Source organism: Balaenoptera borealis (genome assembly GCF_965194805.1).
Source record: "Balaenoptera borealis genome assembly, contig: HAP1_SCAFFOLD_1956, whole genome shotgun sequence".
Classification (NCBI taxonomy): domain Eukaryota; kingdom Metazoa; phylum Chordata; class Mammalia; order Artiodactyla; family Balaenopteridae; genus Balaenoptera; species Balaenoptera borealis.
In genome coordinates, this window is record NW_028122305.1 from 2,108 (window position 1) to 69,689 (window position 67,582).

Sequence of the window (67,582 nt, forward strand, 5' to 3'; positions counted from 1 at the left end):
AACTCTGGGGATGAGGCCCAGCAATCAGGAGTTTCACAAACCCATTAGGTGATCGTGATGCGTGCCCAAGTTTGAGAATCACCATCTCAAGGTAGTATTGCTTAAGCAAGTCAGTTACTCTATATAAAAATGAAGAGTTTATACATAGCAAGTATAGATAGAACAAATCTGTTATCAAGTTGTTTAAACAACTTTCAAGTTGCTAAAAAAATTAAGTTGTAATAAAGTTATATAGGTAAATACCGTTGTTATAAAAACACGAGGTGATATATAATGTGCACTAGACTGGTCAGTTTCCTTCATTTCCTGGTGAGCTGACTCTAAGAATTACTTGATGCCTCTCTCAAATTTTACTTATTACCTGCCTTAATCCTAACAAGGTTAAATATGGCACACTTAAGTTTTGCATTTTTTCCCAACTCCATTTTTGTACACAACTCCTATCTTTAGGGACATCCTACCTACTATGCCCTTAAGATATTACAAACGTCAATACTTCAGTAATAGGAAATTTAACTCAACCCAAAACTATAATAATTTTTTAATCTATGCACATGGGAATTCAAAATATACAGTTTTGTACTACAAATGTTAAAACAACAGAACAGCTCAGAAAGACAGTAATTTAACTCCTGTAGCTAGGGTATCAGTAGAGTAAAAGTTTGCCCCCAAACCATTCCCTGCTCCAAGCTGTAAGACACTTCCCATTACGAATGCATGAATACGGCCGATTATATTGCTAGTAAAATTGAGACCTGACTGCTGAAACATTTACAGATTGAAAATTCAAATAGACGAAGGCCACCGACCCCTGATTCCTACACATATACAATGAAAGAGAACTATGCTATTAAAAAAAAAGAGAGAGCTATGCATCAGATCCCGCCCCCAAATACTATCCAGTCCAGCTCGTCGGGGTCATTCTTTCACTCCATGAACACTTATTATGTGCCTACTGTGTGCCACGCATTGCACAGGCAGTGAACAAAACTGACCCCCAAATCCCTTCCTTCTTAATAACAGGAATGTCTCCCTGGGAGGTTAGGCACTGGGAGACCAAGCCCTGGTTGTCCCCACCCCAAAAGGGTTAATCACACTGACACCCGCACCCAAACGGCCCCCTAGACTTGCGGACACAGAGCCGCGGCCGCTAGGTTCTTTTATAATTGGGCCAAGACCTCTTGGGCAGGCTGGGGAAGCCCATGGCCTTGACCCTCCAGGGCACCCCAGCAGACAGGGAGCAAGGGACGCACACCCACCCCCCGCGCCACGTGCACACCCCGGCGCACGCCCCCACCGCCCTCCGCCCGTCCTGCACAGGCGCTGCCGCCGTCCGGCTCGCGCGTGCCCTGCACGGCGCTCGCGGCTTCTGACTCGGGGCCCGGACCCCCCACCAGCCCCGCTCCCACGAAGCCGCGACCCCGACCCCGCCCACAACCCCACCGGCCGTCCCCTCTTACCGGCGCACTGGGCCCGGCGCCCCGGCCTCCTGCCTCCTGCCTCTCGGCGGCCGCCTCGCGGACCTCCTCCTCCTCCTCCTCCTCCTCGGCTGCCCCAGGAGCCCCTGCCGCGGCCCCGGCGGCCGCCTCTATCCCCGCCGCCGCCGCCTCTCGCCACCGCCGCCGGGGCGCCGGCCCGCTCGCGGTCGCCATCCCCGCTAGGCCAGCCGCGGCCGGGTCGGCGTCCTCGGCCGCCCCGAGCTCCGAGCTCCGCCTGCATCTGGCCACCGACGGCGGTGCTGAACGCGCGCGAGCCGGGCCGCCGCGGAGACGCCCTTGCCCCACCGGAAACGGGCCGCACGGAGGAGCCGCGACCGACGGGCCCCCGGTGACAGCGAGCGCGAGCGCGGCGTGCGGGGCCGGGTATGGAAGCTGGCCGCGGCGGGGGCGGGGCGGGGTGGGGCGGGCCGGGGGGGCGTGGGCGGGGAAGGGGGCGGGGCGGCCGGCCCCGGGCCTGGCAGGTGGGGCCGGAACCTGGTCTCCCGCAGGGCCGGGGGTTCCGAGGAAAGGGCTGACCAGTAGAAGCTGCAAGTGGGAGGGGTGTTTCTGGGGGAAGGGCCCTAGGAAGTAAAAGGATGGGTTATGAAATAAAGTTTATATAATATGAACTCGTTTTTTAATTAAAAGTAGAAAGACATACTGATACGGTGTATTTGCCTAAGAAAAGGTCTTAAAAAGTACATACCAAAACATTAGTGTTACCGAGTCCAAGCTCCTGCTGCGCGCTGCAGGACAGGCCAGTGAATCCCAGAGATGACTGGTTGGGGCAAGGAGTAACGACTTACCTGGAGAGACAGCAAACCGAGAAGATGGTGGACTCCTGACCCCAAGGAACCAGCTGCCTGCGTTGGCATTCAGGCTTCTTTTATACTAAAACGGGAGAGAGCAAAGTCAAACATGTCCGGGTTCTGGTCAGCCTCCTCTTCCTCCTTGCAGTCATTCACAGGTGGGCCTGGTCAGGAGGTTTCTTGTCAGCTAAAAGAAAAGGTATTCTAGCTTAATGCTCACTACCTGGGAGGCAGGGTTCCCAGAGATGGGCCATTATGTATAATTGAAGCTTACAGGCAACAGCCCTTTAGTGACTAACTTGTAATAGAATACAAAGGTTCTTCCCTATTACATTAGTGGTTTACTGTGGGGTGAGACTTCCAGTGAGTTAATTCTTCCATTTTTGTTTTCCTGTTTAGTCTCCTGATCTTCAAGAATGAATAGGTGTAATTTTTAAAGTTCCTTCATACCTCTGGGTTCAGGAGGAGGTATGAAGGAAGGGTGGGGTGCGGTCCTCAGGTGAGAGGTGTGGCCTGCCACAAGCCACCGGGAGTCCAGAGAACAGTGCAGCCTGTCATGGACAGAAGGGGCTCCCAGGATGTCAAAAGAATGTTTACAGAAATGACTGCTTTAGCTCACACTTATTGAGCACATGAGCATTTAATTCTCCTGTCAGCCCTGTGAGGTAGGTACTACTGTCATCCTTATTTTACAGATAAGAAAATAGCCCTAGAGAAGTTAAACCACTTGTCTGATGTGACACAGCTACGGTAGCGGTGGAAATGACATTCTAACTCAGGCAAGCTCTGTCTATCCATGTTTGTGTGTCGGTGTCACTTACTTAGTAGACAGTTTTGGGGACTCACCCATATTTTACGATTTAATCTTTTGTTCCTTTTTATTGCTAAGCAGTAGTTCATTTTATGGATCCAGTCTACTTTAACCAAGGGGGAAAAGGGCAGTTTTATATGGCTACATGGGAGCCATCTTTAACTTTGTATGACAAGGACTTCCCTGGTGGCGCAGTGGTTAAGAATCCGCCTGCCAGTGCAGGAGACACGGGTTCGAGCCCTGGTCCGGGAAGATCCCACAGGCCGCGGAGCAACTAAGCCCATGTGCCATAACTACTGAGCCTGCGCTCTAGAGTCCACGAGCCACAACTACTGAGCCCGCGAGCCGCGAGCCCGCGCTCCTCAACAAGAGAAGCCACTGCAATGAGAAGCCCGCACGTCGCAACGAACAGCAGCCCCCACTCGCCACAACTAGAGAAAGCCCACACGCAGCAACAAAGACCCAGTGCAGCCAAAAATAATACATAAAATTATTCTTTTTGAACAAAACTCTGTATTATAGAAACCACATGAAAATAATACAGAGAAGGGTTCAAACATCCACCATCCAATCAGTGTGGCGAAACAGGTGTTTTTTTTCCGAATCCTTTCTGTCCCTTTCTTACACTCATACATAGTTAACACTGTTCACTGCTTCTAATTATCTACTCTGTGCTTAGGCACAGTGCTTGGTCTTGACTGAAGATTGAGAAAAAAAGAAAAGAAAAAGAAAAAAGCCACAGTCCTTGCTCTCAAGTATCAGTAGCTCACTTCCCAGAAGGACGACTGTAAGTCTGTAAGCAGGTGACTGCACTATTGTGCTGAGTGCAGTGAGAGATTCAAGGTGAAGTCTGGAAGGAAGAAAAGTTGAACTGCCTCAATGAGTCACCCAGGGCTTCATGAGAAATAGACCCAGGAGCCAAGTCCTGATGGTTGAGCAGGACTTTGCCTGGTAAGTGGGACTAGAGAACTGCTGAAGGGTTGTCAACTGCAATCTTGAACAAAGTAACGCAGAGCACAGTTCTAAGTACTTCCCATATAGCACTTCCTTTAGACCTCACAGCAGCCTTATGAGGTACTACTCGTGTCATCCCTGTTTCACAGATGAGGGATCTAAGACGGAGACGTAAAGTAACTTCCAAATCACACAGCTAGTGAGTAAGGGAATGACTGGAACCCAGGGCAGTCTGGCTTCAGGTTCTATGCTGTTAACCACTGTACTCAGAAAACCATTCTGTAGAGGAGAATCAGAATTCCAGGCAGCCATCAGGAAACTACTGGAAGAGTCCAGGCCACAAATCATTAGGGCCTAAATTGAGAGCTAAGAAGGAAGATAATGGGACAGGTAGGAGATGGGAGAACTGATAGGACTCCGTGTCCAATTCTAAGTGGGGAGGTCAGAGTGAGAAGTTAGGGGTGATGCCCAGGTTTCTTGCTTGAGTGACCAGGTAGCTAATGATGCTATTAGCCAAGAGGGGAAATACAGGGTTGCGAGAGGAGATGTGTCAGGATAGTAGTATTTTTTTTAAACACTGTATTCTAGTATACATTTTTCTCTATTCATTGTCTTAATAGTTAACATTTTTGTCAATAGACACTGTCACTTCTCACACAGTACATCAATTTTTCCCTCTCTACTCTTCTCCAGCCTTTCCCATTTTTCATTCCTCCACATCCTATTTTTCTCTCTTTTTTTTTTAACCTTATCTTTTTTTGTGAAATTAACACTGTCAATGGCACTCAGAATTAAGTTATTCATCCTCATGCTCAAATTCATAATCCCACCCCTAGAGAAACACTAAACAAGCAGATGGGAGTAATAACAAGAATGTTATCCTTTTCTCTGCACCCCATAAAGGAACCAACAGGAGAACCCCTTGGACAACCTGAGCCCCCATCCCCTATGTGACCAGGAACTGTAATGGTTTGGTACATTCTCTCTTCCTGATTCTACGTGCAGTGACGTAAAGTTGGTTGCTTGAAACGGGTTACAGTGGGAACTTTTACACCACGGAACTTGGCAAAATTCTGCAAATCTGGACTTTGTTTCCACCCCCATCAGTGGGGCTGGAAACAGGTTGTTAAATATTTATCAACACACCACAGATTCAGGCTGTCACCAAGATGAAGAGCCACATATTAATCTCACGCCAGACAGCACAAATCAGGGCTTCTCAACTCCGGCACATTTAGGACTTGGTAATTTTGTGTGGTGGCGGTGGCTTGTCCTGAGCATTGTAGAATTTAACAGCATCCCCAGCCTCCAGCCACTAGGTGCTACCCACTGACGACCCTCCCTCCCCCCAGTTATGACAACCAAAGATGTCTCCAGACATTTATCCCAAGGGGCAACATCACCCTGCCTGAGAACCACTAGCAAAAATGGATTTAACTGTATACCTATCCCTCAAGAAGCCTCCAAAATTATGACATTGAAAAGATCAGTGGGACGGGGGGCGGGGGGGTGTGGGAGCAGGAATTCCCTGGCAGTCCAGTGATTAGGGGTCCACACTTTCACTGCCAAGGGTATGGGTTCGATCCCTGGTCGGGGAAATAAGATCAGTGGGTTTCAGATTAAGCCAACTTCGTTAGAGCACAGAGAGACTTGCTTGTGGATAGTAAAAGGTAACATTTATTTAACATTTACTTTGCGCCTGGCACAATTCCGAGCACGTTACACACACTAACTCATTTAACCTTCATTACTGTTTCTAGGAAGTAAATACTATTATTCCTATTTTACAGATAAGAAAACTGAGTCACAAAGGAGTTCAATCATTTGCTCAAGCTAATGAGTGACAAAACTGAGATTCATACCCGGTCAGTCTGGTTTCACCATCTGTGCCCTTATGTCTATGCTGCGGATGCCATCAGAAGTCCAGGGACTACATTACTCTGCCCTCCCCATCTATGAGTTCAAGGTTTTTTCCATTCAACCAGGAGTGTTTAGGATATGGAGAATTTGAAGGTCTCCTGCTAACACTTCCTAATTGGAGGACATCACTGACAGAAATCCTTTTCACCAGGATGTTGAGAAAGAATGCTTTCCTCATTTGATTCTGATCCACATGGGAAAAGTGTCTGTCATCGAGGATGAAAATGGCACACAAGTACCTACTGCATTGCAAAAAAAACCCAAAAAACAACAGAGAGCTTTTAGTTTTATAAATAACAAAGGGAAGGAGGATTTTCTGCAACTGCTTTGACATGATAGTCCTGATTTTAAATACATGCCATTGCATGAATAAAAAATTCAGTTCTCCCTGAGGTAGTATTCATGAGCTATCTAAAACAGAGTCCTGAATTACATAGGTAACTCCTAAGAAACTAAACCTCCCTTTTTGCATATTTTATATATGCAAAAACTATATATGACCTAATTTTTTTAAATGAAGCCAATTCCTTAAGGTAATAGTTCTCAAAGTGTGGACCAGCAGCATAGCATCACCTGGGAACTTATGAGAAATGCAAATTCTCAGGCCTCACCCCAGAATCAGCAACTCTGGGGATGAGGCCCAGCAATCAGGAGTTTCACAAACCCATTAGGTGATCGTGATGCGTGCCCAAGTTTGAGAATCACCATCTCAAGGTAGTATTGCTTCAGCAAGTCAGTTACTCTATATAAAAATGAAGAGTTTATACATAGCAAGTATAGATAGAACAAATCTGTTATCAAGTTGTTTAAACAACTTTCAAGTTGCTAAAAAAATTAAGTTGTAATAAAGTTATATAGGTAAATACCGTTGTTATAAAAACACGAGGTGATATATAATGTGCACTAGACTGGTCAGTTTCCTTCATTTCCTGGTGAGCTGACTCTAAGAATTACTTGATGCCTCTCTCAAATTTTACTTATTACCTGCCTTAATCCTAACAAGGTTAAATATGGCACACTTAAGTTTTGCATTTTTTCCCAACTCCATTTTTGTACACAACTCCTATCTTTAGGGACATCCTACCTACTATGCCCTTAAGATATTACAAACGTCAATACTTCAGTAATAGGAAATTTAACTCAACCCAAAACTATAATAATTTTTTAATCTATGCACATGGGAATTCAAAATATACAGTTTTGTACTACAAATGTTAAAACAACAGAACAGCTCAGAAAGACAGTAATTTAACTCCTGTAGCTAGGGTATCAGTAGAGTAAAAGTTTGCCCCCAAACCATTCCCTGCTCCAAGCTGTAAGACACTTCCCATTACGAATGCATGAATACGGCCGATTATATTGCTAGTAAAATTGAGACCTGACTGCTGAAACATTTACAGATTGAAAATTCAAATAGACGAAGGCCACCGACCCCTGATTCCTACACATATACAATGAAAGAGAACTATGCTATTAAAAAAAAAGAGAGAGCTATGCATCAGATCCTGCCCCCAAATACTATCCAGTCCAGCTCGTCGGGGTCATTCTTTCACTCCATGAACATTTATTATGTGCCTACTGTGTGCCACGCATTGCACAGGCAGTGAACAAAACTGACCCCCAAATCCCTTCCTTCTTAATAACAGGAATGTCTCCCTGGGAGGTTAGGCACTGGGAGACCAAGCCCTGGTTGTCCCCACCCCAAAAGGGTTAATCACACTGACACCCGCACCCAAACGGCCCCCTAGACTTGCGGACACAGAGCCGCGGCCGCTAGGTTCTTTTATAATTGGGCCAAGACCTCTTGGGCAGGCTGGGGAAGCCCATGGCCTTGACCCTCCAGGGCACCCCAGCAGACAGGGAGCAAGGGACGCACACCCACCCCCCGCGCCACGTGCACACCCCGGCGCACGCCCCCACCGCCCTCCGCCCGTCCTGCACAGGCGCTGCCGCCGTCCGGCTCGCGCGTGCCCTGCACGGCGCTCGCGGCTTCTGACTCGGGGCCCGGACCCCCCACCAGCCCCGCTCCCACGAAGCCGCGACCCCGACCCCGCCCACAACCCCACCGGCCGTCCCCTCTTACCGGCGCACTGGGCCCGGCGCCCCGGCCTCCTGCCTCCTGCCTCTCGGCGGCCGCCTCGCGGACCTCCTCCTCCTCCTCCTCCTCCTCCTCCTCCTCCTCCTCGGCTGCCCCGGGAGCCCCTGCCGCGGCCCCGGCGGCCGCCTCTATCCCCGCCGCCGCCGCCTCTCGCCACCGCCGCCGGGGCGCCGGCCCGCTCGCGGTCGCCATCCCCGCTAGGCCAGCCGCGGCCGGGTCGGCGTCCTCGGCCGCCCCGAGCTCCGAGCTCCGCCTGCATCTGGCCACCGACGGCGGTGCTGAACGCGCGCGAGCCGGGCCGCCGCGGAGACGCCCTTGCCCCACCGGAAACGGGCCGCACGGAGGAGCCGCGACCGACGGGCTCCCGGTGACAGCGAGCGCGAGCGCGGCGTGCGGGGCCGGGTATGGAAGCTGGCTGCGGCGGGGGCGGGGTGCGGTGGGGCGGGCCGGGGGGGCGTGGGCGGGGAAGGGGGCGGGGCGGCCGGCCCCGGGCCTGGCAGGTGGGGCCGGAACCTGGTCTCCCGCAGGGCCGGGGGTTCCGAGGAAAGGGCTGACCAGTAGAAGCTGCAAGTGGGAGGGGTGTTTCTGGGGGAAGGGCCCTAGTAAGTAAAAGGATGGGTTATGAAATAAAGTTTATATAATATGAACTCGTTTTTTAATTAAAAGTAGAAAGACATACTGATACGGTGTATTTGCCTAAGAAAAGGTCTTAAAAAGTACATACCAAAACATTAGTGTTACCGAGTCCAAGCTCCTGCTGCGCGCTGCAGGACAGGCCAGTGAATCCCAGAGATGACTGGTTGGGGCAAGGAGTAACGACTTACCTGGAGAGACAGCAAACCGAGAAGATGGTGGACTCCTGACCCCAAGGAACCAGCTGCCTGCGTTGGCATTCAGGCTTCTTTTATACTAAAACGGGAGAGAGCAAAGTCAAACATGTCCGGGTTCTGGTCAGCCTCCTCTTCCTCCTTGCAGTCATTCACAGGTGGGCCTGGTCAGGAGGTTTCTTGTCAGCTAAAAGAAAAGGTATTCTAGCTTAATGCTCACTACCTGGGAGGCAGGGTTCCCAGAGATGGGCCATTATGTATAATTGAAGCTTACAGGCAACAGCCCTTTAGTGACTAACTTGTAATAGAATACAAAGGTTCTTCCCTATTACATTAGTGGTTAACTGTGGGGTGAGACTTCCAGTGAGTTAATTCTTCCATTTTTTTTTTTCCTGTTTAGTCTCCTGATCTTCAAGAATGAATAGGTGTAATTTTTAAAGTTCCTTCATACCTCTGGGTTCAGGAGGAGGTATGAAGGAAGGGTGGGGTGCGGTCCTCAGGTGAGAGGTGTGGCCTGCCACAAGCCACCGGGAGTCCAGAGAACAGTGCAGCCTGTCATGGACAGAAGGGGCTCCCAGGATGTCAAAAGAATGTTTACAGAAATGACTGCTTTAGCTCACACTTATTGAGCACATGAGCATTTAATTCTCCTGTCAGCCCTGTGAGGTAGGTACTACTGTCATCCTTATTTTACAGATAAGGAAATAGCCCTAGAGAAGTTAAACCACTTGTCTGATGTGACACAGCTACGGTAGCGGTGGAAATGACATTCTAACTCAGGCAAGCTCTGTCTATCCATGTTTGTGTGTCGGTGTCACTTACTTAGTAGACAGTTTTGGGGACTCACCCATATTTTACGATTTAATCTTTTGTTCCTTTTTATTGCTAAGCAGTAGTTCATTTTATGGATCCAGTCTACTTTAACCAAGGGGGAAAAGGGCAGTTTTATATGGCTACATGGGAGCCATCTTTAACTTTGTATGACAAGGACTTCCCTGGTGGCGCAGTGGTTAAGAATCCGCCTGCCAGTGCAGGAGACACGGGTTCGAGCCCTGGTCCGGGAAGATCCCACAGGCCGCGGAGCAACTAAGCCCATGTGCCATAACTACTGAGCCTGCGCTCTAGAGTCCACGAGCCACAACTACTGAGCCCGCGAGCCGCGAGCCCGCGCTCCTCAACAAGAGAAGCCACTGCAATGAGAAGCCCGCACGTCGCAACGAACAGCAGCCCCCACTCGCCACAACTAGAGAAAGCCCACACGCAGCAACAAAGACCCAGTGCAGCCAAAAATAATACATAAAATTATTCTTTTTGAACAAAACTCTGTATTATAGAAACCACATGAAAATAATACAGAGAAGGGTTCAAACATCCATCATCCAATCAGTGTGGCGAAACAGGTGTTTTTTTTCCGAATCCTTTCTGTCCCTTTCTTACACTCATACATAGTTAACACTGTTCACTGCTTCTAATTATCTACTCTGTGCTTAGGCACAGTGCTTGGTCTTGACTGAAGATTGAGAAAAAAAGAAAAGAAAAAGAAAAAAGCCACAGTCCTTGCTCTCAAGTATCAGTAGCTCACTTCCCAGAAGGACGACTGTAAGTCTGTAAGCAGGTGACTGCACTATTGTGCTGAGTGCAGTGAGAGATTCAAGGTGAAGTCTGGAAGGAAGAAAAGTTGAACTGCCTCAATGAGTCACCCAGGGCTTCATGAGAAATAGACCCAGGAGCCAAGTCCTGATGGTTGAGCAGGACTTTGCCTGGTAAGTGGGACTAGAGAACTGCTGAAGGGTTGTCAACTGCAATCTTGAACAAAGTAACGCAGAGCACAGTTCTAAGTACTTCCCATATAGCACTTCCTTTAGACCTCACAGCAGCCTTATGAGGTACTACTCGTGTCATCCCTGTTTCACAGATGAGGGATCTAAGACGGAGACGTAAAGTAACTTCCAAATCACACAGCTAGTGAGTAAGGGAATGACTGGAACCCAGGGCAGTCTGGCTTCAGGTTCTATGCTGTTAACCACTGTACTCAGAAAACCATTCTGTAGAGGAGAATCAGAATTCCAGGCAGCCATCAGGAAACTACTGGAAGAGTCCAGGCCACAAATCATTAGGGCCTAAATTGAGAGCTAAGAAGGAAGATAATGGGACAGGTAGGAGATGGGAGAACTGATAGGACTCCGTGTCCAATTCTAAGTGGGGAGGTCAGAGTGAGAAGTTAGGGGTGATGCCCAGGTTTCTTGCTTGAGTGACCAGGTAGCTAATGATGCTATTAGCCAAGAGGGGAAATACAGGGTTGCGAGAGGAGATGTGTCAGGATAGTAGTATTTTTTTTTAAACACTGTATTCTATTATACATTTTTCTCTATTCATTGTCTTAATAGTTAACATTTTTGTCAATAGACACTGTCACTTCTCACACAGTACATCAATTTTTCCCTCTCTACTCTTCTCCAGCCTTTCCCATTTTTCATTCCTCCACATCCTATTTTTCTCTCTTTTTTTTTAACCTTATCTTTTTTTGTGAAATTAACACTGTCAATGGCACTCAGAATTAAGTTATTCATCCTCATGCTCAAATTCATAATCCCACCCCTAGAGAAACACTAAACAAGCAGATGGGAGTAATAACAAGAATGTTATCCTTTTCTCTGCACCCCATAAAGGAACCAACAGGAGAACCCCTTGGACAACCTGAGCCCCCATCCCCTATGTGACCAGGAACTGTAATGGTTTGGTACATTCTCTCTTCCTGATTCTACGTGCAGTGACGTAAAGTTGGTTGCTTGAAACGGGTTACAGTGGGAACTTTTACACCACGGAACTTGGCAAAATTCTGCAAATCTGGACTTTGTTTCCACCCCCATCAGTGGGGCTGGAAACAGGTCGTTAAATATTTATCAACACACCACAGATTCAAGCTGTCACCAAGATGAAGAGCCACATATTAATCTCACGCCAGACAGCACAAATCAGGGCTTCTCAACTCCGGCACATTTAGGACTTGGTAATTTTTTGTGGTGGCGGTGGCTTGTCCTGAGCATTGTAGAATTTAACAGCATCCCCAGCCTCCAGCCACTAGGTGCTACCCACTGACGACCCTCCCTCCCCCCAGTTATGACAACCAAAGATGTCTCCAGACATTTATCCCAAGGGGCAACATCACCCTGCCTGAGAACCACTAGCAAAAATGGATTTAACTGTATACCTATCCCTCAAGAAGCCTCCAAAATTATGACATTGAAAAGATCAGTGGGACGGGGGGCGGGGGGGGTGTGGGAGCAGGAATTCCCTGGCAGTTCAGTGATTAGGGGTCCACACTTTCACTGCCAAGGGTATGGGTTCGATCCCTGGTCGGGGAAATAAGATCAGTGGGTTTCAGATTAAGCCAACTTCGTTAGAGCACAGAGAGACTTGCTTGTGGATAGTAAAAGGTAACATTTATTTAACATTTACTTTGCGCCTGGCACAATTCCGAGCACGTTACACACACTAACTCATTTAACCTTCATTACTGTTTCTAGGAAGTAAATACTATTATTCCTATTTTACAGATAAGAAAACTGAGTCACAAAGGAGTTCAATCATTTGCTCAAGCTAATGAGTGACAAAACTGAGATTCATACCCGGTCAGTCTGGTTTCACAATCTGTGCCCTTATGTCTATGCTGCGGATGCCATCAGAAGTCCAGGGACTACATTACTCTGCCCTCCCCATCTATGAGTTCAAGGTTTTTTCCATTCAACCAGGAGTGTTTAGGATATGGAGAATTTGAAGGTCTCCTGCTAACACTTCCTAATTGGAGGACATCACTGACAGAAATCCTTTTCACCAGGATGTTGAGAAAGAATGCTTTCCTCATTTGATTCTGATCCACATGGGAAAAGTGTCTGTCATCGAGGATGAAAATGGCACACAAGTACCTACTGCATTGCAAAAAAAAACCCAAAAAACAACAGAGAGCTTTTAGTTTTATAAATAACAAAGGGAAGGAGGATTTTCTGCAACTGCTTTGACATGATAGTCCTGATTTTAAATACATGCCATTGCATGAATAAAAAATTCAGTTCTCCCTGAGGTAGTATTCATGAGCTATCTAAAACAGAGTCCTGAATTACACAGGTAACTCCTAAGAAACTAAACCTCCCTTTTTGCATATTTTATATATGCAAAAACTATATATGACCTAATTTTTTTAAATGAAGCCAATTCCTTAAGGTAATAGTTCTCAAAGTGTGGACCAGCAGCATAGCATCACCTGGGAACTTATGAGAAATGCAAATTCTCAGGCCTCACCCCAGAATCAGCAACTCTGGGGATGAGGCCCAGCAATCAGGAGTTTCACAAACCCATTAGGTGATCGTGATGCGTGCCCAAGTTTGAGAATCACCATCTCAAGGTAGTATTGCTTCAGCAAGTCAGTTACTCTATATAAAAATGAAGAGTTTATACATAGCAAGTATAGATAGAACAAATCTGTTATCAAGTTGTTTAAACAACTTTCAAGTTGCTAAAAAAATTAAGTTGTAATAAAGTTATATAGGTAAATACCGTTGTTATAAAAACACGAGGTGATATATAATGTGCACTAGACTGGTCAGTTTCCTTCATTTCCTGGTGAGCTGACTCTAAGAATTACTTGATGCCTCTCTCAAATTTTACTTATTACCTGCCTTAATCCTAACAAGGTTAAATATGGCACACTTAAGTTTTGCATTTTTTCCCAACTCCATTTTTGTACACAACTCCTATCTTTAGGGACATCCTACCTACTATGCCCTTAAGATATTACAAACGTCAATACTTCAGTAATAGGAAATTTAACTCAACCCAAAACTATAATAATTTTTTAATCTATGCACATGGGAATTCAAAATATACAGTTTTGTACTACAAATGTTAAAACAACAGAACAGCTCAGAAAGACAGTAATTTAACTCCTGTAGCTAGGGTATCAGTAGAGTAAAAGTTTGCCACCAAACCATTCCCTGCTCCAAGCTGTAAGACACTTCCCATTACGAATGCATGAATACGGCCGATTATATTGCTAGTAAAATTGAGACCTGACTGCTGAAACATTTACAGATTGAAAATTCAAATAGACGAAGGCCACCGACCCCTGATTCCTACACATATACAATGAAAGAGAACTATGCTATTAAAAAAAAAGAGAGAGCTATGCATCAGATCCCGCCCCCAAATACTATCCAGTCCAGCTCGACGGGGTCATTCTTTCACTCCATCAACATTTATTATGTGCCTACTGTGTGCCACGCATTGCACAGGCAGTGAACAAAACTGACCCCCAAATCCCTTCCTTCTTAATAACAGGAATGTCTCCCTGGGAGGTTAGGCACTGGGAGACCAAGCCCTGGTTGTCCCCACCCCAAAAGGGTTAATCACACTGACACCCGCACCCAAACGGCCCCCTAGACTTGCGGACACAGAGCCGCGGCCGCTAGGTTCTTTTATAATTGGGCCAAGACCTCTTGGGCAGGCTGGGGAAGCCCATGGCCTTGACCCTCCAGGGCACCCCAGCAGACAGGGAGCAAGGGACGCACACCCACCCCCCGCGCCACGTGCACACCCCGGCGCACGCCCCCACCGCCCTCCGCCCGTCCTGCACAGGCGCTGCCGCCGTCCGGCTCGCGCGTGCCCTGCACGGCGCTCGCGGCTTCTGACTCGGGGCCCGGACCCCCCACCAGCCCCGCTCCCATGAAGCCGCGACCCCGACCCCGCCCACAACCCCACCGGCCGTCCCCTCTTACCGGCGCACTGGGCCCGGCGCCCCGGCCTCCTGCCTCTCGGCGGCCGCCTCGCGGACCTCCTCCTCCTCCTCCTCCTCCTCCTCCTCCTCCTCCTCCTCGGCTGCCCCGGGAGCCCCTGCCGCGGCCCCGGCGGCCGCCTCTATCCCCGCCGCCACCGCCTCTCGCCACCGCCGCCGGGGCGCCGGCCCGCTCGCGGTCGCCATCCCCGCTAGGCCAGCCGCGGCCGGGTCGGCGTCCTCGGCCGCCCCGAGCTCCGAGCTCCGCCTGCATCTGGCCACCGAGGCGGTGCTGAACGCGCGCGAGCCGGGCCGCCGCGGAGACGCCCTTGCCCCACCGGAAACGGGCCGCACGGAGGAGCCGCGACCGACGGGCCCCCGGTGACAGCGAGCGCGAGCGCGGCGTGCGGGGCCGGGTATGGAAGCTGGCCGCGGCGGGGGCGGGGCGGGGTGGGGCGGGCCGGGGGGGCGTGGGCGGGGAAGGGGGCGGGGCGGCCGGCCCCGGGCCTGGCAGGTGGGGCCGGAACCTGGTCTCCCGCAGGGCCCGGGGTTCCGAGGAAAGGGCTGACCAGTAGAAGCTGCAAGTGGGAGGGGTGTTTCTGGGGGAAGGGCCCTAGGAAGTAAAAGGATGGGTTATGAAATAAAGTTTATATAATATGAACTCGTTTTTTAATTAAAAGTAGAAAGACATACTGATACGGTGTATTTGCCTAAGAAAAGGTCTTAAAAAGTACATACCAAAACATTAGTGTTACCGAGTCCAAGCTCCTGCTGCGCGCTGCAGGACAGGCCAGTGAATCCCAGAGATGACTGGTTGGGGCAAGGAGTAACGACTTACCTGGAGAGACAGCAAACCGAGAAGATGGTGGACTCCTGACCCCAAGGAACCAGCTGCCTGCGTTGGCATTCAGGCTTCTTTTATACTAAAACGGGAGAGAGCAAAGTCAAACATGTCCGGGTTCTGGTCAGCCTCCTCTTCCTCCTTGCAGTCATTCACAGGTGGGCCTGGTCAGGAGGTTTCTTGTCAGCTAAAAGAAAAGGTATTCTAGCTTAATGCTCACTACCTGGGAGGCAGGGTTCCCAGAGATGGGCCATTATGTATAATTGAAGCTTACAGGCAACAGCCCTTTAGTGACTAACTTGTAATAGAATACAAAGGTTCTTCCCTATTACATTAGTGGTTAACTGTGGGGTGAGACTTCCAGTGAGTTAATTCTTCCATTTTTTTTTTTCCTGTTTAGTCTCCTGATCTTCAAGAATGAATAGGTGTAATTTTTAAAGTTCCTTCATACCTCTGGGTTCAGGAGGAGGTATGAAGGAAGGGTGGGGTGCGGTCCTCAGGTGAGAGGTGTGGCCTGCCACAAGCCACCGGGAGTCCAGAGAACAGTGCAGCCTGTCATGGACAGAAGGGGCTCCCAGGATGTCAAAAGAATGTTTACAGAAATGACTGCTTTAGCTCACACTTATTGAGCACATGAGCATTTAATTCTCCTGTCAGCCCTGTGAGGTAGGTACTACTGTCATCCTTATTTTACAGATAAGGAAATAGCCCTAGAGAAGTTAAACCACTTGTCTGATGTGACACAGCTACGGTAGCGGTGGAAATGACATTCTAACTCAGGCAAGCTCTGTCTATCCATGTTTGTGTGTCGGTGTCACTTACTTAGTAGACAGTTTTGGGGACTCACCCATATTTTACGATTTAATCTTTTGTTCCTTTTTATTGCTAAGCAGTAGTTCATTTTATGGATCCAGTCTACTTTAACCAAGGGGGAAAAGGGCAGTTTTATATGGCTACATGGGAGCCATCTTTAACTTTGTATGACAAGGACTTCCCTGGTGGCGCAGTGGTTAAGAATCCGCCTGCCAGTGCAGGAGACACGGGTTCGAGCCCTGGTCCGGGAAGATCCCACAGGCCGCGGAGCAACTAAGCCCATGTGCCATAACTACTGAGCCTGCGCTCTAGAGTCCACGAGCCACAACTACTGAGCCCGCGAGCCGCGAGCCCGCGCTCCTCAACAAGAGAAGCCACTGCAATGAGAAGCCCGCACGTCGCAACGAACAGCAGCCCCCACTCGCCACAACTAGAGAAAGCCCACACGCAGCAACAAAGACCCAGTGCAGCCAAAAATAATACATAAAATTATTCTTTTTGAACAAAACTCTGTATTATAGAAACCACATGAAAATAATACAGAGAAGGGTTCAAACATCCACCATCCAATCAGTGTGGCGAAACAGGTGTTTTTTTTCCGAATCCTTTCTGTCCCTTTCTTACACTCATACATAGTTAACACTGTTCACTGCTTCTAATTATCTACTCTGTGCTTAGGCACAGTGCTTGGTCTTGACTGAAGATTGAGAAAAAAAGAAAAGAAAAAGAAAAAAGCCACAGTCCTTGCTCTCAAGTATCAGTAGCTCACTTCCCAGAAGGACGACTGTAAGTCTGTAAGCAGGTGACTGCACTATTGTGCTGAGTGCAGTGAGAGATTCAAGGTGAAGTCTGGAAGGAAGAAAAGTTGAACTGCCTCAATGAGTCACCCAGGGCTTCATGAGAAATAGACCCAGGAGCCAAGTCCTGATGGTTGAGCAGGACTTTGCCTGGTAAGTGGGACTAGAGAACTGCTGAAGGGTTGTCAACTGCAATCTTGAACAAAGTAACGCAGAGCACAGTTCTAAGTACTTCCCATATAGCACTTCCTTTAGACCTCACAGCAGCCTTATGAGGTACTACTCGTGTCATCCCTGTTTCACAGATGAGGGATCTAAGACGGAGACGTAAAGTAACTTCCAAATCACACAGCTAGTGAGTAAGGGAATGACTGGAACCCAGGGCAGTCTGGCTTCAGGTTCTATGCTGTTAACCACTGTACTCAGAAAACCATTCTGTAGAGGAGAATCAGAATTCCAGGCAGCCATCAGGAAACTACTGGAAGAGTCCAGGCCACAAATCATTAGGGCCTAAATTGAGAGCTAAGAAGGAAGATAATGGGACAGGTAGGAGATGGGAGAACTGATAGGACTCCGTGTCCAATTCTAAGTGGGGAGGTCAGAGTGAGAAGTTAGGGGTGATGCCCAGGTTTCTTGCTTGAGTGACCAGGTAGCTAATGATGCTATTAGCCAAGAGGGGAAATACAGGGTTGCGAGAGGAGATGTGTCAGGATAGTAGTATTTTTTTTAAACACTGTATTCTAGTATACATTTTTCTCTATTCATTGTCTTAATAGTTAACATTTTTGTCAATAGACACTGTCACTTCTCACACAGTACATCAATTTTTCCCTCTCTACTCTTCTCCAGCCTTTCCCATTTTTCATTCCTCCACATCCTATTTTTCTCTCTTTTTTTTTTAACCTTATCTTTTTTTGTGAAATTAACACTGTCAATGGCACTCAGAATTAAGTTATTCATCCTCATGCTCAAATTCATAATCCCACCCCTAGAGAAACACTAAACAAGCAGATGGGAGTAATAACAAGAATGTTATCCTTTTCTCTGCACCCCATAAAGGAACCAACAGGAGAACCCCTTGGACAACCTGAGCCCCCATCCCCTATGTGACCAGGAACTGTAATGGTTTGGTACATTCTCTCTTCCTGATTCTACGTGCAGTGACGTAAAGTTGGTTGCTTGAAACGGGTTACAGTGGGAACTTTTACACCACGGAACTTGGCAAAATTCTGCAAATCTGGACTTTGTTTCCACCCCCATCAGTGGGGCTGGAAACAGGTTGTTAAATATTTATCAACACACCACAGATTCAGGCTGTCACCAAGATGAAGAGCCACATATTAATCTCACGCCAGACAGCACAAATCAGGGCTTCTCAACTCCGGCACATTTAGGACTTGGTAATTTTGTGTGGTGGCGGTGGCTTGTCCTGAGCATTGTAGAATTTAACAGCATCCCCAGCCTCCAGCCACTAGGTGCTACCCACTGACGACCCTCCCTCCCCCCAGTTATGACAACCAAAGATGTCTCCAGACATTTATCCCAAGGGGCAACATCACCCTGCCTGAGAACCACTAGCAAAAATGGATTTAACTGTATACCTATCCCTCAAGAAGCCTCCAAAATTATGACATTGAAAAGATCAGTGGGACGGGGGGCGGGGGGGTGTGGGAGCAGGAATTCCCTGGCAGTCCAGTGATTAGGGGTCCACACTTTCACTGCCAAGGGTATGGGTTCGATCCCTGGTCGGGGAAATAAGATCAGTGGGTTTCAGATTAAGCCAACTTCGTTAGAGCACAGAGAGACTTGCTTGTGGATAGTAAAAGGTAACATTTATTTAACATTTACTTTGCGCCTGGCACAATTCCGAGCACGTTACACACACTAACTCATTTAACCTTCATTACTGTTTCTAGGAAGTAAATACTATTATTCCTATTTTACAGATAAGAAAACTGAGTCACAAAGGAGTTCAATCATTTGCTCAAGCTAATGAGTGACAAAACTGAGATTCATACCCGGTCAGTCTGGTTTCACCATCTGTGCCCTTATGTCTATGCTGCGGATGCCATCAGAAGTCCAGGGACTACATTACTCTGCCCTCCCCATCTATGAGTTCAAGGTTTTTTCCATTCAACCAGGAGTGTTTAGGATATGGAGAATTTGAAGGTCTCCTGCTAACACTTCCTAATTGGAGGACATCACTGACAGAAATCCTTTTCACCAGGATGTTGAGAAAGAATGCTTTCCTCATTTGATTCTGATCCACATGGGAAAAGTGTCTGTCATCGAGGATGAAAATGGCACACAAGTACCTACTGCATTGCAAAAAAAACCCAAAAAACAACAGAGAGCTTTTAGTTTTATAAATAACAAAGGGAAGGAGGATTTTCTGCAACTGCTTTGACATGATAGTCCTGATTTTAAATACATGCCATTGCATGAATAAAAAATTCAGTTCTCCCTGAGGTAGTATTCATGAGCTATCTAAAACAGAGTCCTGAATTACATAGGTAACTCCTAAGAAACTAAACCTCCCTTTTTGCATATTTTATATATGCAAAAACTATATATGACCTAATTTTTTTAAATGAAGCCAATTCCTTAAGGTAATAGTTCTCAAAGTGTGGACCAGCAGCATAGCATCACCTGGGAACTTATGAGAAATGCAAATTCTCAGGCCTCACCCCAGAATCAGCAACTCTGGGGATGAGGCCCAGCAATCAGGAGTTTCACAAACCCATTAGGTGATCGTGATGCGTGCCCAAGTTTGAGAATCACCATCTCAAGGTAGTATTGCTTCAGCAAGTCAGTTACTCTATATAAAAATGAAGAGTTTATACATAGCAAGTACAGATAGAACAAATCTGTTATCAAGTTGTTTAAACAACTTTCAAGTTGCTAAAAAAATTAAGTTGTAATAAAGTTATATAGGTAAATACCGTTGTTATAAAAACACGAGGTGATATATAATGTGCACTAGACTGGTCAGTTTCCTTCATTTCCTGGTGAGCTGACTCTAAGAATTACTTGATGCCTCTCTCAAATTTTACTTATTACCTGCCTTAATCCTAACAAGGTTAAATATGGCACACTTAAGTTTTGCATTTTTTCCCAACTCCATTTTTGTACACAACTCCTATCTTTAGGGACATCCTACCTACTATGCCCTTAAGATATTACAAACGTCAATACTTCAGTAATAGGAAATTTAACTCAACCCAAAACTATAATAATTTTTTAATCTATGCACATGGGAATTCAAAATATACAGTTTTGTACTACAAATGTTAAAACAACAGAACAGCTCAGAAAGACAGTAATTTAACTCCTGTAGCTAGGGTATCAGTAGAGTAAAAGTTTGCCCCCAAACCATTCCCTGCTCCAAGCTGTAAGACACTTCCCATTACGAATGCATGAATACGGCCGATTATATTGCTAGTAAAATTGAGACCTGACTGCTGAAACATTTACAGATTGAAAATTCAAATAGACGAAGGCCACCGACCCCTGATTCCTACACATATACAATGAAAGAGAACTATGCTATTAAAAAAAAAGAGAGAGCTATGCATCAGATCCCGCCCCCAAATACTATCCAGTCCAGCTCGTCGGGGTCATTCTTTCACTCCATGAACACTTATTATGTGCCTACTGTGTGCCACGCATTGCACAGGCAGTGAACAAAACTGACCCCCAAATCCCTTCCTTCTTAATAACAGGAATGTCTCCCTGGGAGGTTAGGCACTGGGAGACCAAGCCCTGGTTGTCCCCACCCCAAAAGGGTTAATCACACTGACACCCGCACCCAAACGGCCCCCTAGACTTGCGGACACAGAGCCGCGGCCGCTAGGTTCTTTTATAATTGGGCCAAGACCTCTTGGGCAGGCTGGGGAAGCCCATGGCCTTGACCCTCCAGGGCACCCCAGCAGACAGGGAGCAAGGGACGCACACCCACCCCCCGCGCCACGTGCACACCCCGGCGCACGCCCCCACCGCCCTCCGCCCGTCCTGCACAGGCGCTGCCGCCGTCCGGCTCGCGCGTGCCCTGCACGGCGCTCGCGGCTTCTGACTCGGGGCCCGGACCCCCCACCAGCCCCGCTCCCACGAAGCCGCGACCCCGACCCCGCCCACAACCCCACCGGCCGTCCCCTCTTACCGGCGCACTGGGCCCGGCGCCCCGGCCTCCTGCCTCCTGCCTCTCGGCGGCCGCCTCGCGGACCTCCTCCTCCTCCTCCTCCTCCTCGGCTGCCCCAGGAGCCCCTGCCGCGGCCCCGGCGGCCGCCTCTATCCCCGCCGCCGCCGCCTCTCGCCACCGCCGCCGGGGCGCCGGCCCGCTCGCGGTCGCCATCCCCGCTAGGCCAGCCGCGGCCGGGTCGGCGTCCTCGGCCGCCCCGAGCTCCGAGCTCCGCCTGCATCTGGCCACCGACGGCGGTGCTGAACGCGCGCGAGCCGGGCCGCCGCGGAGACGCCCTTGCCCCACCGGAAACGGGCCGCACGGAGGAGCCGCGACCGACGGGCCCCCGGTGACAGCGAGCGCGAGCGCGGCGTGCGGGGCCGGGTATGGAAGCTGGCCGCGGCGGGGGCGGGGCGGGGTGGGGCGGGCCGGGGGGGCGTGGGCGGGGAAGGGGGCGGGGCGGCCGGCCCCGGGCCTGGCAGGTGGGGCCGGAACCTGGTCTCCCGCAGGGCCGGGGGTTCCGAGGAAAGGGCTGACCAGTAGAAGCTGCAAGTGGGAGGGGTGTTTCTGGGGGAAGGGCCCTAGGAAGTAAAAGGATGGGTTATGAAATAAAGTTTATATAATATGAACTCGTTTTTTAATTAAAAGTAGAAAGACATACTGATACGGTGTATTTGCCTAAGAAAAGGTCTTAAAAAGTACATACCAAAACATTAGTGTTACCGAGTCCAAGCTCCTGCTGCGCGCTGCAGGACAGGCCAGTGAATCCCAGAGATGACTGGTTGGGGCAAGGAGTAACGACTTACCTGGAGAGACAGCAAACCGAGAAGATGGTGGACTCCTGACCCCAAGGAACCAGCTGCCTGCGTTGGCATTCAGGCTTCTTTTATACTAAAACGGGAGAGAGCAAAGTCAAACATGTCCGGGTTCTGGTCAGCCTCCTCTTCCTCCTTGCAGTCATTCACAGGTGGGCCTGGTCAGGAGGTTTCTTGTCAGCTAAAAGAAAAGGTATTCTAGCTTAATGCTCACTACCTGGGAGGCAGGGTTCCCAGAGATGGGCCATTATGTATAATTGAAGCTTACAGGCAACAGCCCTTTAGTGACTAACTTGTAATAGAATACAAAGGTTCTTCCCTATTACATTAGTGGTTAACTGTGGGGTGAGACTTCCAGTGAGTTAATTCTTCCATTTTTTTTTTTCCTGTTTAGTCTCCTGATCTTCAAGAATGAATAGGTGTAATTTTTAAAGTTCCTTCATACCTCTGGGTTCAGGAGGAGGTATGAAGGAAGGGTGGGGTGCGGTCCTCAGGTGAGAGGTGTGGCCTGCCACAAGCCACCGGGAGTCCAGAGAACAGTGCAGCCTGTCATGGACAGAAGGGGCTCCCAGGATGTCAAAAGAATGTTTACAGAAATGACTGCTTTAGCTCACACTTATTGAGCACATGAGCATTTAATTCTCCTGTCAGCCCTGTGAGGTAGGTACTACTGTCATCCTTATTTTACAGATAAGGAAATAGCCCTAGAGAAGTTAAACCACTTGTCTGATGTGACACAGCTACGGTAGCGGTGGAAATGACATTCTAACTCAGGCAAGCTCTGTCTATCCATGTTTGTGTGTCGGTGTCACTTACTTAGTAGACAGTTTTGGGGACTCACCCATATTTTACGATTTAATCTTTTGTTCCTTTTTATTGCTAAGCAGTAGTTCATTTTATGGATCCAGTCTACTTTAACCAAGGGGGAAAAGGGCAGTTTTATATGGCTACATGGGAGCCATCTTTAACTTTGTATGACAAGGACTTCCCTGGTGGCGCAGTGGTTAAGAATCCGCCTGCCAGTGCAGGAGACACGGGTTCGAGCCCTGGTCCGGGAAGATCCCACAGGCCGCGGAGCAACTAAGCCCATGTGCCATAACTACTGAGCCTGCGCTCTAGAGTCCACGAGCCACAACTACTGAGCCCGCGAGCCGCGAGCCCGCGCTCCTCAACAAGAGAAGCCACTGCAATGAGAAGCCCGCACGTCGCAACGAACAGCAGCCCCCACTCGCCACAACTAGAGAAAGCCCACACGCAGCAACAAAGACCCAGTGCAGCCAAAAATAATACATAAAATTATTCTTTTTGAACAAAACTCTGTATTATAGAAACCACATGAAAATAATACAGAGAAGGGTTCAAACATCCACCATCCAATCAGTGTGGCGAAACAGGTGTTTTTTTTCCGAATCCTTTCTGTCCCTTTCTTACACTCATACATAGTTAACACTGTTCACTGCTTCTAATTATCTACTCTGTGCTTAGGCACAGTGCTTGGTCTTGACTGAAGATTGAGAAAAAAAGAAAAGAAAAAGAAAAAAGCCACAGTCCTTGCTCTCAAGTATCAGTAGCTCACTTCCCAGAAGGACGACTGTAAGTCTGTAAGCAGGTGACTGCACTATTGTGCTGAGTGCAGTGAGAGATTCAAGGTGAAGTCTGGAAGGAAGAAAAGTTGAACTGCCTCAATGAGTCACCCAGGGCTTCATGAGAAATAGACCCAGGAGCCAAGTCCTGATGGTTGAGCAGGACTTTGCCTGGTAAGTGGGACTAGAGAACTGCTGAAGGGTTGTCAACTGCAATCTTGAACAAAGTAACGCAGAGCACAGTTCTAAGTACTTCCCATATAGCACTTCCTTTAGACCTCACAGCAGCCTTATGAGGTACTACTCGTGTCATCCCTGTTTCACAGATGAGGGATCTAAGACGGAGACGTAAAGTAACTTCCAAATCACACAGCTAGTGAGTAAGGGAATGACTGGAACCCAGGGCAGTCTGGCTTCAGGTTCTATGCTGTTAACCACTGTACTCAGAAAACCATTCTGTAGAGGAGAATCAGAATTCCAGGCAGCCATCAGGAAACTACTGGAAGAGTCCAGGCCACAAATCATTAGGGCCTAAATTGAGAGCTAAGAAGGAAGATAATGGGACAGGTAGGAGATGGGAGAACTGATAGGACTCCGTGTCCAATTCTAAGTGGGGAGGTCAGAGTGAGAAGTTAGGGGTGATGCCCAGGTTTCTTGCTTGAGTGACCAGGTAGCTAATGATGCTATTAGCCAAGAGGGGAAATACAGGGTTGCGAGAGGAGATGTGTCAGGATAGTAGTATTTTTTTTAAACACTGTATTCTAGTATACATTTTTCTCTATTCATTGTCTTAATAGTTAACATTTTTGTCAATAGACACTGTCACTTCTCACACAGTACATCAATTTTTCCCTCTCTACTCTTCTCCAGCCTTTCCCATTTTTCATTCCTCCACATCCTATTTTTCTCTCTTTTTTTTTTAACCTTATCTTTTTTTGTGAAATTAACACTGTCAATGGCACTCAGAATTAAGTTATTCATCCTCATGCTCAAATTCATAATCCCACCCCTAGAGAAACACTAAACAAGCAGATGGGAGTAATAACAAGAATGTTATCCTTTTCTCTGCACCCCATAAAGGAACCAACAGGAGAACCCCTTGGACAACCTGAGCCCCCATCCCCTATGTGACCAGGAACTGTAATGGTTTGGTACATTCTCTCTTCCTGATTCTACGTGCAGTGACGTAAAGTTGGTTGCTTGAAACGGGTTACAGTGGGAACTTTTACACCACGGAACTTGGCAAAATTCTGCAAATCTGGACTTTGTTTCCACCCCCATCAGTGGGGCTGGAAACAGGTTGTTAAATATTTATCAACACACCACAGATTCAGGCTGTCACCAAGATGAAGAGCCACATATTAATCTCACGCCAGACAGCACAAATCAGGGCTTCTCAACTCCGGCACATTTAGGACTTGGTAATTTTGTGTGGTGGCGGTGGCTTGTCCTGAGCATTGTAGAATTTAACAGCATCCCCAGCCTCCAGCCACTAGGTGCTACCCACTGACGACCCTCCCTCCCCCCAGTTATGACAACCAAAGATGTCTCCAGACATTTATCCCAAGGGGCAACATCACCCTGCCTGAGAACCACTAGCAAAAATGGATTTAACTGTATACCTATCCCTCAAGAAGCCTCCAAAATTATGACATTGAAAAGATCAGTGGGACGGGGGGCGGGGGGGTGTGGGAGCAGGAATTCCCTGGCAGTCCAGTGATTAGGGGTCCACACTTTCACTGCCAAGGGTATGGGTTCGATCCCTGGTCGGGGAAATAAGATCAGTGGGTTTCAGATTAAGCCAACTTCGTTAGAGCACAGAGAGACTTGCTTGTGGATAGTAAAAGGTAACATTTATTTAACATTTACTTTGCGCCTGGCACAATTCCGAGCACGTTACACACACTAACTCATTTAACCTTCATTACTGTTTCTAGGAAGTAAATACTATTATTCCTATTTTACAGATAAGAAAACTGAGTCACAAAGGAGTTCAATCATTTGCTCAAGCTAATGAGTGACAAAACTGAGATTCATACCCGGTCAGTCTGGTTTCACCATCTGTGCCCTTATGTCTATGCTGCGGATGCCATCAGAAGTCCAGGGACTACATTACTCTGCCCTCCCCATCTATGAGTTCAAGGTTTTTTCCATTCAACCAGGAGTGTTTAGGATATGGAGAATTTGAAGGTCTCCTGCTAACACTTCCTAATTGGAGGACATCACTGACAGAAATCCTTTTCACCAGGATGTTGAGAAAGAATGCTTTCCTCATTTGATTCTGATCCACATGGGAAAAGTGTCTGTCATCGAGGATGAAAATGGCACACAAGTACCTACTGCATTGCAAAAAAAACCCAAAAAACAACAGAGAGCTTTTAGTTTTATAAATAACAAAGGGAAGGAGGATTTTCTGCAACTGCTTTGACATGATAGTCCTGATTTTAAATACATGCCATTGCATGAATAAAAAATTCAGTTCTCCCTGAGGTAGTATTCATGAGCTATCTAAAACAGAGTCCTGAATTACATAGGTAACTCCTAAGAAACTAAACCTCCCTTTTTGCATATTTTATATATGCAAAAACTATATATGACCTAATTTTTTTAAATGAAGCCAATTCCTTAAGGTAATAGTTCTCAAAGTGTGGACCAGCAGCATAGCATCACCTGGGAACTTATGAGAAATGCAAATTCTCAGGCCTCACCCCAGAATCAGCAACTCTGGGGATGAGGCCCAGCAATCAGGAGTTTCACAAACCCATTAGGTGATCGTGATGCGTGCCCAAGTTTGAGAATCACCATCTCAAGGTAGTATTGCTTCAGCAAGTCAGTTACTCTATATAAAAATGAAGAGTTTATACATAGCAAGTACAGATAGAACAAATCTGTTATCAAGTTGTTTAAACAACTTTCAAGTTGCTAAAAAAATTAAGTTGTAATAAAGTTATATAGGTAAATACCGTTGTTATAAAAACACGAGGTGATATATAATGTGCACTAGACTGGTCAGTTTCCTTCATTTCCTGGTGAGCTGACTCTAAGAATTACTTGATGCCTCTCTCAAATTTTACTTATTACCTGCCTTAATCCTAACAAGGTTAAATATGGCACACTTAAGTTTTGCATTTTTTCCCAACTCCATTTTTGTACACAACTCCTATCTTTAGGGACATCCTACCTACTATGCCCTTAAGATATTACAAACGTCAATACTTCAGTAATAGGAAATTTAACTCAACCCAAAACTATAATAATTTTTTAATCTATGCACATGGGAATTCAAAATATACAGTTTTGTACTACAAATGTTAAAACAACAGAACAGCTCAGAAAGACAGTAATTTAACTCCTGTAGCTAGGGTATCAGTAGAGTAAAAGTTTGCCCCCAAACCATTCCCTGCTCCAAGCTGTAAGACACTTCCCATTACGAATGCATGAATACGGCCGATTATATTGCTAGTAAAATTGAGACCTGACTGCTGAAACATTTACAGATTGAAAATTCAAATAGACGAAGGCCACCGACCCCTGATTCCTACACATATACAATGAAAGAGAACTATGCTATTAAAAAAAAAGAGAGAGCTATGCATCAGATCCCGCCCCCAAATACTATCCAGTCCAGCTCGTCGGGGTCATTCTTTCACTCCATGAACACTTATTATGTGCCTACTGTGTGCCACGCATTGCACAGGCAGTGAACAAAACTGACCCCCAAATCCCTTCCTTCTTAATAACAGGAATGTCTCCCTGGGAGGTTAGGCACTGGGAGACCAAGCCCTGGTTGTCCCCACCCCAAAAGGGTTAATCACACTGACACCCGCACCCAAACGGCCCCCTAGACTTGCGGACACAGAGCCGCGGCCGCTAGGTTCTTTTATAATTGGGCCAAGACCTCTTGGGCAGGCTGGGGAAGCCCATGGCCTTGACCCTCCAGGGCACCCCAGCAGACAGGGAGCAAGGGACGCACACCCACCCCCCGCGCCACGTGCACACCCCGGCGCACGCCCCCACCGCCCTCCGCCCGTCCTGCACAGGCGCTGCCGCCGTCCGGCTCGCGCGTGCCCTGCACGGCGCTCGCGGCTTCTGACTCGGGGCCCGGACCCCCCACCAGCCCCGCTCCCACGAAGCCGCGACCCCGACCCCGCCCACAACCCCACCGGCCGTCCCCTCTTACCGGCGCACTGGGCCCGGCGCCCCGGCCTCCTGCCTCCTGCCTCTCGGCGGCCGCCTCGCGGACCTCCTCCTCCTCCTCCTCCTCCTCGGCTGCCCCAGGAGCCCCTGCCGCGGCCCCGGCGGCCGCCTCTATCCCCGCCGCCGCCGCCTCTCGCCACCGCCGCCGGGGCGCCGGCCCGCTCGCGGTCGCCATCCCCGCTAGGCCAGCCGCGGCCGGGTCGGCGTCCTCGGCCGCCCCGAGCTCCGAGCTCCGCCTGCATCTGGCCACCGACGGCGGTGCTGAACGCGCGCGAGCCGGGCCGCCGCGGAGACGCCCTTGCCCCACCGGAAACGGGCCGCACGGAGGAGCCGCGACCGACGGGCCCCCGGTGACAGCGAGCGCGAGCGCGGCGTGCGGGGCCGGGTATGGAAGCTGGCCGCGGCGGGGGCGGGGCGGGGTGGGGCGGGCCGGGGGGGCGTGGGCGGGGAAGGGGGCGGGGCGGCCGGCCCCGGGCCTGGCAGGTGGGGCCGGAACCTGGTCTCCCGCAGGGCCGGGGGTTCCGAGGAAAGGGCTGACCAGTAGAAGCTGCAAGTGGGAGGGGTGTTTCTGGGGGAAGGGCCCTAGGAAGTAAAAGGATGGGTTATGAAATAAAGTTTATATAATATGAACTCGTTTTTTAATTAAAAGTAGAAAGACATACTGATACGGTGTATTTGCCTAAGAAAAGGTCTTAAAAAGTACATACCAAAACATTAGTGTTACCGAGTCCAAGCTCCTGCTGCGCGCTGCAGGACAGGCCAGTGAATCCCAGAGATGACTGGTTGGGGCAAGGAGTAACGACTTACCTGGAGAGACAGCAAACCGAGAAGATGGTGGACTCCTGACCCCAAGGAACCAGCTGCCTGCGTTGGCATTCAGGCTTCTTTTATACTAAAACGGGAGAGAGCAAAGTCAAACATGTCCGGGTTCTGGTCAGCCTCCTCTTCCTCCTTGCAGTCATTCACAGGTGGGCCTGGTCAGGAGGTTTCTTGTCAGCTAAAAGAAAAGGTATTCTAGCTTAATGCTCACTACCTGGGAGGCAGGGTTCCCAGAGATGGGCCATTATGTATAATTGAAGCTTACAGGCAACAGCCCTTTAGTGACTAACTTGTAATAGAATACAAAGGTTCTTCCCTATTACATTAGTGGTTAACTGTGGGGTGAGACTTCCAGTGAGTTAATTCTTCCATTTTTTTTTTTCCTGTTTAGTCTCCTGATCTTCAAGAATGAATAGGTGTAATTTTTAAAGTTCCTTCATACCTCTGGGTTCAGGAGGAGGTATGAAGGAAGGGTGGGGTGCGGTCCTCAGGTGAGAGGTGTGGCCTGCCACAAGCCACCGGGAGTCCAGAGAACAGTGCAGCCTGTCATGGACAGAAGGGGCTCCCAGGATGTCAAAAGAATGTTTACAGAAATGACTGCTTTAGCTCACACTTATTGAGCACATGAGCATTTAATTCTCCTGTCAGCCCTGTGAGGTAGGTACTACTGTCATCCTTATTTTACAGATAAGGAAATAGCCCTAGAGAAGTTAAACCACTTGTCTGATGTGACACAGCTACGGTAGCGGTGGAAATGACATTCTAACTCAGGCAAGCTCTGTCTATCCATGTTTGTGTGTCGGTGTCACTTACTTAGTAGACAGTTTTGGGGACTCACCCATATTTTACGATTTAATCTTTTGTTCCTTTTTATTGCTAAGCAGTAGTTCATTTTATGGATCCAGTCTACTTTAACCAAGGGGGAAAAGGGCAGTTTTATATGGCTACATGGGAGCCATCTTTAACTTTGTATGACAAGGACTTCCCTGGTGGCGCAGTGGTTAAGAATCCGCCTGCCAGTGCAGGAGACACGGGTTCGAGCCCTGGTCCGGGAAGATCCCACAGGCCGCGGAGCAACTAAGCCCATGTGCCATAACTACTGAGCCTGCGCTCTAGAGTCCACGAGCCACAACTACTGAGCCCGCGAGCCGCGAGCCCGCGCTCCTCAACAAGAGAAGCCACTGCAATGAGAAGCCCGCACGTCGCAACGAACAGCAGCCCCCACTCGCCACAACTAGAGAAAGCCCACACGCAGCAACAAAGACCCAGTGCAGCCAAAAATAATACATAAAATTATTCTTTTTGAACAAAACTCTGTATTATAGAAACCACATGAAAATAATACAGAGAAGGGTTCAAACATCCACCATCCAATCAGTGTGGCGAAACAGGTGTTTTTTTTCCGAATCCTTTCTGTCCCTTTCTTACACTCATACATAGTTAACACTGTTCACTGCTTCTAATTATCTACTCTGTGCTTAGGCACAGTGCTTGGTCTTGACTGAAGATTGAGAAAAAAAGAAAAGAAAAAGAAAAAAGCCACAGTCCTTGCTCTCAAGTATCAGTAGCTCACTTCCCAGAAGGACGACTGTAAGTCTGTAAGCAGGTGACTGCACTATTGTGCTGAGTGCAGTGAGAGATTCAAGGTGAAGTCTGGAAGGAAGAAAAGTTGAACTGCCTCAATGAGTCACCCAGGGCTTCATGAGAAATAGACCCAGGAGCCAAGTCCTGATGGTTGAGCAGGACTTTGCCTGGTAAGTGGGACTAGAGAACTGCTGAAGGGTTGTCAACTGCAATCTTGAACAAAGTAACGCAGAGCACAGTTCTAAGTACTTCCCATATAGCACTTCCTTTAGACCTCACAGCAGCCTTATGAGGTACTACTCGTGTCATCCCTGTTTCACAGATGAGGGATCTAAGACGGAGACGTAAAGTAACTTCCAAATCACACAGCTAGTGAGTAATGGAATGACTGGAACCCAGGGCAGTCTGGCTTCAGGTTCTATGCTGTTAACCACTGTACTCAGAAAACCATTCTGTAGAGGAGAATCAGAATTCCAGGCAGCCATCAGGAAACTACTGGAAGAGTCCAGGCCACAAATCATTAGGGCCTAAATTGAGAGCTAAGAAGGAAGATAATGGGACAGGTAGGAGATGGGAGAACTGATAGGACTCCGTGTCCAATTCTAAGTGGGGAGGTCAGAGTGAGAAGTTAGGGGTGATGCCCAGGTTTCTTGCTTGAGTGACCAGGTAGCTAATGATGCTATTAGCCAAGAGGGGAAATACAGGGTTGCGAGAGGAGATGTGTCAGGATAGTAGTATTTTTTTTAAACACTGTATTCTAGTATACATTTTTCTCTATTCATTGTCTTAATAGTTAACATTTTTGTCAATAGACACTGTCACTTCTCACACAGTACATCAATTTTTCCCTCTCTACTCTTCTCCAGCCTTTCCCATTTTTCATTCCTCCACATCCTATTTTTCTCTCTTTTTTTTTTAACCTTATCTTTTTTTGTGAAATTAACACTGTCAATGGCACTCAGAATTAAGTTATTCATCCTCATGCTCAAATTCATAATCCCACCCCTAGAGAAACACTAAACAAGCAGATGGGAGTAATAACAAGAATGTTATCCTTTTCTCTGCACCCCATAAAGGAACCAACAGGAGAACCCCTTGGACAACCTGAGCCCCCATCCCCTATGTGACCAGGAACTGTAATGGTTTGGTACATTCTCTCTTCCTGATTCTACGTGCAGTGACGTAAAGTTGGTTGCTTGAAACGGGTTACAGTGGGAACTTTTACACCACGGAACTTGGCAAAATTCTGCAAATCTGGACTTTGTTTCCACCCCCATCAGTGGGGCTGGAAACAGGTTGTTAAATATTTATCAACACACCACAGATTCAGGCTGTCACCAAGATGAAGAGCCACATATTAATCTCACGCCAGACAGCACAAATCAGGGCTTCTCAACTCCGGCACATTTAGGACTTGGTAATTTTGTGTGGTGGCGGTGGCTTGTCCTGAGCATTGTAGAATTTAACAGCATCCCCAGCCTCCAGCCACTAGGTGCTACCCACTGACGACCCTCCCTCCCCCCAGTTATGACAACCAAAGATGTCTCCAGACATTTATCCCAAGGGGCAACATCACCCTGCCTGAGAACCACTAGCAAAAATGGATTTAACTGTATACCTATCCCTCAAGAAGCCTCCAAAATTATGACATTGAAAAGATCAGTGGGACGGGGGGCGGGGGGGTGTGGGAGCAGGAATTCCCTGGCAGTCCAGTGATTAGGGGTCCACACTTTCACTGCCAAGGGTATGGGTTCGATCCCTGGTCGGGGAAATAAGATCAGTGGGTTTCAGATTAAGCCAACTTCGTTAGAGCACAGAGAGACTTGCTTGTGGATAGTAAAAGGTAACATTTATTTAACATTTACTTTGCGCCTGGCACAATTCCGAGCACGTTACACACACTAACTCATTTAACCTTCATTACTGTTTCTAGGAAGTAAATACTATTATTCCTATTTTACAGATAAGAAAACTGAGTCACAAAGGAGTTCAATCATTTGCTCAAGCTAATGAGTGACAAAACTGAGATTCATACCCGGTCAGTCTGGTTTCACAATCTGTGCCCTTATGTCTATGCTGCGGATGCCATCAGAAGTCCAGGGACTACATTACTCTGCCCTCCCCATCTATGAGTTCAAGGTTTTTTCCATTCAACCAGGAGTGTTTAGGATATGGAGAATTTGAAGGTCTCCTGCTAACACTTCCTAATTGGAGGACATCACTGACAGAAATCCTTTTCACCAGGATGTTGAGAAAGAATGCTTTCCTCATTTGATTCTGATCCACATGGGAAAAGTGTCTGTCATCGAGGATGAAAATGGCACACAAGTACCTACTGCATTGCAAAAAAAACCCAAAAAACAACAGAGAGCTTTTAGTTTTATAAATAACAAAGGGAAGGAGGATTTTCTGCAACTGCTTTGACATGATAGTCCTGATTTTAAATACATGCCATTGCATGAATAAAAAATTCAGTTCTCCCTGAGGTAGTATTCATGAGCTATCTAAAACAGAGTCCTGAATTACATAGGTAACTCCTAAGAAACTAAACCTCCCTTTTTGCATATTTTATATATGCAAAAACTATATATGACCTAATTTTTTTAAATGAAGCCAATTCCTTAAGGTAATAGTTCTCAAAGTGTGGACCAGCAGCATAGCATCACCTGGGAACTTATGAGAAATGCAAATTCTCAGGCCTCACCCCAGAATCAGCAACTCTGGGGATGAGGCCCAGCAATCAGGAGTTTCACAAACCTATTAGGTGATCGTGATGCGTGCCCAAGTTTGAGAATCACTATCTCAAGGTAGTATTGCTTAAGCAAGTCAGTTACTCTATATAAAAATGAAGAGTTTATACATAGCAAGTATAGATAGAACAAATCTGTTATCAAGTTGTTTAAACAACTTTCAAGTTGCTAAAAAAATTAAGTTGTAATAAAGTTATATAGGTAAATACCGTTGTTATAAAAACACGAGGTGATATATAATGTGCACTAGACTGGTCAGTTTCCTTCATTTCCTGGTGAGCTGACTCTAAGAATTACTTGATGCCTCTCTCAAATTTTACTTATTACCTGCCTTAATCCTAACAAGGTTAAATATGGCACACTTAAGTTTTGCATTTTTTCCCAACTCCATTTTTGTACACAACTCCTATCTTTAGGGACATCCTACCTACTATGCCCTTAAGATATTACAAACGTCAATACTTCAGTAATAGGAAATTTAACTCAACCCAAAACTATAATAATTTTTTAATCTATGCACATGGGAATTCAAAATATACAGTTTTGTACTACAAATGTTAAAACAACAGAACAGCTCAGAAAGACAGTAATTTAACTCCTGTAGCTAGGGTATCAGTAGAGTAAAAGTTTGCCCCCAAACCATTCCCTGCTCCAAGCTGTAAGACACTTCCCATTACGAATGCATGAATACGGCCGATTATATTGCTAGTAAAATTGAGACCTGACTGCTGAAACATTTACAGATTGAAAATTCAAATAGACGAAGGCCACCGACCCCTGATTCCTACACATATACAATGAAAGAGAACTATGCTATTAAAAAAAAAGAGAGAGCTATGCATCAGATCCCGCCCCCAAATACTATCCAGTCCAGCTCGTCGGGGTCATTCTTTCACTCCATGAACATTTATTATGTGCCTACTGTGTGCCACGCATTGCACAGGCAGTGAACAAAACTGACCCCCAAATCCCTTCCTTCTTAATAACAGGAATGTCTCCCTGGGAGGTTAGGCACTGGGAGACCAAGCCCTGGTTGTCCCCACCCCAAAAGGGTTAATCACACTGACACCCGCACCCAAACGGCCCCCTAGACTTGCGGACACAGAGCCGCGGCCGCTAGGTTCTTTTATAATTGGGCCAAGACCTCTTGGGCAGGCTGGGGAAGCCCATGGCCTTGACCCTCCAGGGCACCCCAGCAGACAGGGAGCAAGGGACGCACACCCACCCCCCGCGCCACGTGCACACCCCGGCGCACGCCCCCACCGCCCTCCGCCCGTCCTGCACAGGCGCTGCCGCCGTCCGGCTCGCGCGTGCCCTGCACGGCGCTCGCGGCTTCTGACTCGGGGCCCGGACCCCCCACCAGCCCCGCTCCCACGAAGCCGCGACCCCGACCCCGCCCACAACCCCACCGGCCGTCCCCTCTTACCGGCGCACTGGGCCCGGCGCCCCGGCCTCCTGCCTCCTGCCTCTCGGCGGCCGCCTCGCGGACCTCCTCCTCCTCCTCCTCCTCCTCCTCCTCCTCGGCTGCCCCGGGAGCCCCTGCCGCGGCCCCGGCGGCCGCCTCTATCCCCGCCGCCGCCGCCTCTCGCCACCGCCGCCGGGGCGCCGGCCCGCTCGCGGTCGCCATCCCCGCTAGGCCAGCCGCGGCCGGGTCGGCGTCCTCGGCCGCCCCGAGCTCCGAGCTCCGCCTGCATCTGGCCACCGACGGCGGTGCTGAACGCGCGCGAGCCGGGCCGCCGCGGAGACGCCCTTGCCCCACCGGAAACGGGCCGCACGGAGGAGCCGCGACCGACGGGCCCCCGGTGACAGCGAGCGCGAGCGCGGCGTGCGGGGCCGGGTATGGAAGCTGGCCGCGGCGGGGGCGGGGCGGGGTGGGGCGGGCCGGGGGGGGCGTGGGCGGGGAAGGGGGCGGGGCGGCCGGCCCCGGGCCTGGCAGGTGGGGCCGGAACCTGGTCTCCCGCAGGGCCGGGGGTTCCGAGGAAAGGGCTGACCAGTAGAAGCTGCAAGTGGGAGGGGTGTTTCTGGGGGAAGGGCCCTAGGAAGTAAAAGGATGGGTTATGAAATAAAGTTTATATAATATGAACTCGTTTTTTAATTAAAAGTAGAAAGACATACTGATACGGTGTATTTGCCTAAGAAAAGGTCTTAAAAAGTACATACCAAAACATTAGTGTTACCGAGTCCAAGCTCCTGCTGCGCGCTGCAGGACAGGCCAGTGAATCCCAGAGATGACTGGTTGGGGCAAGGAGTAACGACTTACCTGGAGAGACAGCAAACCGAGAAGATGGTGGACTCCTGACCCCAAGGAACCAGCTGCCTGCGTTGGCATTCAGGCTTCTTTTATACTAAAACGGGAGAGAGCAAAGTCAAACATGTCCGGGTTCTGGTCAGCCTCCTCTTCCTCCTTGCAGTCATTCACAGGTGGGCCTGGTCAGGAGGTTTCTTGTCAGCTAAAAGAAAAGGTATTCTAGCTTAATGCTCACTACCTGGGAGGCAGGGTTCCCAGAGATGGGCCATTATGTATAATTGAAGCTTACAGGCAACAGCCCTTTAGTGACTAACTTGTAATAGAATACAAAGGTTCTTCCCTATTACATTAGTGGTTAACTGTGGGGTGAGACTTCCAGTGAGTTAATTCTTCCATTTTTGTTTTCCTGTTTAGTCTCCTGATCTTCAAGAATGAATAGGTGTAATTTTTAAAGTTCCTTCATACCTCTGGGTTCAGGAGGAGGTATGAAGGAAGGGTGGGGTGCGGTCCTCAGGTGAGAGGTGTGGCCTGCCACAAGCCACCGGGAGTCCAGAGAACAGTGCAGCCTGTCATGGACAGAAGGGGCTCCCAGGATGTCAAAAGAATGTTTACAGAAATGACTGCTTTAGCTCACACTTATTGAGCACATGAGCATTTAATTCTCCTGTCAGCCCTGTGAGGTAGGTACTACTGTCATCCTTATTTTACAGATAAGGAAATAGCCCTAGAGAAGTTAAACCACTTGTCTGATGTGACACAGCTACGGTAGCGGTGGAAATGACATTCTAACTCAGGCAAGCTCTGTCTATCCATGTTTGTGTGTCGGTGTCACTTACTTAGTAGACAGTTTTGGGGACTCACCCATATTTTACGATTTAATCTTTTGTTCCTTTTTATTGCTAAGCAGTAGTTCATTTTATGGATCCAGTCTACTTTAACCAAGGGGGAAAAGGGCAGTTTTATATGGCTACATGGGAGCCATCTTTAACTTTGTATGACAAGGACTTCCCTGGTGGCGCAGTGGTTAAGAATCCGCCTGCCAGTGCAGGAGACACGGGTTCGAGCCCTGGTCCGGGAAGATCCCACAGGCCGCGGAGCAACTAAGCCCATGTGCCATAACTACTGAGCCTGCGCTCTAGAGTCCACGAGCCACAACTACTGAGCCCGCGAGCCGCGAGCCCGCGCTCCTCAACAAGAGAAGCCACTGCAATGAGAAGCCCGCACGTCGCAACGAACAGCAGCCCCCACTCGCCACAACTAGAGAAAGCCCACACGCAGCAACAAAGACCCAGTGCAGCCAAAAATAATACATAAAATTATTCTTTTTGAACAAAACTCTGTATTATAGAAACCACATGAAAATAATACAGAGAAGGGTTCAAACATCCATCATCCAATCAGTGTGGCGAAACAGGTGTTTTTTTTCCGAATCCTTTCTGTCCCTTTCTTACACTCATACATAGTTAACACTGTTCACTGCTTCTAATTATCTACTCTGTGCTTAGGCACAGTGCTTGGTCTTGACTGAAGATTGAGAAAAAAAGAAAAGAAAAAGAAAAAAGCCACAGTCCTTGCTCTCAAGTATCAGTAGCTCACTTCCCAGAAGGACGACTGTAAGTCTGTAAGCAGGTGACTGCACTATTGTGCTGAGTGCAGTGAGAGATTCAAGGTGAAGTCTGGAAGGAAGAAAAGTTGAACTGCCTCAATGAGTCACCCAGGGCTTCATGAGAAATAGACCCAGGAGCCAAGTCCTGATGGTTGAGCAGGACTTTGCCTGGTAAGTGGGACTAGAGAACTGCTGAAGGGTTGTCAACTGCAATCTTGAACAAAGTAACGCAGAGCACAGTTCTAAGTACTTCCCATATAGCACTTCCTTTAGACCTCACAGCAGCCTTATGAGGTACTACTCGTGTCATCCCTGTTTCACAGATGAGGGATCTAAGACGGAGACGTAAAGTAACTTCCAAATCACACAGCTAGTGAGTAAGGGAATGACTGGAACCCAGGGCAGTCTGGCTTCAGGTTCTATGCTGTTAACCACTGTACTCAGAAAACCATTCTGTAGAGGAGAATCAGAATTCCAGGCAGCCATCAGGAAACTACTGGAAGAGTCCAGGCCACAAATCATTAGGGCCTAAATTGAGAGCTAAGAAGGAAGATAATGGGACAGGTAGGAGATGGGAGAACTGATAGGACTCTGTGTCCAATTCTAAGTGGGGAGGTCAGAGTGAGAAGTTAGGGGTGATGCCCAGGTTTCTTGCTTGAGTGACCAGGTAGCTAATGATGCTATTAGCCAAGAGGGGAAATACAGGGTTGCGAGAGGAGATGTGTCAGGATAGTAGTATTTTTTTTAAACACTGTATTCTAGTATACATTTTTCTCCATTCATTGTCTTAATAGTTAACATTTTTGTCAATAGACACTGTCACTTCTCACACAGTACATCAATTTTTCCCTCTCTACTCTTCTCCAGCCTTTCCCATTTTTCATTCCTCCACATCCTATTTTTCTCTCTTTTTTTTTAACCTTATCTTTTTTTGTGAAATTAACACTGTCAATGGCACTCAGAATTAAGTTATTCATCCTCATGCTCAAATTCATAATCCCACCCCTAGAGAAACACTAAACAAGCAGATGGGAGTAATAACAAGAATGTTATCCTTTTCTCTGCACCCCATAAAGGAACCAACAGGAGAACCCCTTGGACAACCTGAGCCCCCATCCCCTATGTGACCAGGAACTGTAATGGTTTGGTACATTCTCTCTTCCTGATTCTACGTGCAGTGACGTAAAGTTGGTTGCTTGAAACGGGTTACAGTGGGAACTTTTACACCACGGAACTTGGCAAAATTCTGCAAATCTGGACTTTGTTTCCACCCCCATCAGTGGGGCTGGAAACAGGTTGTTAAATATTTATCAACACACCACAGATTCAGGCTGTCACCAAGATGAAGAGCCACATATTAATCTCACGCCAGACAGCACAAATCAGGGCTTCTCAACTCCGGCACATTTAGGACTTGGTAATTTTGTGTGGTGGCGGTGGCTTGTCCTGAGCATTGTAGAATTTAACAGCATCCCCAGCCTCCAGCCACTAGGTGCTACCCACTGACGACCCTCCCTCCCCCCAGTTATGACAACCAAAGATGTCTCCAGACATTTATCCCAAGGGGCAACATCACCCTGCCTGAGAACCACTAGCAAAAATGGATTTAACTGTATACCTATCCCTCAAGAAGCCTCCAAAATTATGACATTGAAAAGATCAGTGGGACGGGGGGCGGGCGGGGTGCTGGGGTGAGTGGGAGCAGGAATTCCCTGGCAGTCCAGTGATTAGGGGTCCACACTTTCACTGCCAAGGGTATGGGTTCGATCCCTGGTCGGGGAAATAAGATCAGTGGGTTTCAGATTAAGCCAACTTCGTTAGAGCACAGAGAGACTTGCTTGTGGATAGTAAAAGGTAACATTTATTTAACATTTACTTTGCGCCTGGCACAATTCCGAGCACGTTACACACACTAACTCATTTAACCTTCATTACTGTTTCTAGGAAGTAAATACTATTATTCCTATTTTACAGATAAGAAAACTGAGTCACAAAGGAGTTCAATCATTTGCTCAAGCTAATGAGTGACAAAACTGAGATTCATACCCGGTCAGTCTGGTTTCACCATCTGTGCCCTTATGTCTATGCTGCGGATGCCATCAGAAGTCCAGGGACTACATTACTCTGCCCTCCCCATCTATGAGTTCAAGGTTTTTTCCATTCAACCAGGAGTGTTTAGGATATGGAGAATTTGAAGGTCTCCTGCTAACACTTCCTAATTGGAGGACATCACTGACAGAAATCCTTTTCACCAGGATGTTGAGAAAGAATGCTTTCCTCATTTGATTCTGATCCACATGGGAAAAGTGTCTGTCATCGAGGATGAAAATGGCACACAAGTACCTACTGCATTGCAAAAAAACCCCAAAAAACAACAGAGAGCTTTTAGTTTTATAAATAACAAAGGGAAGGAGGATTTTCTGCAACTGCTTTGACATGATAGTCCTGATTTTAAATACATGCCATTGCATGAATAAAAAATTCAGTTCTCCCTGAGGTAGTATTCATGAGCTATCTAAAACAGAGTCCTGAATTACATAGGTAACTCCTAAGAAACTAAACCTCCCTTTTTGCATATTTTATATATGCAAAAACTATATATGACCTAATTTTTTTAAATGAAGCCAATTCCTTAAGGTAATAGTTCTCAAAGTGTGGACCAGCAGCATAGCATCACCTGGGAACTTATGAGAAATGCAAATTCTCAGGCCTCACCCCAGAATCAGCAACTCTGGGGATGAGGCCCAGCAATCAGGAGTTTCACAAACCCATTAGGTGATCGTGATGCGTGCCCAAGTTTGAGAATCACCATCTCAAGGTAGTATTGCTTCAGCAAGTCAGTTACTCTATATAAAAATGAAGAGTTTATACATAGCAAGTATAGATAGAACAAATCTGTTATCAAGTTGTTTAAACAACTTTCAAGTTGCTAAAAAAATTAAGTTGTAATAAAGTTATATAGGTAAATACCGTTGTTATAAAAACACGAGGTGATATATAATGTGCACTAGACTGGTCAGTTTCCTTCATTTCCTGGTGAGCTGACTCTAAGAATTACTTGATGCCTCTCTCAAATTTTACTTATTACCTGCCTTAATCCTAACAAGGTTAAATATGGCACACTTAAGTTTTGCATTTTTTCCCAACTCCATTTTTGTACACAACTCCTATCTTTAGGGACATCCTACCTACTATGCCCTTAAGATATTACAAACGTCAATACTTCAGTAATAGGAAATTTAACTCAACCCAAAACTATAATAATTTTTTAATCTATGCACATGGGAATTCAAAATATACAGTTTTGTACTACAAATGTTAAAACAACAGAACAGCTCAGAAAGACAGTAATTTAACTCCTGTAGCTAGGGTATCAGTAGAGTAAAAGTTTGCCCCCAAACCATTCCCTGCTCCAAGCTGTAAGACACTTCCCATTACGAATGCATGAATACGGCCGATTATATTGCTAGTAAAATTGAGACCTGACTGCTGAAACATTTACAGATTGAAAATTCAAATAGACGAAGGCCACCGACCCCTGATTCCTACACATATACAATGAAAGAGAACTATGCTATTAAAAAAAAAGAGAGAGCTATGCATCAGATCCTGCCCCCAAATACTATCCAGTCCAGCTCGTCGGGGTCATTCTTTCACTCCATGAACATTTATTATGTGCCTACTGTGTGCCACGCATTGCACAGGCAGTGAACAAAACTGACCCCCAAATCCCTTCCTTCTTAATAACAGGAATGTCTCCCTGGGAGGTTAGGCACTGGGAGACCAAGCCCTGGTTGTCCCCACCCCAAAAGGGTTAATCACACTGACACCCGCACCCAAACGGCCCCCTAGACTTGCGGACACAGAGCCGCGGCCGCTAGGTTCTTTTATAATTGGGCCAAGACCTCTTGGGCAGGCTGGGGAAGCCCATGGCCTTGACCCTCCAGGGCACCCCAGCAGACAGGGAGCAAGGGACGCACACCCACCCCCCGCGCCACGTGCACACCCCGGCGCACGCCCCCACCGCCCTCCGCCCGTCCTGCACAGGCGCTGCCGCCGTCCGGCTCGCGCGTGCCCTGCACGGCGCTCGCGGCTTCTGACTCGGGGCCCGGACCCCCCACCAGCCCCGCTCCCACGAAGCCGCGACCCCGACCCCGCCCACAACCCCACCGGCCGTCCCCTCTTACCGGCGCACTGGGCCCGGCGCCCCGGCCTCCTGCCTCCTGCCTCTCGGCGGCCGCCTCGCGGACCTCCTCCTCCTCCTCCTCCTCCTCGGCTGCCCCAGGAGCCCCTGCCGCGGCCCCGGCGGCCGCCTCTATCCCCGCCGCCGCCGCCTCTCGCCACCGCCGCCGGGGCGCCGGCCCGCTCGCGGTCGCCATCCCCGCTAGGCCAGCCGCGGCCGGGTCGGCGTCCTCGGCCGCCCCGAGCTCCGAGCTCCGCCTGCATCTGGCCACCGACGGCGGTGCTGAACGCGCGCGAGCCGGGCCGCCGCGGAGACGCCCTTGCCCCACCGGAAACGGGCCGCACGGAGGAGCCGCGACCGACGGGCTCCCGGTGACAGCGAGCGCGAGCGCGGCGTGCGGGGCCGGGTATGGAAGCTGGCTGCGGCGGGGGCGGGGTGCGGTGGGGCGGGCCGGGGGGGCGTGGGCGGGGAAGGGGGCGGGGCGGCCGGCCCCGGGCCTGGCAGGTGGGGCCGGAACCTGGTCTCCCGCAGGGCCGGGGGTTCCGAGGAAAGGGCTGACCAGTAGAAGCTGCAAGTGGGAGGGGTGTTTCTGGGGGAAGGGCCCTAGTAAGTAAAAGGATGGGTTATGAAATAAAGTTTATATAATATGAACTCGTTTTTTAATTAAAAGTAGAAAGACATACTGATACGGTGTATTTGCCTAAGAAAAGGTCTTAAAAAGTACATACCAAAACATTAGTGTTACCGAGTCCAAGCTCCTGCTGCGCGCTGCAGGACAGGCCAGTGAATCCCAGAGATGACTGGTTGGGGCAAGGAGTAACGACTTACCTGGAGAGACAGCAAACCGAGAAGATGGTGGACTCCTGACCCCAAGGAACCAGCTGCCTGCGTTGGCATTCAGGCTTCTTTTATACTAAAACGGGAGAGAGCAAAGTCAAACATGTCCGGGTTCTGGTCAGCCTCCTCTTCCTCCTTGCAGTCATTCACAGGTGGGCCTGGTCAGGAGGTTTCTTGTCAGCTAAAAGAAAAGGTATTCTAGCTTAATGCTCACTACCTGGGAGGCAGGGTTCCCAGAGATGGGCCATTATGTATAATTGAAGCTTACAGGCAACAGCCCTTTAGTGACTAACTTGTAATAGAATACAAAGGTTCTTCCCTATTACATTAGTGGTTAACTGTGGGGTGAGACTTCCAGTGAGTTAATTCTTCCATTTTTTTTTTTCCTGTTTAGTCTCCTGATCTTCAAGAATGAATAGGTGTAATTTTTAAAGTTCCTTCATACCTCTGGGTTCAGGAGGAGGTATGAAGGAAGGGTGGGGTGCGGTCCTCAGGTGAGAGGTGTGGCCTGCCACAAGCCACCGGGAGTCCAGAGAACAGTGCAGCCTGTCATGGACAGAAGGGGCTCCCAGGATGTCAAAAGAATGTTTACAGAAATGACTGCTTTAGCTCACACTTATTGAGCACATGAGCATTTAATTCTCCTGTCAGCCCTGTGAGGTAGGTACTACTGTCATCCTTATTTTACAGATAAGGAAATAGCCCTAGAGAAGTTAAACCACTTGTCTGATGTGACACAGCTACGGTAGCGGTGGAAATGACATTCTAACTCAGGCAAGCTCTGTCTATCCATGTTTGTGTGTCGGTGTCACTTACTTAGTAGACAGTTTTGGGGACTCACCCATATTTTACGATTTAATCTTTTGTTCCTTTTTATTGCTAAGCAGTAGTTCATTTTATGGATCCAGTCTACTTTAACCAAGGGGGAAAAGGGCAGTTTTATATGGCTACATGGGAGCCATCTTTAACTTTGTATGACAAGGACTTCCCTGGTGGCGCAGTGGTTAAGAATCCGCCTGCCAGTGCAGGAGACACGGGTTCGAGCCCTGGTCCGGGAAGATCCCACAGGCCGCGGAGCAACTAAGCCCATGTGCCATAACTACTGAGCCTGCGCTCTAGAGTCCACGAGCCACAACTACTGAGCCCGCGAGCCGCGAGCCCGCGCTCCTCAACAAGAGAAGCCACTGCAATGAGAAGCCCGCACGTCGCAACGAACAGCAGCCCCCACTCGCCACAACTAGAGAAAGCCCACACGCAGCAACAAAGACCCAGTGCAGCCAAAAATAATACATAAAATTATTCTTTTTGAACAAAACTCTGTATTATAGAAACCACATGAAAATAATACAGAGAAGGGTTCAAACATCCATCATCCAATCAGTGTGGCGAAACAGGTGTTTTTTTTCCGAATCCTTTCTGTCCCTTTCTTACACTCATACATAGTTAACACTGTTCACTGCTTCTAATTATCTACTCTGTGCTTAGGCACAGTGCTTGGTCTTGACTGAAGATTGAGAAAAAAAGAAAAGAAAAAGAAAAAAGCCACAGTCCTTGCTCTCAAGTATCAGTAGCTCACTTCCCAGAAGGACGACTGTAAGTCTGTAAGCAGGTGACTGCACTATTGTGCTGAGTGCAGTGAGAGATTCAAGGTGAAGTCTGGAAGGAAGAAAAGTTGAACTGCCTCAATGAGTCACCCAGGGCTTCATGAGAAATAGACCCAGGAGCCAAGTCCTGATGGTTGAGCAGGACTTTGCCTGGTAAGTGGGACTAGAGAACTGCTGAAGGGTTGTCAACTGCAATCTTGAACAAAGTAACGCAGAGCACAGTTCTAAGTACTTCCCATATAGCACTTCCTTTAGACCTCACAGCAGCCTTATGAGGTACTACTCGTGTCATCCCTGTTTCACAGATGAGGGATCTAAGACGGAGACGTAAAGTAACTTCCAAATCACACAGCTAGTGAGTAAGGGAATGACTGGAACCCAGGGCAGTCTGGCTTCAGGTTCTATGCTGTTAACCACTGTACTCAGAAAACCATTCTGTAGAGGAGAATCAGAATTCCAGGCAGCCATCAGGAAACTACTGGAAGAGTCCAGGCCACAAATCATTAGGGCCTAAATTGAGAGCTAAGAAGGAAGATAATGGGACAGGTAGGAGATGGGAGAACTGATAGGACTCCGTGTCCAATTCTAAGTGGGGAGGTCAGAGTGAGAAGTTAGGGGTGATGCCCAGGTTTCTTGCTTGAGTGACCAGGTAGCTAATGATGCTATTAGCCAAGAGGGGAAATACAGGGTTGCGAGAGGAGATGTGTCAGGATAGTAGTATTTTTTTTTAAACACTGTATTCTATTATACATTTTTCTCTATTCATTGTCTTAATAGTTAACATTTTTGTCAATAGACACTGTCACTTCTCACACAGTACATCAATTTTTCCCTCTCTACTCTTCTCCAGCCTTTCCCATTTTTCATTCCTCCACATCCTATTTTTCTCTCTTTTTTTTTAACCTTATCTTTTTTTGTGAAATTAACACTGTCAATGGCACTCAGAATTAAGTTATTCATCCTCATGCTCAAATTCATAATCCCACCCCTAGAGAAACACTAAACAAGCAGATGGGAGTAATAACAAGAATGTTATCCTTTTCTCTGCACCCCATAAAGGAACCAACAGGAGAACCCCTTGGACAACCTGAGCCCCCATCCCCTATGTGACCAGGAACTGTAATGGTTTGGTACATTCTCTCTTCCTGATTCTACGTGCAGTGACGTAAAGTTGGTTGCTTGAAACGGGTTACAGTGGGAACTTTTACACCACGGAACTTGGCAAAATTCTGCAAATCTGGACTTTGTTTCCACCCCCATCAGTGGGGCTGGAAACAGGTCGTTAAATATTTATCAACACACCACAGATTCAAGCTGTCACCAAGATGAAGAGCCACATATTAATCTCACGCCAGACAGCACAAATCAGGGCTTCTCAACTCCGGCACATTTAGGACTTGGTAATTTTTTGTGGTGGCGGTGGCTTGTCCTGAGCATTGTAGAATTTAACAGCATCCCCAGCCTCCAGCCACTAGGTGCTACCCACTGACGACCCTCCCTCCCCCCAGTTATGACAACCAAAGATGTCTCCAGACATTTATCCCAAGGGGCAACATCACCCTGCCTGAGAACCACTAGCAAAAATGGATTTAACTGTATACCTATCCCTCAAGAAGCCTCCAAAATTATGACATTGAAAAGATCAGTGGGACGGGGGGCGGGGGGGGTGTGGGAGCAGGAATTCCCTGGCAGTTCAGTGATTAGGGGTCCACACTTTCACTGCCAAGGGTATGGGTTCGATCCCTGGTCGGGGAAATAAGATCAGTGGGTTTCAGATTAAGCCAACTTCGTTAGAGCACAGAGAGACTTGCTTGTGGATAGTAAAAGGTAACATTTATTTAACATTTACTTTGCGCCTGGCACAATTCCGAGCACGTTACACACACTAACTCATTTAACCTTCATTACTGTTTCTAGGAAGTAAATACTATTATTCCTATTTTACAGATAAGAAAACTGAGTCACAAAGGAGTTCAATCATTTGCTCAAGCTAATGAGTGACAAAACTGAGATTCATACCCGGTCAGTCTGGTTTCACAATCTGTGCCCTTATGTCTATGCTGCGGATGCCATCAGAAGTCCAGGGACTACATTACTCTGCCCTCCCCATCTATGAGTTCAAGGTTTTTTCCATTCAACCAGGAGTGTTTAGGATATGGAGAATTTGAAGGTCTCCTGCTAACACTTCCTAATTGGAGGACATCACTGACAGAAATCCTTTTCACCAGGATGTTGAGAAAGAATGCTTTCCTCATTTGATTCTGATCCACATGGGAAAAGTGTCTGTCATCGAGGATGAAAATGGCACACAAGTACCTACTGCATTGCAAAAAAAAACCCAAAAAACAACAGAGAGCTTTTAGTTTTATAAATAACAAAGGGAAGGAGGATTTTCTGCAACTGCTTTGACATGATAGTCCTGATTTTAAATACATGCCATTGCATGAATAAAAAATTCAGTTCTCCCTGAGGTAGTATTCATGAGCTATCTAAAACAGAGTCCTGAATTACACAGGTAACTCCTAAGAAACTAAACCTCCCTTTTTGCATATTTTATATATGCAAAAACTATATATGACCTAATTTTTTTAAATGAAGCCAATTCCTTAAGGTAATAGTTCTCAAAGTGTGGACCAGCAGCATAGCATCACCTGGGAACTTATGAGAAATGCAAATTCTCAGGCCTCACCCCAGAATCAGCAACTCTGGGGATGAGGCCCAGCAATCAGGAGTTTCACAAACCCATTAGGTGATCGTGATGCGTGCCCAAGTTTGAGAATCACCATCTCAAGGTAGTATTGCTTCAGCAAGTCAGTTACTCTATATAAAAATGAAGAGTTTATACATAGCAAGTATAGATAGAACAAATCTGTTATCAAGTTGTTTAAACAACTTTCAAGTTGCTAAAAAAATTAAGTTGTAATAAAGTTATATAGGTAAATACCGTTGTTATAAAAACACGAGGTGATATATAATGTGCACTAGACTGGTCAGTTTCCTTCATTTCCTGGTGAGCTGACTCTAAGAATTACTTGATGCCTCTCTCAAATTTTACTTATTACCTGCCTTAATCCTAACAAGGTTAAATATGGCACACTTAAGTTTTGCATTTTTTCCCAACTCCATTTTTGTACACAACTCCTATCTTTAGGGACATCCTACCTACTATGCCCTTAAGATATTACAAACGTCAATACTTCAGTAATAGGAAATTTAACTCAACCCAAAACTATAATAATTTTTTAATCTATGCACATGGGAATTCAAAATATACAGTTTTGTACTACAAATGTTAAAACAACAGAACAGCTCAGAAAGACAGTAATTTAACTCCTGTAGCTAGGGTATCAGTAGAGTAAAAGTTTGCCACCAAACCATTCCCTGCTCCAAGCTGTAAGACACTTCCCATTACGAATGCATGAATACGGCCGATTATATTGCTAGTAAAATTGAGACCTGACTGCTGAAACATTTACAGATTGAAAATTCAAATAGACGAAGGCCACCGACCCCTGATTCCTACACATATACAATGAAAGAGAACTATGCTATTAAAAAAAAAGAGAGAGCTATGCATCAGATCCCGCCCCCAAATACTATCCAGTCCAGCTCGACGGGGTCATTCTTTCACTCCATCAACATTTATTATGTGCCTACTGTGTGCCACGCATTGCACAGGCAGTGAACAAAACTGACCCCCAAATCCCTTCCTTCTTAATAACAGGAATGTCTCCCTGGGAGGTTAGGCACTGGGAGACCAAGCCCTGGTTGTCCCCACCCCAAAAGGGTTAATCACACTGACACCCGCACCCAAACGGCCCCCTAGACTTGCGGACACAGAGCCGCGGCCGCTAGGTTCTTTTATAATTGGGCCAAGACCTCTTGGGCAGGCTGGGGAAGCCCATGGCCTTGACCCTCCAGGGCACCCCAGCAGACAGGGAGCAAGGGACGCACACCCACCCCCCGCGCCACGTGCACACCCCGGCGCACGCCCCCACCGCCCTCCGCCCGTCCTGCACAGGCGCTGCCGCCGTCCGGCTCGCGCGTGCCCTGCACGGCGCTCGCGGCTTCTGACTCGGGGCCCGGACCCCCCACCAGCCCCGCTCCCATGAAGCCGCGACCCCGACCCCGCCCACAACCCCACCGGCCGTCCCCTCTTACCGGCGCACTGGGCCCGGCGCCCCGGCCTCCTGCCTCTCGGCGGCCGCCTCGCGGACCTCCTCCTCCTCCTCCTCCTCCTCCTCCTCCTCCTCCTCCTCGGCTGCCCCGGGAGCCCCTGCCGCGGCCCCGGCGGCCGCCTCTATCCCCGCCGCCACCGCCTCTCGCCACCGCCGCCGGGGCGCCGGCCCGCTCGCGGTCGCCATCCCCGCTAGGCCAGCCGCGGCCGGGTCGGCGTCCTCGGCCGCCCCGAGCTCCGAGCTCCGCCTGCATCTGGCCACCGAGGCGGTGCTGAACGCGCGCGAGCCGGGCCGCCGCGGAGACGCCCTTGCCCCACCGGAAACGGGCCGCACGGAGGAGCCGCGACCGACGGGCCCCCGGTGACAGCGAGCGCGAGCGCGGCGTGCGGGGCCGGGTATGGAAGCTGGCCGCGGCGGGGGCGGGGCGGGGTGGGGCGGGCCGGGGGGGCGTGGGCGGGGAAGGGGGCGGGGCGGCCGGCCCCGGGCCTGGCAGGTGGGGCCGGAACCTGGTCTCCCGCAGGGCCCGGGGTTCCGAGGAAAGGGCTGACCAGTAGAAGCTGCAAGTGGGAGGGGTGTTTCTGGGGGAAGGGCCCTAGGAAGTAAAAGGATGGGTTATGAAATAAAGTTTATATAATATGAACTCGTTTTTTAATTAAAAGTAGAAAGACATACTGATACGGTGTATTTGCCTAAGAAAAGGTCTTAAAAAGTACATACCAAAACATTAGTGTTACCGAGTCCAAGCTCCTGCTGCGCGCTGCAGGACAGGCCAGTGAATCCCAGAGATGACTGGTTGGGGCAAGGAGTAACGACTTACCTGGAGAGACAGCAAACCGAGAAGATGGTGGACTCCTGACCCCAAGGAACCAGCTGCCTGCGTTGGCATTCAGGCTTCTTTTATACTAAAACGGGAGAGAGCAAAGTCAAACATGTCCGGGTTCTGGTCAGCCTCCTCTTCCTCCTTGCAGTCATTCACAGGTGGGCCTGGTCAGGAGGTTTCTTGTCAGCTAAAAGAAAAGGTATTCTAGCTTAATGCTCACTACCTGGGAGGCAGGGTTCCCAGAGATGGGCCATTATGTATAATTGAAGCTTACAGGCAACAGCCCTTTAGTGACTAACTTGTAATAGAATACAAAGGTTCTTCCCTATTACATTAGTGGTTAACTGTGGGGTGAGACTTCCAGTGAGTTAATTCTTCCATTTTTTTTTTTCCTGTTTAGTCTCCTGATCTTCAAGAATGAATAGGTGTAATTTTTAAAGTTCCTTCATACCTCTGGGTTCAGGAGGAGGTATGAAGGAAGGGTGGGGTGCGGTCCTCAGGTGAGAGGTGTGGCCTGCCACAAGCCACCGGGAGTCCAGAGAACAGTGCAGCCTGTCATGGACAGAAGGGGCTCCCAGGATGTCAAAAGAATGTTTACAGAAATGACTGCTTTAGCTCACACTTATTGAGCACATGAGCATTTAATTCTCCTGTCAGCCCTGTGAGGTAGGTACTACTGTCATCCTTATTTTACAGATAAGGAAATAGCCCTAGAGAAGTTAAACCACTTGTCTGATGTGACACAGCTACGGTAGCGGTGGAAATGACATTCTAACTCAGGCAAGCTCTGTCTATCCATGTTTGTGTGTCGGTGTCACTTACTTAGTAGACAGTTTTGGGGACTCACCCATATTTTACGATTTAATCTTTTGTTCCTTTTTATTGCTAAGCAGTAGTTCATTTTATGGATCCAGTCTACTTTAACCAAGGGGGAAAAGGGCAGTTTTATATGGCTACATGGGAGCCATCTTTAACTTTGTATGACAAGGACTTCCCTGGTGGCGCAGTGGTTAAGAATCCGCCTGCCAGTGCAGGAGACACGGGTTCGAGCCCTGGTCCGGGAAGATCCCACAGGCCGCGGAGCAACTAAGCCCATGTGCCATAACTACTGAGCCTGCGCTCTAGAGTCCACGAGCCACAACTACTGAGCCCGCGAGCCGCGAGCCCGCGCTCCTCAACAAGAGAAGCCACTGCAATGAGAAGCCCGCACGTCGCAACGAACAGCAGCCCCCACTCGCCACAACTAGAGAAAGCCCACACGCAGCAACAAAGACCCAGTGCAGCCAAAAATAATACATAAAATTATTCTTTTTGAACAAAACTCTGTATTATAGAAACCACATGAAAATAATACAGAGAAGGGTTCAAACATCCACCATCCAATCAGTGTGGCGAAACAGGTGTTTTTTTTCCGAATCCTTTCTGTCCCTTTCTTACACTCATACATAGTTAACACTGTTCACTGCTTCTAATTATCTACTCTGTGCTTAGGCACAGTGCTTGGTCTTGACTGAAGATTGAGAAAAAAAGAAAAGAAAAAGAAAAAAGCCACAGTCCTTGCTCTCAAGTATCAGTAGCTCACTTCCCAGAAGGACGACTGTAAGTCTGTAAGCAGGTGACTGCACTATTGTGCTGAGTGCAGTGAGAGATTCAAGGTGAAGTCTGGAAGGAAGAAAAGTTGAACTGCCTCAATGAGTCACCCAGGGCTTCATGAGAAATAGACCCAGGAGCCAAGTCCTGATGGTTGAGCAGGACTTTGCCTGGTAAGTGGGACTAGAGAACTGCTGAAGGGTTGTCAACTGCAATCTTGAACAAAGTAACGCAGAGCACAGTTCTAAGTACTTCCCATATAGCACTTCCTTTAGACCTCACAGCAGCCTTATGAGGTACTACTCGTGTCATCCCTGTTTCACAGATGAGGGATCTAAGACGGAGACGTAAAGTAACTTCCAAATCACACAGCTAGTGAGTAAGGGAATGACTGGAACCCAGGGCAGTCTGGCTTCAGGTTCTATGCTGTTAACCACTGTACTCAGAAAACCATTCTGTAGAGGAGAATCAGAATTCCAGGCAGCCATCAGGAAACTACTGGAAGAGTCCAGGCCACAAATCATTAGGGCCTAAATTGAGAGCTAAGAAGGAAGATAATGGGACAGGTAGGAGATGGGAGAACTGATAGGACTCCGTGTCCAATTCTAAGTGGGGAGGTCAGAGTGAGAAGTTAGGGGTGATGCCCAGGTTTCTTGCTTGAGTGACCAGGTAGCTAATGATGCTATTAGCCAAGAGGGGAAATACAGGGTTGCGAGAGGAGATGTGTCAGGATAGTAGTATTTTTTTTAAACACTGTATTCTAGTATACATTTTTCTCTATTCATTGTCTTAATAGTTAACATTTTTGTCAATAGACACTGTCACTTCTCACACAGTACATCAATTTTTCCCTCTCTACTCTTCTCCAGCCTTTCCCATTTTTCATTCCTCCACATCCTATTTTTCTCTCTTTTTTTTTTAACCTTATCTTTTTTTGTGAAATTAACACTGTCAATGGCACTCAGAATTAAGTTATTCATCCTCATGCTCAAATTCATAATCCCACCCCTAGAGAAACACTAAACAAGCAGATGGGAGTAATAACAAGAATGTTATCCTTTTCTCTGCACCCCATAAAGGAACCAACAGGAGAACCCCTTGGACAACCTGAGCCCCCATCCCCTATGTGACCAGGAACTGTAATGGTTTGGTACATTCTCTCTTCCTGATTCTACGTGCAGTGACGTAAAGTTGGTTGCTTGAAACGGGTTACAGTGGGAACTTTTACACCACGGAACTTGGCAAAATTCTGCAAATCTGGACTTTGTTTCCACCCCCATCAGTGGGGCTGGAAACAGGTTGTTAAATATTTATCAACACACCACAGATTCAGGCTGTCACCAAGATGAAGAGCCACATATTAATCTCACGCCAGACAGCACAAATCAGGGCTTCTCAACTCCGGCACATTTAGGACTTGGTAATTTTGTGTGGTGGCGGTGGCTTGTCCTGAGCATTGTAGAATTTAACAGCATCCCCAGCCTCCAGCCACTAGGTGCTACCCACTGACGACCCTCCCTCCCCCCAGTTATGACAACCAAAGATGTCTCCAGACATTTATCCCAAGGGGCAACATCACCCTGCCTGAGAACCACTAGCAAAAATGGATTTAACTGTATACCTATCCCTCAAGAAGCCTCCAAAATTATGACATTGAAAAGATCAGTGGGACGGGGGGCGGGGGGGTGTGGGAGCAGGAATTCCCTGGCAGTCCAGTGATTAGGGGTCCACACTTTCACTGCCAAGGGTATGGGTTCGATCCCTGGTCGGGGAAATAAGATCAGTGGGTTTCAGATTAAGCCAACTTCGTTAGAGCACAGAGAGACTTGCTTGTGGATAGTAAAAGGTAACATTTATTTAACATTTACTTTGCGCCTGGCACAATTCCGAGCACGTTACACACACTAACTCATTTAACCTTCATTACTGTTTCTAGGAAGTAAATACTATTATTCCTATTTTACAGATAAGAAAACTGAGTCACAAAGGAGTTCAATCATTTGCTCAAGCTAATGAGTGACAAAACTGAGATTCATACCCGGTCAGTCTGGTTTCACCATCTGTGCCCTTATGTCTATGCTGCGGATGCCATCAGAAGTCCAGGGACTACATTACTCTGCCCTCCCCATCTATGAGTTCAAGGTTTTTTCCATTCAACCAGGAGTGTTTAGGATATGGAGAATTTGAAGGTCTCCTGCTAACACTTCCTAATTGGAGGACATCACTGACAGAAATCCTTTTCACCAGGATGTTGAGAAAGAATGCTTTCCTCATTTGATTCTGATCCACATGGGAAAAGTGTCTGTCATCGAGGATGAAAATGGCACACAAGTACCTACTGCATTGCAAAAAAAACCCAAAAAACAACAGAGAGCTTTTAGTTTTATAAATAACAAAGGGAAGGAGGATTTTCTGCAACTGCTTTGACATGATAGTCCTGATTTTAAATACATGCCATTGCATGAATAAAAAATTCAGTTCTCCCTGAGGTAGTATTCATGAGCTATCTAAAACAGAGTCCTGAATTACATAGGTAACTCCTAAGAAACTAAACCTCCCTTTTTGCATATTTTATATATGCAAAAACTATATATGACCTAATTTTTTTAAATGAAGCCAATTCCTTAAGGTAATAGTTCTCAAAGTGTGGACCAGCAGCATAGCATCACCTGGGAACTTATGAGAAATGCAAATTCTCAGGCCTCACCCCAGAATCAGCAACTCTGGGGATGAGGCCCAGCAATCAGGAGTTTCACAAACCCATTAGGTGATCGTGATGCGTGCCCAAGTTTGAGAATCACCATCTCAAGGTAGTATTGCTTCAGCAAGTCAGTTACTCTATATAAAAATGAAGAGTTTATACATAGCAAGTACAGATAGAACAAATCTGTTATCAAGTTGTTTAAACAACTTTCAAGTTGCTAAAAAAATTAAGTTGTAATAAAGTTATATAGGTAAATACCGTTGTTATAAAAACACGAGGTGATATATAATGTGCACTAGACTGGTCAGTTTCCTTCATTTCCTGGTGAGCTGACTCTAAGAATTACTTGATGCCTCTCTCAAATTTTACTTATTACCTGCCTTAATCCTAACAAGGTTAAATATGGCACACTTAAGTTTTGCATTTTTTCCCAACTCCATTTTTGTACACAACTCCTATCTTTAGGGACATCCTACCTACTATGCCCTTAAGATATTACAAACGTCAATACTTCAGTAATAGGAAATTTAACTCAACCCAAAACTATAATAATTTTTTAATCTATGCACATGGGAATTCAAAATATACAGTTTTGTACTACAAATGTTAAAACAACAGAACAGCTCAGAAAGACAGTAATTTAACTCCTGTAGCTAGGGTATCAGTAGAGTAAAAGTTTGCCCCCAAACCATTCCCTGCTCCAAGCTGTAAGACACTTCCCATTACGAATGCATGAATACGGCCGATTATATTGCTAGTAAAATTGAGACCTGACTGCTGAAACATTTACAGATTGAAAATTCAAATAGACGAAGGCCACCGACCCCTGATTCCTACACATATACAATGAAAGAGAACTATGCTATTAAAAAAAAAGAGAGAGCTATGCATCAGATCCCGCCCCCAAATACTATCCAGTCCAGCTCGTCGGGGTCATTCTTTCACTCCATGAACACTTATTATGTGCCTACTGTGTGCCACGCATTGCACAGGCAGTGAACAAAACTGACCCCCAAATCCCTTCCTTCTTAATAACAGGAATGTCTCCCTGGGAGGTTAGGCACTGGGAGACCAAGCCCTGGTTGTCCCCACCCCAAAAGGGTTAATCACACTGACACCCGCACCCAAACGGCCCCCTAGACTTGCGGACACAGAGCCGCGGCCGCTAGGTTCTTTTATAATTGGGCCAAGACCTCTTGGGCAGGCTGGGGAAGCCCATGGCCTTGACCCTCCAGGGCACCCCAGCAGACAGGGAGCAAGGGACGCACACCCACCCCCCGCGCCACGTGCACACCCCGGCGCACGCCCCCACCGCCCTCCGCCCGTCCTGCACAGGCGCTGCCGCCGTCCGGCTCGCGCGTGCCCTGCACGGCGCTCGCGGCTTCTGACTCGGGGCCCGGACCCCCCACCAGCCCCGCTCCCACGAAGCCGCGACCCCGACCCCGCCCACAACCCCACCGGCCGTCCCCTCTTACCGGCGCACTGGGCCCGGCGCCCCGGCCTCCTGCCTCCTGCCTCTCGGCGGCCGCCTCGCGGACCTCCTCCTCCTCCTCCTCCTCCTCGGCTGCCCCAGGAGCCCCTGCCGCGGCCCCGGCGGCCGCCTCTATCCCCGCCGCCGCCGCCTCTCGCCACCGCCGCCGGGGCGCCGGCCCGCTCGCGGTCGCCATCCCCGCTAGGCCAGCCGCGGCCGGGTCGGCGTCCTCGGCCGCCCCGAGCTCCGAGCTCCGCCTGCATCTGGCCACCGACGGCGGTGCTGAACGCGCGCGAGCCGGGCCGCCGCGGAGACGCCCTTGCCCCACCGGAAACGGGCCGCACGGAGGAGCCGCGACCGACGGGCCCCCGGTGACAGCGAGCGCGAGCGCGGCGTGCGGGGCCGGGTATGGAAGCTGGCCGCGGCGGGGGCGGGGCGGGGTGGGGCGGGCCGGGGGGGCGTGGGCGGGGAAGGGGGCGGGGCGGCCGGCCCCGGGCCTGGCAGGTGGGGCCGGAACCTGGTCTCCCGCAGGGCCGGGGGTTCCGAGGAAAGGGCTGACCAGTAGAAGCTGCAAGTGGGAGGGGTGTTTCTGGGGGAAGGGCCCTAGGAAGTAAAAGGATGGGTTATGAAATAAAGTTTATATAATATGAACTCGTTTTTTAATTAAAAGTAGAAAGACATACTGATACGGTGTATTTGCCTAAGAAAAGGTCTTAAAAAGTACATACCAAAACATTAGTGTTACCGAGTCCAAGCTCCTGCTGCGCGCTGCAGGACAGGCCAGTGAATCCCAGAGATGACTGGTTGGGGCAAGGAGTAACGACTTACCTGGAGAGACAGCAAACCGAGAAGATGGTGGACTCCTGACCCCAAGGAACCAGCTGCCTGCGTTGGCATTCAGGCTTCTTTTATACTAAAACGGGAGAGAGCAAAGTCAAACATGTCCGGGTTCTGGTCAGCCTCCTCTTCCTCCTTGCAGTCATTCACAGGTGGGCCTGGTCAGGAGGTTTCTTGTCAGCTAAAAGAAAAGGTATTCTAGCTTAATGCTCACTACCTGGGAGGCAGGGTTCCCAGAGATGGGCCATTATGTATAATTGAAGCTTACAGGCAACAGCCCTTTAGTGACTAACTTGTAATAGAATACAAAGGTTCTTCCCTATTACATTAGTGGTTAACTGTGGGGTGAGACTTCCAGTGAGTTAATTCTTCCATTTTTTTTTTTCCTGTTTAGTCTCCTGATCTTCAAGAATGAATAGGTGTAATTTTTAAAGTTCCTTCATACCTCTGGGTTCAGGAGGAGGTATGAAGGAAGGGTGGGGTGCGGTCCTCAGGTGAGAGGTGTGGCCTGCCACAAGCCACCGGGAGTCCAGAGAACAGTGCAGCCTGTCATGGACAGAAGGGGCTCCCAGGATGTCAAAAGAATGTTTACAGAAATGACTGCTTTAGCTCACACTTATTGAGCACATGAGCATTTAATTCTCCTGTCAGCCCTGTGAGGTAGGTACTACTGTCATCCTTATTTTACAGATAAGGAAATAGCCCTAGAGAAGTTAAACCACTTGTCTGATGTGACACAGCTACGGTAGCGGTGGAAATGACATTCTAACTCAGGCAAGCTCTGTCTATCCATGTTTGTGTGTCGGTGTCACTTACTTAGTAGACAGTTTTGGGGACTCACCCATATTTTACGATTTAATCTTTTGTTCCTTTTTATTGCTAAGCAGTAGTTCATTTTATGGATCCAGTCTACTTTAACCAAGGGGGAAAAGGGCAGTTTTATATGGCTACATGGGAGCCATCTTTAACTTTGTATGACAAGGACTTCCCTGGTGGCGCAGTGGTTAAGAATCCGCCTGCCAGTGCAGGAGACACGGGTTCGAGCCCTGGTCCGGGAAGATCCCACAGGCCGCGGAGCAACTAAGCCCATGTGCCATAACTACTGAGCCTGCGCTCTAGAGTCCACGAGCCACAACTACTGAGCCCGCGAGCCGCGAGCCCGCGCTCCTCAACAAGAGAAGCCACTGCAATGAGAAGCCCGCACGTCGCAACGAACAGCAGCCCCCACTCGCCACAACTAGAGAAAGCCCACACGCAGCAACAAAGACCCAGTGCAGCCAAAAATAATACATAAAATTATTCTTTTTGAACAAAACTCTGTATTATAGAAACCACATGAAAATAATACAGAGAAGGGTTCAAACATCCACCATCCAATCAGTGTGGCGAAACAGGTGTTTTTTTTCCGAATCCTTTCTGTCCCTTTCTTACACTCATACATAGTTAACACTGTTCACTGCTTCTAATTATCTACTCTGTGCTTAGGCACAGTGCTTGGTCTTGACTGAAGATTGAGAAAAAAAGAAAAGAAAAAGAAAAAAGCCACAGTCCTTGCTCTCAAGTATCAGTAGCTCACTTCCCAGAAGGACGACTGTAAGTCTGTAAGCAGGTGACTGCACTATTGTGCTGAGTGCAGTGAGAGATTCAAGGTGAAGTCTGGAAGGAAGAAAAGTTGAACTGCCTCAATGAGTCACCCAGGGCTTCATGAGAAATAGACCCAGGAGCCAAGTCCTGATGGTTGAGCAGGACTTTGCCTGGTAAGTGGGACTAGAGAACTGCTGAAGGGTTGTCAACTGCAATCTTGAACAAAGTAACGCAGAGCACAGTTCTAAGTACTTCCCATATAGCACTTCCTTTAGACCTCACAGCAGCCTTATGAGGTACTACTCGTGTCATCCCTGTTTCACAGATGAGGGATCTAAGACGGAGACGTAAAGTAACTTCCAAATCACACAGCTAGTGAGTAAGGGAATGACTGGAACCCAGGGCAGTCTGGCTTCAGGTTCTATGCTGTTAACCACTGTACTCAGAAAACCATTCTGTAGAGGAGAATCAGAATTCCAGGCAGCCATCAGGAAACTACTGGAAGAGTCCAGGCCACAAATCATTAGGGCCTAAATTGAGAGCTAAGAAGGAAGATAATGGGACAGGTAGGAGATGGGAGAACTGATAGGACTCCGTGTCCAATTCTAAGTGGGGAGGTCAGAGTGAGAAGTTAGGGGTGATGCCCAGGTTTCTTGCTTGAGTGACCAGGTAGCTAATGATGCTATTAGCCAAGAGGGGAAATACAGGGTTGCGAGAGGAGATGTGTCAGGATAGTAGTATTTTTTTTAAACACTGTATTCTAGTATACATTTTTCTCTATTCATTGTCTTAATAGTTAACATTTTTGTCAATAGACACTGTCACTTCTCACACAGTACATCAATTTTTCCCTCTCTACTCTTCTCCAGCCTTTCCCATTTTTCATTCCTCCACATCCTATTTTTCTCTCTTTTTTTTTTAACCTTATCTTTTTTTGTGAAATTAACACTGTCAATGGCACTCAGAATTAAGTTATTCATCCTCATGCTCAAATTCATAATCCCACCCCTAGAGAAACACTAAACAAGCAGATGGGAGTAATAACAAGAATGTTATCCTTTTCTCTGCACCCCATAAAGGAACCAACAGGAGAACCCCTTGGACAACCTGAGCCCCCATCCCCTATGTGACCAGGAACTGTAATGGTTTGGTACATTCTCTCTTCCTGATTCTACGTGCAGTGACGTAAAGTTGGTTGCTTGAAACGGGTTACAGTGGGAACTTTTACACCACGGAACTTGGCAAAATTCTGCAAATCTGGACTTTGTTTCCACCCCCATCAGTGGGGCTGGAAACAGGTTGTTAAATATTTATCAACACACCACAGATTCAGGCTGTCACCAAGATGAAGAGCCACATATTAATCTCACGCCAGACAGCACAAATCAGGGCTTCTCAACTCCGGCACATTTAGGACTTGGTAATTTTTTGTGGTGGCGGTGGCTTGTCCTGAGCATTGTAGAATTTAACAGCATCCCCAGCCTCCAGCCACTAGGTGCTACCCACTGACGACCCTCCCTCCCCCCAGTTATGACAACCAAAGATGTCTCCAGACATTTATCCCAAGGGGCAACATCACCCTGCCTGAGAACCACTAGCAAAAATGGATTTAACTGTATACCTATCCCTCAAGAAGCCTCCAAAATTATGACATTGAAAAGATCAGTGGGACGGGGGGCGGGGGGGTGTGGGAGCAGGAATTCCCTGGCAGTCCAGTGATTAGGGGTCCACACTTTCACTGCCAAGGGTATGGGTTCGATCCCTGGTCGGGGAAATAAGATCAGTGGGTTTCAGATTAAGCCAACTTCGTTAGAGCACAGAGAGACTTGCTTGTGGATAGTAAAAGGTAACATTTATTTAACATTTACTTTGCGCCTGGCACAATTCCGAGCACGTTACACACACTAACTCATTTAACCTTCATTACTGTTTCTAGGAAGTAAATACTATTATTCCTATTTTACAGATAAGAAAACTGAGTCACAAAGGAGTTCAATCATTTGCTCAAGCTAATGAGTGACAAAACTGAGATTCATACCCGGTCAGTCTGGTTTCACCATCTGTGCCCTTATGTCTATGCTGCGGATGCCATCAGAAGTCCAGGGACTACATTACTCTGCCCTCCCCATCTATGAGTTCAAGGTTTTTTCCATTCAACCAGGAGTGTTTAGGATATGGAGAATTTGAAGGTCTCCTGCTAACACTTCCTAATTGGAGGACATCACTGACAGAAATCCTTTTCACCAGGATGTTGAGAAAGAATGCTTTCCTCATTTGATTCTGATCCACATGGGAAAAGTGTCTGTCATCGAGGATGAAAATGGCACACAAGTACCTACTGCATTGCAAAAAAAACCCAAAAAACAACAGAGAGCTTTTAGTTTTATAAATAACAAAGGGAAGGAGGATTTTCTGCAACTGCTTTGACATGATAGTCCTGATTTTAAATACATGCCATTGCATGAATAAAAAATTCAGTTCTCCCTGAGGTAGTATTCATGAGCTATCTAAAACAGAGTCCTGAATTACATAGGTAACTCCTAAGAAACTAAACCTCCCTTTTTGCATATTTTATATATGCAAAAACTATATATGACCTAATTTTTTTAAATGAAGCCAATTCCTTAAGGTAATAGTTCTCAAAGTGTGGACCAGCAGCATAGCATCACCTGGGAACTTATGAGAAATGCAAATTCTCAGGCCTCACCCCAGAATCAGCAACTCTGGGGATGAGGCCCAGCAATCAGGAGTTTCACAAACCCATTAGGTGATCGTGATGCGTGCCCAAGTTTGAGAATCACCATCTCAAGGTAGTATTGCTTAAGCAAGTCAGTTACTCTATATAAAAATGAAGAGTTTATACATAGCAAGTATAGATAGAACAAATCTGTTATCAAGTTGTTTAAACAACTTTCAAGTTGCTAAAAAAATTAAGTTGTAATAAAGTTATATAGGTAAATACCGTTGTTATAAAAACACGAGGTGATATATAATGTGCACTAGACTGGTCAGTTTCCTTCATTTCCTGGTGAGCTGACTCTAAGAATTACTTGATGCCTCTCTCAAATTTTACTTATTACCTGCCTTAATCCTAACAAGGTTAAATATGGCACACTTAAGTTTTGCATTTTTTCCCAACTCCATTTTTGTACACAACTCCTATCTTTAGGGACATCCTACCTACTATGCCCTTAAGATATTACAAACGTCAATACTTCAGTAATAGGAAATTTAACTCAACCCAAAACTATAATAATTTTTTAATCTATGCACATGGGAATTCAAAATATACAGTTTTGTACTACAAATGTTAAAACAACAGAACAGCTCAGAAAGACAGTAATTTAACTCCTGTAGCTAGGGTATCAGTAGAGTAAAAGTTTGCCCCCAAACCATTCCCTGCTCCAAGCTGTAAGACACTTCCCATTACGAATGCATGAATACGGCCGATTATATTGCTAGTAAAATTGAGACCTGACTGCTGAAACATTTACAGATTGAAAATTCAAATAGACGAAGGCCACCGACCCCTGATTCCTACACATATACAATGAAAGAGAACTATGCTATTAAAAAAAAAGAGAGAGCTATGCATCAGATCCCGCCCCCAAATACTATCCAGTCCAGCTCGTCGGGGTCATTCTTTCACTCCATGAACATTTATTATGTGCCTACTGTGTGCCACGCATTGCACAGGCAGTGAACAAAACTGACCCCCAAATCCCTTCCTTCTTAATAACAGGAATGTCTCCCTGGGAGGTTAGGCACTGGGAGACCAAGCCCTGGTTGTCCCCACCCCAAAAGGGTTAATCACACTGACACCCGCACCCAAACGGCCCCCTAGACTTGCGGACACAGAGCCGCGGCCGCTAGGTTCTTTTATAATTGGGCCAAGACCTCTTGGGCAGGCTGGGGAAGCCCATGGCCTTGACCCTCCAGGGCACCCCAGCAGACAGGGAGCAAGGGACGCACACCCACCCCCCGCGCCACGTGCACACCCCGGCGCACGCCCCCACCGCCCTCCGCCCGTCCTGCACAGGCGCTGCCGCCGTCCGGCTCGCGCGTGCCCTGCACGGCGCTCGCGGCTTCTGACTCGGGGCCCGGACCCCCCACCAGCCCCGCTCCCACGAAGCCGCGACCCCGACCCCGCCCACAACCCCACCGGCCGTCCCCTCTTACCGGCGCACTGGGCCCGGCGCCCCGGCCTCCTGCCTCCTGCCTCTCGGCGGCCGCCTCGCGGACCTCCTCCTCCTCCTCCTCCTCCTCCTCCTCCTCGGCTGCCCCGGGAGCCCCTGCCGCGGCCCCGGCGGCCGCCTCTATCCCCGCCGCCGCCGCCTCTCGCCACCGCCGCCGGGGCGCCGGCCCGCTCGCGGTCGCCATCCCCGCTAGGCCAGCCGCGGCCGGGTCGGCGTCCTCGGCCGCCCCGAGCTCCGAGCTCCGCCTGCATCTGGCCACCGACGGCGGTGCTGAACGCGCGCGAGCCGGGCCGCCGCGGAGACGCCCTTGCCCCACCGGAAACGGGCCGCACGGAGGAGCCGCGACCGACGGGCCCCCGGTGACAGCGAGCGCGAGCGCGGCGTGCGGGGCCGGGTATGGAAGCTGGCCGCGGCGGGGGCGGGGCGGGGTGGGGCGGGCCGGGGGGGCGTGGGCGGGGAAGGGGGCGGGGCGGCCGGCCCCGGGCCTGGCAGGTGGGGCCGGAACCTGGTCTCCCGCAGGGCCGGGGGTTCCGAGGAAAGGGCTGACCAGTAGAAGCTGCAAGTGGGAGGGGTGTTTCTGGGGGAAGGGCCCTAGGAAGTAAAAGGATGGGTTATGAAATAAAGTTTATATAATATGAACTCGTTTTTTAATTAAAAGTAGAAAGACATACTGATACGGTGTATTTGCCTAAGAAAAGGTCTTAAAAAGTACATACCAAAACATTAGTGTTACCGAGTCCAAGCTCCTGCTGCGCGCTGCAGGACAGGCCAGTGAATCCCAGAGATGACTGGTTGGGGCAAGGAGTAACGACTTACCTGGAGAGACAGCAAACCGAGAAGATGGTGGACTCCTGACCCCAAGGAACCAGCTGCCTGCGTTGGCATTCAGGCTTCTTTTATACTAAAACGGGAGAGAGCAAAGTCAAACATGTCCGGGTTCTGGTCAGCCTCCTCTTCCTCCTTGCAGTCATTCACAGGTGGGCCTGGTCAGGAGGTTTCTTGTCAGCTAAAAGAAAAGGTATTCTAGCTTAATGCTCACTACCTGGGAGGCAGGGTTCCCAGAGATGGGCCATTATGTATAATTGAAGCTTACAGGCAACAGCCCTTTAGTGACTAACTTGTAATAGAATACAAAGGTTCTTCCCTATTACATTAGTGGTTAACTGTGGGGTGAGACTTCCAGTGAGTTAATTCTTCCATTTTTGTTTTCCTGTTTAGTCTCCTGATCTTCAAGAATGAATAGGTGTAATTTTTAAAGTTCCTTCATACCTCTGGGTTCAGGAGGAGGTATGAAGGAAGGGTGGGGTGCGGTCCTCAGGTGAGAGGTGTGGCCTGCCACAAGCCACCGGGAGTCCAGAGAACAGTGCAGCCTGTCATGGACAGAAGGGGCTCCCAGGATGTCAAAAGAATGTTTACAGAAATGACTGCTTTAGCTCACACTTATTGAGCACATGAGCATTTAATTCTCCTGTCAGCCCTGTGAGGTAGGTACTACTGTCATCCTTATTTTACAGATAAGGAAATAGCCCTAGAGAAGTTAAACCACTTGTCTGATGTGACACAGCTACGGTAGCGGTGGAAATGACATTCTAACTCAGGCAAGCTCTGTCTATCCATGTTTGTGTGTCGGTGTCACTTACTTAGTAGACAGTTTTGGGGACTCACCCATATTTTACGATTTAATCTTTTGTTCCTTTTTATTGCTAAGCAGTAGTTCATTTTATGGATCCAGTCTACTTTAACCAAGGGGGAAAAGGGCAGTTTTATATGGCTACATGGGAGCCATCTTTAACTTTGTATGACAAGGACTTCCCTGGTGGCGCAGTGGTTAAGAATCCGCCTGCCAGTGCAGGAGACACGGGTTCGAGCCCTGGTCCGGGAAGATCCCACAGGCCGCGGAGCAACTAAGCCCATGTGCCATAACTACTGAGCCTGCGCTCTAGAGTCCACGAGCCACAACTACTGAGCCCGCGAGCCGCGAGCCCGCGCTCCTCAACAAGAGAAGCCACTGCAATGAGAAGCCCGCACGTCGCAACGAACAGCAGCCCCCACTCGCCACAACTAGAGAAAGCCCACACGCAGCAACAAAGACCCAGTGCAGCCAAAAATAATACATAAAATTATTCTTTTTGAACAAAACTCTGTATTATAGAAACCACATGAAAATAATACAGAGAAGGGTTCAAACATCCACCATCCAATCAGTGTGGCGAAACAGGTGTTTTTTTTCCGAATCCTTTCTGTCCCTTTCTTACACTCATACATAGTTAACACTGTTCACTGCTTCTAATTATCTACTCTGTGCTTAGGCACAGTGCTTGGTCTTGACTGAAGATTGAGAAAAAAAGAAAAGAAAAAGAAAAAAGCCACAGTCCTTGCTCTCAAGTATCAGTAGCTCACTTCCCAGAAGGACGACTGTAAGTCTGTAAGCAGGTGACTGCACTATTGTGCTGAGTGCAGTGAGAGATTCAAGGTGAAGTCTGGAAGGAAGAAAAGTTGAACTGCCTCAATGAGTCACCCAGGGCTTCATGAGAAATAGACCCAGGAGCCAAGTCCTGATGGTTGAGCAGGACTTTGCCTGGTAAGTGGGACTAGAGAACTGCTGAAGGGTTGTCAACTGCAATCTTGAACAAAGTAACGCAGAGCACAGTTCTAAGTACTTCCCATATAGCACTTCCTTTAGACCTCACAGCAGCCTTATGAGGTACTACTCGTGTCATCCCTGTTTCACAGATGAGGGATCTAAGACGGAGACGTAAAGTAACTTCCAAATCACACAGCTAGTGAGTAAGGGAATGACTGGAACCCAGGGCAGTCTGGCTTCAGGTTCTATGCTGTTAACCACTGTACTCAGAAAACCATTCTGTAGAGGAGAATCAGAATTCCAGGCAGCCATCAGGAAACTACTGGAAGAGTCCAGGCCACAAATCATTAGGGCCTAAATTGAGAGCTAAGAAGGAAGATAATGGGACAGGTAGGAGATGGGAGAACTGATAGGACTCTGTGTCCAATTCTAAGTGGGGAGGTCAGAGTGAGAAGTTAGGGGTGATGCCCAGGTTTCTTGCTTGAGTGACCAGGTAGCTAATGATGCTATTAGCCAAGAGGGGAAATACAGGGTTGCGAGAGGAGATGTGTCAGGATAGTAGTATTTTTTTTAAACACTGTATTCTAGTATACATTTTTCTCCATTCATTGTCTTAATAGTTAACATTTTTGTCAATAGACACTGTCACTTCTCACACAGTACATCAATTTTTCCCTCTCTACTCTTCTCCAGCCTTTCCCATTTTTCATTCCTCCACATCCTATTTTTCTCTCTTTTTTTTAACCTTATCTTTTTTTGTGAAATTAACACTGTCAATGGCACTCAGAATTAAGTTATTCATCCTCATGCTCAAATTCATAATCCCACCCCTAGAGAAACACTAAACAAGCAGATGGGAGTAATAACAAGAATGTTATCCTTTTCTCTGCACCCCATAAAGGAACCAACAGGAGAACCCCTTGGACAACCTGAGCCCCCATCCCCTATGTGACCAGGAACTGTAATGGTTTGGTACATTCTCTCTTCCTGATTCTACGTGCAGTGACGTAAAGTTGGTTGCTTGAAACGGGTTACAGTGGGAACTTTTACACCACGGAACTTGGCAAAATTCTGCAAATCTGGACTTTGTTTCCACCCCCATCAGTGGGGCTGGAAACAGGTTGTTAAATATTTATCAACACACCACAGATTCAGGCTGTCACCAAGATGAAGAGCCACATATTAATCTCACGCCAGACAGCACAAATCAGGGCTTCTCAACTCCGGCACATTTAGGACTTGGTAATTTTTTGTGGTGGCGGTGGCTTGTCCTGAGCATTGTAGAATTTAACAGCATCCCCAGCCTCCAGCCACTAGGTGCTACCCACTGACGACCCTCCCTCCCCCCAGTTATGACAACCAAAGATGTCTCCAGACATTTATCCCAAGGGGCAACATCACCCTGCCTGAGAACCACTAGCAAAAATGGATTTAACTGTATACCTATCCCTCAAGAAGCCTCCAAAATTATGACATTGAAAAGATCAGTGGGACGGGGGGCGGGGGGGTGTGGGAGCAGGAATTCCCTGGCAGTCCAGTGATTAGGGGTCCACACTTTCACTGCCAAGGGTATGGGTTCGATCCCTGGTCGGGGAAATAAGATCAGTGGGTTTCAGATTAAGCCAACTTCGTTAGAGCACAGAGAGACTTGCTTGTGGATAGTAAAAGGTAACATTTATTTAACATTTACTTTGCGCCTGGCACAATTCCGAGCACGTTACACACACTAACTCATTTAACCTTCATTACTGTTTCTAGGAAGTAAATACTATTATTCCTATTTTACAGATAAGAAAACTGAGTCACAAAGGAGTTCAATCATTTGCTCAAGCTAATGAGTGACAAAACTGAGATTCATACCCGGTCAGTCTGGTTTCACCATCTGTGCCCTTATGTCTATGCTGCGGATGCCATCAGAAGTCCAGGGACTACATTACTCTGCCCTCCCCATCTATGAGTTCAAGGTTTTTTCCATTCAACCAGGAGTGTTTAGGATATGGAGAATTTGAAGGTCTCCTGCTAACACTTCCTAATTGGAGGACATCACTGACAGAAATCCTTTTCACCAGGATGTTGAGAAAGAATGCTTTCCTCATTTGATTCTGATCCACATGGGAAAAGTGTCTGTCATCGAGGATGAAAATGGCACACAAGTACCTACTGCATTGCAAAAAAAACCCAAAAAACAACAGAGAGCTTTTAGTTTTATAAATAACAAAGGGAAGGAGGATTTTCTGCAACTGCTTTGACATGATAGTCCTGATTTTAAATACATGCCATTGCATGAATAAAAAATTCAGTTCTCCCTGAGGTAGTATTCATGAGCTATCTAAAACAGAGTCCTGAATTACATAGGTAACTCCTAAGAAACTAAACCTCCCTTTTTGCATATTTTATATATGCAAAAACTATATATGACCTAATTTTTTTAAATGAAGCCAATTCCTTAAGGTAATAGTTCTCAAAGTGTGGACCAGCAGCATAGCATCACCTGGGAACTTATGAGAAATGCAAATTCTCAGGCCTCACCCCAGAATCAGCAACTCTGGGGATGAGGCCCAGCAATCAGGAGTTTCACAAACCCATTAGGTGATCGTGATGCGTGCCCAAGTTTGAGAATCACCATCTCAAGGTAGTATTGCTTAAGCAAGTCAGTTACTCTATATAAAAATGAAGAGTTTATACATAGCAAGTATAGATAGAACAAATCTGTTATCAAGTTGTTTAAACAACTTTCAAGTTGCTAAAAAAATTAAGTTGTAATAAAGTTATATAGGTAAATACCGTTGTTATAAAAACACGAGGTGATATATAATGTGCACTAGACTGGTCAGTTTCCTTCATTTCCTGGTGAGCTGACTCTAAGAATTACTTGATGCCTCTCTCAAATTTTACTTATTACCTGCCTTAATCCTAACAAGGTTAAATATGGCACACTTAAGTTTTGCATTTTTTCCCAACTCCATTTTTGTACACAACTCCTATCTTTAGGGACATCCTACCTACTATGCCCTTAAGATATTACAAACGTCAATACTTCAGTAATAGGAAATTTAACTCAACCCAAAACTATAATAATTTTTTAATCTATGCACATGGGAATTCAAAATATACAGTTTTGTACTACAAATGTTAAAACAACAGAACAGCTCAGAAAGACAGTAATTTAACTCCTGTAGCTAGGGTATCAGTAGAGTAAAAGTTTGCCCCCAAACCATTCCCTGCTCCAAGCTGTAAGACACTTCCCATTACGAATGCATGAATACGGCCGATTATATTGCTAGTAAAATTGAGACCTGACTGCTGAAACATTTACAGATTGAAAATTCAAATAGACGAAGGCCACCGACCCCTGATTCCTACACATATACAATGAAAGAGAACTATGCTATTAAAAAAAAAGAGAGAGCTATGCATCAGATCCCGCCCCCAAATACTATCCAGTCCAGCTCGTCGGGGTCATTCTTTCACTCCATGAACATTTATTATGTGCCTACTGTGTGCCACGCATTGCACAGGCAGTGAACAAAACTGACCCCCAAATCCCTTCCTTCTTAATAACAGGAATGTCTCCCTGGGAGGTTAGGCACTGGGAGACCAAGCCCTGGTTGTCCCCACCCCAAAAGGGTTAATCACACTGACACCCGCACCCAAACGGCCCCCTAGACTTGCGGACACAGAGCCGCGGCCGCTAGGTTCTTTTATAATTGGGCCAAGACCTCTTGGGCAGGCTGGGGAAGCCCATGGCCTTGACCCTCCAGGGCACCCCAGCAGACAGGGAGCAAGGGACGCACACCCACCCCCCGCGCCACGTGCACACCCCGGCGCACGCCCCCACCGCCCTCCGCCCGTCCTGCACAGGCGCTGCCGCCGTCCGGCTCGCGCGTGCCCTGCACGGCGCTCGCGGCTTCTGACTCGGGGCCCGGACCCCCCACCAGCCCCGCTCCCACGAAGCCGCGACCCCGACCCCGCCCACAACCCCACCGGCCGTCCCCTCTTACCGGCGCACTGGGCCCGGCGCCCCGGCCTCCTGCCTCCTGCCTCTCGGCGGCCGCCTCGCGGACCTCCTCCTCCTCCTCCTCCTCCTCGGCTGCCCCAGG

At 47.9% G+C, this 67,582-nt stretch overlaps 1 protein-coding gene across 1 annotated transcript; it reads right to left on the minus strand.

Moving 5' to 3' along the window:
- Window positions 1–15,502: 15,502 nt before the first annotated feature.
- LOC309622264 (uncharacterized protein) lies at window positions 15,503–54,583 on the minus strand (the record flags this gene model as incomplete). Its single annotated transcript, XM_082409385.1, has 10 exons — window positions 54,286–54,583; window positions 48,514–48,598; window positions 41,082–41,359; window positions 35,301–35,385; window positions 34,959–35,075; window positions 27,871–28,184; window positions 22,099–22,183; window positions 21,757–21,873; window positions 21,275–21,588; window positions 15,503–15,587 (listed from the first exon to the last, which is right to left on the minus strand). Coding segments are annotated over exons 1-10 (1,672 nt in total), but the record flags the coding sequence as incomplete, so codon positions are not given.
- Window positions 54,584–67,582: the final 12,999 nt, after the last annotated feature.